The sequence below is a fragment of the Arvicanthis niloticus genome, chromosome 4 (genome assembly GCF_011762505.2).
Source record: "Arvicanthis niloticus isolate mArvNil1 chromosome 4, mArvNil1.pat.X, whole genome shotgun sequence".
NCBI classification, from domain to species: domain Eukaryota; kingdom Metazoa; phylum Chordata; class Mammalia; order Rodentia; family Muridae; genus Arvicanthis; species Arvicanthis niloticus.
Genome location: NC_047661.1, coordinates 41,831,614 through 41,903,702, shown reverse-complemented (window position 1 = coordinate 41,903,702; position 72,089 = coordinate 41,831,614). Strand labels below are relative to the sequence as shown.

The window sequence follows — 72,089 nt, the reverse complement described above, 5'->3', positions numbered from 1 at the left end:
AAATACCGTTTCAAAAGACTAATTAAAGAAGATTTTGTTTCCCTCTCAGAATAAAACCCCCTAGGAATAGAGCAGAAGTCAATAGCGGAGCCCCAGACCAGCATTGTGAGGTTCCATGGGCTGCCAGGGCTGAGCTCTGGGCTGGGCACAGCTGCAGAAAGACCTGAGGGAGACCCTTAAGTAAGGGCAATGAGCATTTCAGCAGAAATCAAATGCCATCTAGCTAGATGGGGGGTGGGGGTGGGGAGTTGTCTGAAAGTAGAATAGAGTTGACTAGTAAAAGTTCCAGTTTAGGGGCAGGAGAGATGGCTCAGTGGTTAAAAGCACTGACTGCTCTCCAAAGGTCCTGAGTTCAATTCCCAGCAACCACATGGTGATGCACAACCATCTGTAATGGAGTCCAGTGCCTCCTTCTGGTGTATCTGAAGACAGCGACAGTGTATTTGCTTTCTAAGTTTAAGTCTATGAAAATTGAGTCAGTCAAGAGTTAATTATCTTGGCTTTACCTCCCTCAGATTCTCAGATATCTGCCAGGAAGCATTCATTTTGCTGCCAAAAATGACTGATTAAACACCCTACCACAGCTATTTAGTTTTCTAGGAGACATTAAAAAACTGTAAGAGCCCTTCGAACCTCGGCTTCCTCAACTCTAACATAGAATGCTGTTGGCTTCATTGTATGTGGGTATTAAGGTAGGCATTTAAAACGCTTACCTATTGCTACAAAACAGGCATTAAATAGCAGTTCCATTTAAAAATGAAAATAAAATCCAAACACGTTTTCTGGAGGAAAGTGTTACAGAAACAACAAATTATACATTCTAGTTCCAACACCACCTAGCTAATATGTTTCATGAAGAAACCCAGCTGTAATTTTAAAAAATGTTTTGAACTCACCCCAAACCTCCCCACCCTTCATACTTCTAAAACTGGAAACCAAGGAGGAGGTAAAGTCCCCATCTGTGCAGTGCACTCTTCGAATGTGAAATTTAAATAAAAACCTTCTCAGCATGTTTAGATAGAACTCCTTGGCTTTCGGGCAGATAGATCTGCTTCGCTTAGAATGTAATCCTACTCACTTATACTTGCAGGGCTTTCACTAAAACCAGTGAGAAAGAAAAACAATAGTCTGTTTAATTAAATTATGCTAAATCCTGGATTCAATCAAACTTCGTATTAAGAAGTAAGATTATGAATATGGAATAAAACGCTCTGACAGAAGCTCTGCTACCTGCTCCCCAACCCCTTCACATTCAGAATGATGCTCCCTCCTCATTCATAGCCCCTATGCTTTAAGTTGAATGAAGCTGGTCTAGTAGACACAAAGCACATTTATATTGTTCCCTCATCTTCCTCCTTTCAGCTTGCTATCCCAGGCTTCTAGAAGAACCCCAGCATCCTGTATCAGGTAGCCATTTCCCTCCTGTTTCCCATGGAGATTATCTACTTCCTGGGTAGGATGGTAGGCTACTGATCCTTGCCTTCCCTTCTGCTTGTTCTTTTCCTTCTGCCAATTGTCCTTCAGAAGAGGCCTAAAGCTTTCTGGGCCCTCATGCTGAACACCAACCACTGTAGGTTTTGGCTGCTCCTGTAATAATAATAATAATAATAATAATAATAATAATAATAATAATAATAATAATAAAATAATGACATGCATGCAAATCAGAGCTGACAGTGCCTGTTAAATGGGAGCATTTGGTGGCACATATTGAGTTAGATCTACAACTCACTTCTCAATAGATCAATGTAGTAGTACCCCATGCAACATAGTAATGACCTGCTGCTTATCAGTGAAAAGGAGGAAGAGTTAGAGGCAAGACCAGGCATTACAGCAGTCACTTGCAACAGCAGAATAGTAACTCGGGAACATTTTTTTGTTTTGATTTGATTTTTATTTTTGAGACAGAGTCTTATTATATGACTTAGGCTCTTTTAACTCACTATTTAGTCCAGGCTAACCTTGAACTCAAAGCAATCCTCCCATCTCAGTCTCCCAAGCACTGGGATTACAGGCATGAGCCCAAGTGTCCCAGGAGCAGGAGTTTTTCATTACAATGTGGCCTAGCTAGACCTGGTGGCACTGAACTGTTGTACAAGTTACTGGGGAGGCTGAGGCAGGAAGAGGAAAAGCTCAGGGTCTTTCTGGGTTTAAACCATCATGATCAATTTAATGAGACTCTATAAAATTTAAAAAGTAAAATTAAGAAACAAAAAAAACCCCAAAAATAAATGTATGTGAGTGCTGTGTTAGAGCACTTGCCTGGCACACGTGAGGCCCTTGTTTCAATTCCAAATACTGCAAAGATGGACATGTAAAACTAAATAATAAATAACAGCAAAGCCTAACCCCACTTGATTTCATTTGTCTGGTATTCGGCTTATAAATGTAACATATAAGAGGAAATTTATTATCTTTGTCACTTTCAAGTACACACCCCAGTATCTTTGTCATAGTTTGAGTGAGAATAGCCCCAGTAGACTCATAAGCTTGAATATTTGGTCTTCAGTTGGTGGAACAATTTGGGAAGAATAAGGAGGTGTGGCTTTGTTGGAGGAGGCGTGTCACTGAGGATGGGCTTACAGGTTTCAAAACCCCAAGCCATTCCCAGTGTGCCCTCTCTTTGCATCCTGCTTCTGAATCAAGATGTGAGCTCTTAGGTATTCCTGCTACCATGCCTTTGCTCTACCTTTATGGACTCTAATCCTCTGAAACTGTAAGTGCAATTAAACACTTTCTTACATAAACTCCTTGGTCAGGGTGTTTTGTCACAGCAATAGAGAAGTCACCAGGGCAACCATATTTTCACATTGTTACAAGAAATCCACACAACATTTTTGCCTTGCAAACATGAAGTTCTGTTCATATTAAACCAGAACTCCCTGTCCTCAAGATACCCACCACTTAGTCTCTACTCATAACTTTTGTTACACATTAACTTCATTCATGTTGTAGCATATGACAGGATTTCCTTCCTCTCTCCAGCTGAACCATCATGTGCACAGTGGATACCACATCTTGTTCATTCATTAGTTGACACTAGATTGTTTCCATCTCTTGGATGTTCATTGTACTGCTGAAAATATAACTGTGTACTCTTATTGAAGATCCTTTGTCTAGATAGTCAAGGATTTGTTTCTGGGATCTCTGTTCTATTGTAGTGGTGGGTGTTTGTGATGGAGTCTTTGTAGGTATATGCTCATGTGAGGATGTGTGTGTGCATGTAAGGTAGAGGTTGATATTGCATATCCTCTTCAGTCGCTTTACCATGTCTCTTGAAACTGGGCCTCTAACTGAACTTGGAGTTTGCCAACTAGGCTAAGACTAGATGACCACAGGCCTCTGGGGTCTCTCTGTCTCTGTCTCCCCAGCCCTGCGATTATAGGCAGACATTCACCACCAAGCACAGCTTCTTAATGTGGGTTCTGGGGATTGAATTTAATTCTTCATTCTTAAATTGGAAGCACCTTACTAATGAACCCATCTCTCAGCCCCTATATGTCTGTCTTTATACAAACATCACTCTATTTTGTAAAATGTTGGTTCATATTTTTTTTTACATAAGAAAATGTAAACTCTTCACATTTGTTTTTCTTCCAAAATTATTTTGATTATTTGGTGTTCATTAGAGTCTCATGTGAATTTTATTATAGAATAAACGTTTCTATCTCTACCAAAACATGCCACTAGGATTTTGAAAGGGATTGCATTGAATCTGTAGGGTACTCTGGGTAACAGGATCACCTTAACAGTTTTGCTTTCTCATGGATACCTTTCTGTTCATTGGCATCTTCTTTAAATTTGTCAATGTTTCATTGATTTTGCTGTACATGTTTTTCATGTCCTTGGAGTGATATTCCAAAGCACACAGTATGTAGACATAATAACGATGAAACCATAGACTTAATCCACTTAATTTTAGATGCTATTGAAAAAAATTTTTTAATCCTTATATTCCTTTTCAGGTTGCATACTGGCAGGATATTTGTATTTAATTGTTGATTCTTGTAACATTGCTAAACTTATTTATTAGTTCCAATAGATTGTTTTGCGTGTGAAATTTTAGGATTTTAAATATATAAGTCATCTGTAAATGGATAATTTTCCTTTTTCTTGCCAATATGAATGCATTTAAGTTCTGTTTCTCATCTGAAATTTTCTACTCAAGACTGAAGTATTGCATTCAACAGAAGTGGTAAGTGGCAGTTGTCCTTACCTTGTTCCTAATCTTAGGGAAAATACGTAGGTTTAAGAAGTTTTCTGGTTGATTCTACTTTGCAGCCAGACTGGAGAACCACTTGATTGGAATGTTACTTCCTGAGCAACAAAAATCTGTCAGGAGAGCTGCCATGAAAGAAATCTTGGCCCCCAATTAGAAGCAATGCTAAGAAGACATGGTTCAATGGGAGGCTTTTACTCAATTTGGTCATCTTGCCAAACTATTCATCTTCAAGCCCACGAAGGAAGTCCTGGTGCCAGAAAGTAAGTATCTATCAGTCCACAGAGGACTATAGTATGAGCCCAAGCTTAATGAGTTCACTCTGATAGGTAGCTGGGACAGACTGCTATGCAGGAAAGTCAGGAATAGGTTCCCAGAAGAAGAGATACAGTGTTAGAAGAGGTAGTGGGCTTATGCCCAGCATTCATTCATTCATTCATTCATTCATTCGATTTCCAAAGCCATCTGTAATTCTTGTCTGGAGAGCTCACCTTCACCTACATTCTGTTCAAATTATGAAGCTTTTTATGTTAAAGCTGAGGAACTTGAGTGCGTGATGAAGGATATTTCTGGGGGATCCCTTGGTAGGATACCAATAGAGAAGTTAAACAACCTGATCAAGGTAGCACAGTGACCAAGCTAAAGGAAACAGTAGATCTCAAATCTATCAGAAGTTCTTGGGTACATTTGGCCTTTAGGAGTCTTCCTAGGTCCCCAAGAGTAATGACCAGATGCCTAATGAAATCATTATTTTAGAATCATAGTGTTTGGAAGCTAATTAAAGTGCCCGGTGTGCCATTAAGACAAGATGAAAGGGGTTCAGGGGACAGCTCAGTTGGTTAAGAGCTTGCCATTTAAACATTAGCAGATTCCCCTTTAAAAAGCCAGGTGTGACAGCACACAGCTGAAATCCAAGCCCTGGGGAGGTGGAGACAGAAGCTTTACTGGGGTTTGCTATCCAGCCAGTAGAGCTTTAGTAAGACAATCTGTCTCAGAAATGAAAGATTAATGCGATTGAGAATGACATTTGATGTCAAGCTCAGGCTGCCACACACACACATGCTCACATGTACACACACATACACCCTTATACAGTGCACACATAGGAACAAGTACACGTGCGCACACAAATACGATCATAATAGATCCAGCTATGGGTTCAAAAATAAAACTAGACCTAAAGTCTATTTCTAAACAGTCTGTAGTCTTTTCTCCCTCCCTTCTCTCTCTTTCTTTTTTTTTTTCAACCTAGATTTTGGGTTTTCTCCTACTTTTTATGGAAAATACTGAGGATGTCAAAATTTTAAAAGTAGACACATAAGAACACAAAAGTTCTTTGCTTTCAAAGAAACCATGGTGTTGTGAGGAAGTAACAAAAACAATGCTCTAATCCAATCGCCACTTTAAGCCAGTTCTTCTGGGTGTAGCAAGAAGACTCACAGAGAAGAAACTGCAGGAGCTGTCACAGGCAGCCAGAGCAGGACAGGGTTCTTTGGGGACAGGATATGGCAGGAATGAAGACACAGGGTGGGAAGTGGCCAATGAACTGACTGGAGAACTGCAAGAGCCTAGAGGTGGAACCGGGAGAGGACCAGAGGAGTAGAGGCATAAAGAGATGACGTTTAAAAAGGAACTTAAGAAGGTGGTGTTAGTGAACGAAGAGGAAAAGGCAGATCTGCCCTTCTGCTCTCTAAGCTGGGAGAAGACCAGGTGGGCAGTAATCCTCCAGCTGCGTTTCTGCAACTGGAGACAGGTGTGGCAGTTCACACCTGTAATCCCAGTTTGGGGTGCAGTTGAGATTGAACAATCACTTGTTCTAGACTGACTTGGTGTATGACTGACTGTTTCAAGCCAAAACAGTCAACAAAGCAAGCAACAGACAATACAAACTGGGGATGGGGCTTCATCGGTGGGTAGAGTTCTAGTGTAGCACATGCAAAACTCTGGGTTCCCTAGCACTGCATTCCAAGTGTGGTGGTGCTTGCCTGTTACTCCAGCACTCAGGAAATAAAGGGAGGGATCCGTACTTCAAGGTCATTCTTGGATAAAGATCAGTCGGGAGACCACGTCTCCAAATACAACAGCAGCAACAACATACTCAATAGTGATAATAAACAGTTACACCAGATGAAATTGAAAGCAAAAGTTCCATCTTCTCCCTACCCAGCACCCCTGCCCCATGCAGTCACAGTTGAAGCTATGACACATTTCTTCAGACACTTTTGCCACACTCAGACTGAATTCAGATATTTTGTCAAGCCCTGAAGGTTCTTCCTCTGTAAAGGCACCATAAAGTGCTTGCACTTTTTAGAGAGGATGTTTTCAGCTTACCATATGCTTTGTGTTGTTGTTCAATGTTTCCCAAGACCAAAATATTGCTACACAATGCCCAAGGGTAAGGTACAAGTAATTAAATTGATAAATCTTTTAACTGGCAACTCTCCAAGAATATAGGTACATTCCATACCCCAGAGTTTAAAAATAAAATACATTCCCTTTGGTATTCAATGTCCTGGAAATGCCAAACAGCCTCCAGTTTGTATGTATATCAACTTGTAGTTGGGAAATTAGTTACAGAAAACGTACTCTCTTGTGGCCTGGATAATATTAGTTCTACAAATTAAAAATAAGGAAAATGTCACAGAGACATGAAGAAACAACTTAAATTGCATGTGAAGCCATGGTTGAATAGGACCCCCCCTACCATGTAACTGTTTGTACACATATACCCATGTTACATCCCCCCCCCAACACACACACACACATACACTAGAAGCCATTACATATTTCAGAAGAAAGGGGCCTGCTTTTATGTGGAACTACAATAAATTACAATGCTCACAACTCTCCTACAGAGAATTCATTAGTTGGGAGCTTCTGCAAATAATTAAAATGCAATAAAATAGTCCCTTAAAAACTCTAAATATGTCTCAAGTATGATTACAGAAAAAAATGTATATCAAAAGATACAGAACATCATAAGTGGGACTTTGGGGGAAAATGTAAAAATTTTAAGATTATATGTTTAATACTTTTAAAATGAAGTAAAATATAAATTATTTAATATGTAGCAAATGCTAATTGTTAGGCCCTTAGTTTTATTAAAACATCTTTAATACTATAACTTTTCAGAGAGGCATTTTCATAGTTCAGAAAGCAATTATATTTTGTGTTTTTGTTTTTGTTGTTTGGGGTTTTTTTTGTTTGTTTGTTTTTTCGAGACAGGGTTTCTCTGTATAGCCCTGGCTGTCCTGGAACTCACTCTGTAGACCAGGCTGGCCTCGAACTCAGAAATCCACCTGCCTCTGCCTCCCAAGTGCTGGGATTAAAGGTGTGTGCCACCACTGCCTGGCTAGCAATTATATTTTGAACAAGAAAAACTATATAAAGAATTACTAACACTATTAAACATTCCTTATATGACTGTCACTATTTCAACATTTTCCATCTTTATATTTCCATGATAAGCCTTTATGCTGTTCATTTATATGGGTAGCCAGTCTGATGGGCTCTGAAGCCAACTAAGACATAAGCCCCTTGGCAAATTTTGAAGAAACTTTTTTGATTAGGTTAACTGAAGTGGGACAAACGACCGTAATGTGAGTGCCAGCATCTAAGAGGATCTGAGGGCAAAGCTTTTGCTTCTTGCCTGTTTGCTTTTCTGTCCTGTTGTTCCTCTGCCCTGTAGCTACTGTTGCCACCGAAAATGTTACTATCATCCTTCACTACCATCAGAACCCAGCTTCTCAGACCTTCCAGTTAGACTGCAGACCAGCGTCTCTCTAAAAGTCATTGCCAGGGTAGAAGAGCTACAGCACCCAGTCTTGTGGATTGAGAAGCTACCTATTCTCAGCCTCTTTCTTGTAAAGATGGCCATCACTGAACTACCCAAGCCATGCCATGTAAGCCAACTGAATAAACTCCCCTTTCACAGGTATGAACACTCTCAATTCTGTTCCTCTAGCGAACCCTGACTGCTCACCCTGTCTTCCCATTTTAAACATATGACCATTCCAACTTCCAGTGTTGAGGATTGTATATATTCAAAGGCTGCTTAACCAGGCTATTACTTTGGTGTGGCAAAAACATAGGTTAAGAACAAAAAGAATATTTAAATGACTAAAATAAAAAATGGAAGTAGATATTTTGTTTTGAAACTAGGAAGTCTCACTATGTTGTGCAGGCTGGTCTAAAACTTTTGGACTCAAGAAATCCTCCTGCTTCAGCCTCCTTAAAGCTACAAGCATGTGTCACCATATCTTTCTTGAAAAGGAGTATTTTATTTTATTTTATTTTATTTTTTTCGAGACAGGTTTTCTCTGTGTAGTCCTGGCTGTCCTGATACTCACTCTGTAGACCAGGCTGGCCTCGAACTCAGAAATCCGCCTGCCTCTGCCTCCCAAGTGCTGGGATTAAAGGCATGCACCACCACTGCCCGGCGAAAAGCAGTATTTTAATGTCAACTCTACAGAAATAAAACATGTAACAAAGGAAAAGGTTTAATTGGAGGCCAACAAACTGGATTACTTAGATGAAATGGACAAGTCCTTAGGAATAAAACGTATGAAGACTGAATTTCAAAAATATTGATAACTTGAACAAATCTGTAAATAGAAAGGGGATTGACTAAGTAATAAAAACAACAATCTGGAAAAGAAAATTAATACAGCAAATTTAACAAGTTATTTAAAGAAGGAACTAGACCAATCCTTCTTAAACCTTTCCAAAATAACGAAAAAGTTACTTCCTAACTTACTCCATGAAACCATTACTCCATAAAATACTCAGTAAAACACACTACAAGAAAAAAAAACCTACCAGGGCATGCTGTTACATGTCTATAATTCCAGTGGTTGGGAGACAGTTGCAGAAATATCAAAGTTTGTGGTCAGCTTGGGTCATATGGTGAGACCCTGTTTCAAAGAACTGAGGGTGAGAATAAATCTTAGTAGAGAGATGCTCACTATGTATCTCTAGGTGTCCTGGAACTCACTACATAGACCAGGCTAGCCTCAGAATCACAGAGAGCCTCCTGTCTATGCCTCCCAAGTGCTGGAATTAAAGTCATGCAGCACTCTGCCCAGCTAGTATAAGAATTGTTAACAAAATTTTAGCCAAACAAATTCAGCAGCATGTTAAAAACACTCTGCATAATGGCCAACTGGTATTTATTGCTGGAATGCAAGATAATTCAACCCATGCAAATTGGTTACTAGAATATACTGCATTGATTTAAAAAAGCAAAATCTTACATAATCATCTTAGTTGAGGCAAAAATTTATGAAGTTTAGCATTGTTTTATGACTTTGAAATTCATCTCAGCTGTTCAATACTTAAAGACCAAGAAGAAATGGAAACTATCCCATCATGCCAGTGGCCACATATGAAAAATTCAGCAGATGTTATACTTCATGCTGTGTTTACCCTGTAAGATGGGGCGGGGGGGCGGGGGGGAGGAGGATGGCTGCTTTTGCTACTTGTATTCAGCATGGTAGTGAGCCTTACACATCTGGCACATCCTCTACCTCTGAACAAAAACCCTAGCCCTCAAGGTGCCATTTGCACCTTCTTTACTCTGCCAAATTCCCTAAAAGACTGACTTTTGGTTTCTAGTTGAGCTTGCCAATAGGAGCACCAATAACAGGTTAGAGAAGAATGAAGAGTCAGGTTGCTGGAAGTGCCTTCCCCAGTCTCTTCTGTTTTCATAGGGACTGTTCCATGCCTCAAAGCTTGTCTAAAGCCCCCCCCCCCCCACACACACACACACCTTGGTAAACTGCTCTTTATTAAATTCTTCTCCCTCACCCTCAAGATCACTACATTTGTATAACCTAAGGTTTTCTGCTGACATCCTAGACGAAGGAGCGATAATGAGGGAGGGAGGTTTGCCCTGCTCTAGAATCTAGCCCCAAGTATTTGATGCAGGAACTTGATTTTCCTGGAGTTCTAAGCATGGTTCTCTTTCAACCAGGTGACAGCAGATTAAAAGGCAAACCAAAATCCCCAACCACTCCCTTGGCTTGGACAATGTGTTTAACTCGTGTGTTTGGGGGGGGGGGGGCGGTCCACACAATCAGCCAGCCCAGCAGCTGGGAGCAGACATCTAGTCGGAATAATGAAGTTTGGTAAGTCTTCACACCTTCCTCATCGTCTCTGCCCACTGCTGCTGAAGCAATGGGCCTGTATCAGCAACCCAACAGTCCAAGTTCGCAGGCCAGAATGTTTTGCCAGCTTTCCAATGTTAACCTTTTCTACTTTGACGGTCTCTCTGAAATTTACATTGTTAATTTTTTAAGACAATCACTGACCAGTGTGCCAAGCTATCTCTGAGCTCACATCCCTTCTCCTTTAGCAGCCGAGTGTTAGGATGCTAAGTGTGTACCAGTACTCCTAACCATACTCTTGGTCTAAGAATTTCTTTAACTAATTCAAATTCCTAAGATTTTGTTACATTCATTTTCTTCTAAACATTTTATGCTTTAGGCTTTACACTAAAGGCTATAACAATTTTCTGTTTAAATTTTCACATTTTAAATGTTAAGCCATTTAAATTTTAAATACTTAACCATTTAAAATATCTTCATTAAAACAATACTTTTCATAATGATAAAATATGTCTTATATAATTGGTAGAAAAAAGTTGCTGGCTAGCCTAATTCCAGTAGATGTGGATGCAGCGAGTGAAGCTCAGTAGATGTCCTTTTTGATAAAAGGTCCTTTTCTTTTCTTTCCATGCTTAGGGTCAAACCCAGGCTATTGCATATTCCGAACATCTGCTTCACTGCTGAGCTGTGCCTCAGCTTCTAGGGTTTCATATGAGTACTGGCTGGTTTTATGTCAACTTGACATAATCCAGAGTCATTTGGGAAGAGGGAACTGCAATTGAGAAAATGTCCCCACCAGATTAGCTTGTGGTCAAGCCTGTAGGGCATGTTCTCGATCAATGATCCATAAGGGTGGGCCCAGCCCACTGTGAATGGTGCTGCCCCTGGGCTGATGGTCCTGGATTCTCTAAGAAAGCAGGCTTGAGCAAGCATGAGGAGCAAGCTGGTAAGCACCACTCCTCCATGGCTTATGCTTCTCTTTTTGCCTCTGGTTCCATCCCTATCTTCCTCTGAAAATGGACTGTAATATAGAAGTGTAAACAATATAACTGTTTTACTTCCCAGGTTGCTTTTTTTAAAAAAGATGTATTTATTTTATGCATATAAGTACACCCTTTCAGTCTTCAGACACACCAGAAGAGGGTATCAGATCCCATTACAGATGGTTGTGAGCCACCATGTGGTTGCTGGGAATTGAACTCAGGACCTCTGAAAGAGCAGTCAGTGCTCTTAAATGCTGAGCCATCTCTCCAGCCCTCCCAGGTTGCTTTTGATCGTGATCCTTTATCACAGCAATAGAAACCATCGCTAAGACAACATCCATTTAAATCTGATTTTCGGTGAGGAACCTAAGCTAGCTGATTTTATTTCTGTTCCCAATAGTATCCATGGCTTAGTGTCAGACATTTTACATGATGTGAGGGCACACCCATGTCTGATTGACTCTCTGATCATTATAGTTTAAGACTGAAATGTTCCTGATAGGCTCATGACCCAAGCTGGTAGTGCTGTTTGGGGAAGTTTTGGAATCCTTTAGAAAAGAACCTTTGAACCTTGCAGCCTGGTTCCACCTTGTTCCTGTTTCTCTGTTTCTAGCTTGTGAGGTGCCCCAGGCACACACCTGGCTGCCATGCCTTCCCTGTGCACATTCCCTACCCCCATTATAGACCACGCCCTCTAAACGGAGACAAAAGAAACCCATCCTCCCTTAAGTTATTTCTGTCATATACACAAGCAAAATAACTAATACAGCGGTGATCTGTGGATGGGACAACTTTCAGAGATTTCAGGATTACTTTCCCAGCTAAAGTAATCCTATGTGAAGCTCTGGTGGATCCTGGGCTTCCCAGTCTTGTCCATCTCTTCTGCCACTGCTAATTGAAAGTAACTTCAGAAGGAGACATCCATGACCCTTGGGCATTGGCTTCAATTTGTCCCTAAGTTTTTTTCAAATGAGAATATACACACAAAGAATATACATAAAACTTCTTTTTTTTTTTCCAGTGCTGAGGAACAAACCCAGGGTATTAAATAAGTTAAACAGGTACTTCAGCCATACCCCAACCTTGAGGAAGAGTTTTATTATAATTTAAATCTGAATTTCCTGGCAATGTGCATTCCATACAGAAACATAATTTTGCTTTACTAGTTAACTATCTCAGCCACGGGGCTTAAATATTTAGTTTTGACATTTTACAGCCATACTGACGAGCCTATATTTTGTCATCTAAAATGATAGTAATGTTTTTCGAAGGCACAAAAATACATACTTTGCCAACTTATCATGGGTGGGCAAAATATTGTTCTTGCTTCTTAAACTAAGGAAAAAGAAAGAGCAAGAGTATAAATATGGTAGAAGGAAGAAATGTGAAAGATTAAGTCATGTATGCTCTCTCATCTTTGCATATGATTTTTTTGCACTCATCCTGGGAACCTGGGACAAAAAGAGGAAGATCTGTCTGACAAGAAAGGCAATACCACTTTCAGGTTTGCTAAAGACACTGGAGAAGGTAGGCAAAAGAGGCCAGAGGTCAGGAGAGGAATTGAAGCTATAGCCCAGAGAGGTAAAGTCCCAAGTATCTAAATAGAGAATGAGCTGGTCCTTGTCTTCACTTGCTAGCAGGGCCAATATGTTGCCTGCTTTTGTATCGTAGGAGAGCTGCCTGGCTATGCTCTAGGGTACAGTTAAATCCTCCCTAATCTTTGTAGCTGTTCATGAAATCAATACTGAGAACTTTAGCAGGCAAGGATTCTTGTTCCTCCAGGACTGGACTGCAGGGTAGGATTGTGAATACCTGTGCTCTGGTGACTGCAGGAAAGAATAGTACAGATTCCCGATGAAGGAGAACCTGAACCAGCAGTCAGCAGGTTTGGAATCTCCCACTACATGAGGAGCAGTGATGGGCCCAGAGGCTACTGATAAGGAGTGCTGACTCCAGTACACATGGCACCAAGCAGTTGTAACATAGCCCTTCCTGGCTGAGCATTGTCCACCTGGGACCCTGGGCCAAGATCCAGACACACTCCCTAGAAAGACATCAAACATGGATGTTGTGTTTTCTGATTTTGTGTTTTTGTAGTGTTTTGTGTGTGCAAATTCCTTGGGTTTTGTTTGTTTGACTGATTGGTTGGTTGGTTGGTTGGTTGGTTGGTTGGTTGGTTGGTTGTTGGTTGGTTTTCTTTTTGTTTCTAAAAGATGGGGGTGGAGTTGGGTAGATGGAAAAGATCTGGGAGAAGTTGAGGGGGGAAAGTGTAATCAGAATATACCAATGAAAACATTTTCTTAACAACAACAACAACAACAACAACAAAAAAGGAAAGCAAGTAAACCCTCCAAATTTGTAGAAGACCGCACACACTTTTGAAAACAAAGAGCTACCTTGGACCAGCAAGAAGAATGGTGGCAGGAAAAATAAGCAATTAACTGGGACCGGTCTAGGACAATGCAAAGCTTTATCTTGGAAAAGACTGTGTCCTCCAGTCTTTCTGTATTCTGCTTTCTGATATGTTGACTCTTGTCTCTGGGTATCACTTCCAGTTTTTCAAGAGATATATGTTTGGTCCAGATGGCTATTCGTAACCAAAATAGGGTAAGGAATGCAGATCACATAATTCCTATGGGACTGCCCCAGAGTTCCTGTTTGTGGGCATTGAAGGCATTCTTCAAACAGCCAAGGGCTATGCTGACACCTCAAAAGTTGGTGTTACTCTCTCTCTCTCTGTGTAGTAGCGTTTGCAATAGTCATTTTGGACTGTTGGGTCCTGCCAACCTTGTTGCCTGTCTTTTTGCATGACAGCCAGCCAACCCAGATTTCTGAAAGTGATTACATTTTTAAAACGTTGCTTTAGTTCATCTTTACGAACTATTAAGATGATCTCAACTCCCCATTTGGTCTTCTATTATGTTTAGCTGTTTCTACCCATAGTACTCTATTAAAGAGTTTTATTGTTTTATATACTGTTACATTTCTGGATGAAATATTGCCTATGTTTTTATCCATGTCACTGACAAGCATATATTTGTGAATTAGTCTAAAGATCTCCATTGGCAGTCGTGCCCCACAAGTTAACTTCCCTTGTGTCTAGAGATTTGACAAGATGTAAACCCACTTGACTGTATTGTCCTTCACCATGAGAATATTTTAGGAATGCTTGTGATCGGACTGAAGAACAATCTAGCATATTTTGAAACATCTTCTCAGTGAAGGAGAGGGAAATCCAGTTGCTCAGGTAAACCTGAGAGGAAATGAGCTGACAGAGCATATGCACTTAGAATAGAGCTGACCCACGGCAGGGCCCACAAGCATTGAAGTTTTGCTAATGTTGTTACTTTGGTATTAAGTCATTTTGAAAATTATCAGTATCTAATAATTAGCAATGAAAGCATCAAACTCTGGGAGGGTTTGGCACATCTACCCCAGGTTTTATCATAGAGGAAGTACTGTGATTTGAATAAGAATGGTCCCCATAGGCTCATATATCTGAATGCTTAGTCATGAGGGAGTGGCACTATTTGAGAGGAATTAAGAGGTGTGGCCTTGTTGTAGGAAGTGTATCACTAGGGGTGGGCTTTGTGGTTTCAAAAGCACAAGCCAAGCCCAGGGGATTCCCTGAAGAACCAAATATATAACTCTCAGCTTCTTCTCCAATACCATGTCTGCCTTCATGCCACCATGATAATATAGGGCTAAACCTCTGAACCTGCAAGTCAGCTCCAATTAAGTGTATTCTCTTATAAGAGTTGCTTTGGTCATGGTGTCTTTTCACAGCAGTAGTAACCCTAACTGAGGCAGAAGACTATTACCCATTTCCTTGTACTCAGAAGCTGGTTAATTATGATTGACAGAAGCATCTCAAACCCCAGTGGTTCTTCCGATTAAGTAATTGTTTCTACCTTGATGTAATAGCTCACTCAGACATTTTCCAGGACCTGCTTCACTGTTTCATTTGTTTGCGGAGTTGGAGATCTAACTCAGGGCCTTGACCTCTCTAAGCAGATGTACTCATGCTGAGCTACATCTCCAAACTTGGGTTCTGGTTTTAAATGCCAACGTAGCCTTGGCATGACATACCAACAAGAAACCAAAACAAGGACAATGGTGCCGTGAGATCTTATTTGGCAGATCACAGGGCAGCCCCTTTCCTCCTAGTCCCTGCTGCTCTTTCTTGGCGTGTTATATCTGTTCTTCTTTCTGTAAATGCCCCACACCAGCAGCCCTGAAAAGCCCTACTCTGAGTTCGCCCACCCAGCCTGAGTCCCCTGGATTCATCAGTATTCCAGAAGAACTTTGCTTTCTTTTTCTTCCCTTCCCTCAATCTTTTTAATCCTCCAGTTCAGGCAATTAGCTCTACAAATATTAGCTGCAATCAAGGTCTAGCACATGCAGTAATTTCCCCTCTAATAAATCAATCAATTCTTTCTATGAAGTGTTTTTCCCCTCTCACAGTCATTAGAGAATTACAATGCGACTTGAAGATCACCAGCAACTTGAATTAGTCAAGGAGTGTCAATCAAATTTGCCAGAGTTTGCTTTAGAGATAGAAAAATAAGATTTACAAAGACCCCTTGTCTTAGAAAAGCAAGCTTCTCAAACCCTTGTTGAATTTCTCTTAGAGAGGTCCTGGACCACTATGAGCCATATGGTAGAAAATAAAAACCAATACTACCAATGAAGAATCAGATAACATGCAGAGTTTTGCATTAATCAACCAACTGATAATTGGAGCAACCATCTCACAGAGTATCTAGATAGTGCAATATGCTTCCATAGATAACCAGTTAGGATAGAAAAGAAACAATGCAAATAAGCACATTTTAGCCCCAGAGAGAACTAACATCCCTAGAGTGCTTCTGGATCTGGACTGGGGGCTCCAAGGGAGTGTAGGATGTTAGGCTGGGGTAGAGAGACCTTCCACTGGCACACTTGCAGCTTAGCAGCTCACTCTTCATTGCTACTTCATGTGAGTATTCAGATGAGAACATCATTTTCTGCTTAGAGATTATGTGAGCATCACCAGTGGGGACCAGGCCACCATACTCATAAATCTACCAAATGAATGGCAGAGATAAGTATCTATTTAGTGAGGGACCTGAAATCTGTCTGCTACAACCCAGGCTACCCTGTGTTTAATACTCTGCATGGGATTGAGGGATGGGGAGCAAACATGGAGAGACTTTTGTCCTCCTTTTCTTTCTTCCTCCTTCTCTCTCTCTCTTTCTCCCTCTCTTTCTCCCTCTCCCTCTCTCTCTCTCTTTCTCCCTCTCTTTCTCCCTCTCCCTCTCTCTCTCTCTTTCTCTGCAACTGAATTAGTAAGAGAAGAGGCTGGGATGCTTGTATTGGAAGCCAAAATGGCCTACAATTGTGTTCTCTCCTCTCTAGTTATATTATATCATTATCCAGCACCTGAAAGGGGTCACGGGGGAGAGGGGGAAGCCTGGTTCCATTTTCTTAATGTCACCAAATGTTAAAATGAAAAGAAGTGAAGGTTTCAGTAGGATCCTTGGTGAAAACTTGCTGACATTAATGACTCAAATGCTCAGAGAGACTGCAAGGAAAACGGTGTCATCACTGTCATTCAAGCCATTTAAGATGAGATTTCAAAAGAAGGCTGTCAGCATAATGACTGCCAGGTTCCATTATATCATCCTCAGAGGGTGGATCACACACTACTATGCAATCTGTGGGTGGTTGACATTAACAAATGAAAGGAAACAGCACAGGGAAGAGGTGAGGTAGGCGTGGGTCCCAAGGGAAGCTGCCTTCCATGACCAGGATCCATCACTACTGATCTACAGATAGTACCTGGGGGCAGATGCATCTCATCCCACTCATGGGGACAATCAGAGGAACCCATGCACATGGTGCTGAAGGAAGGCTGGAGCTAGAGATGCCTGTGCCTGCTTATTAATTTATCAGGAGAATATTCCTCCCTAGCAACCAGGATAAGGACAGTCTTCTGGCCATGTGCACTCCAGCACTGAGAAGCCTGGCTAACAATCAGAGGAGAATTAAGTGTCAAGTGAATGAGGGCAGCAGCATTCAACCTTGAATGCACATTGCAATCATCGGATGATTCAGTGCAAAGGCCACCCTAAAATCAAACACGTCTGAGCCTTAGATGAGGTGCAGATAGCAGTATTTCAAAAACCTCTGCAAAATGATTCCAGTGAGCAGACAAACTGAGCACCCCTTGAGTAAAACGAAGGGTGTGACTTTATGTAAGTAATCTAAATTTGTTCAGTAAAGACAAAAAAGGAATTTACTACCATTGTTTTATTAAAAAGAGGAAGTTTTAACACATAGTAGGAAGGATATGATTTTGGGATAAGGAACGAACTCACTGTGCTGTATTTACACACAGGAATCTCTTCATTGTAGGAAGCAACCCTAAAGAGTTAAACAATCGAATTGCCTTCTCCATCTTTGGTCAGTCTTACATGGTGGCTAGTGACTAGTTCTCTAATCTCTGGAAAATTATATTATCCAGCACCTGAAAGAGGTCACGGGGAGAGGGCTAGGTCTCGTCCCATTTTCTTAGACACCTTTGGCAGGTTTTTGGCTAATTAAACCACTGTCCCATGCTAACTAACTATTCCTCTCTTGCCACATTCCTTCTGAGGAGGTGTTAATATAATTGATTATGATGTAACTTCTTTCCTCGGGCTTTAAAAATGTTCTGGTTTTGTTTGTGTTTTCCCCAGTTGCCAAATGAATAAGATGGATTATATCTAGATACCCACAAACTAGTGTTTTGAGGATAAATGGAACACATATCCCCAGATAAGTAAGTGCTGACCTAAAGCACTGAGTTCCTTTTCCTCTGCTATGATGACAGACACTCTGAATCCAGTAGAAAATTCATCAGGGGGCGGGGGGGGGGGGCAATTATCCGAGAGGAACTCTTTGTTAGGAGTCTAATTGCATACAATAAAAACCTTTCTTACATTTTAAAGCCTTATTGCCTGTGCCTGTGTGGATTTTATATGTTGAGTGTTGTCTCCTCTGGACAGAAGGAGTGTTGGTTGGTCTACCTTAACCAGTCTACACTTAGTTGTCTATCCTCAACAGTCAGGGGCTAGTGTAGAAACTTAAAATTAATGAAAATCTCTGATTTTGGTTTTAGACTCAAATATTAACTTCCCCCAGGGACACATCCCGGGAGAAGCACATGTCAAAGACATTCCAGAGGAAGAAAGACCTAAGATAAGAGTTTATGAGCCCTTAACACAGTAAAACCTGGGTAAATAGAGGCTACTTACGTTGATTTTCTTTGTTAGTTACTTAACAACTGGTCCTGAGGACGGAAACTGAGCCTGAGAACAGCTGTTAGAGTTTGGCCTTTATGGTTAATGTTTAAGAAGTAATTGTATAACTGCCTTTATGAGCCCTGTGAATATGGTATAAATGCTTCCCTCAATTTTGGCTCAGGGTTCTTCTTATATTCATATAGGAGAACCCCGGTACCGGCTATTATCAATTCATCAATAAACCTCACGTTATTACAGTGAGTCCTGTCCGTGAGTTCTCTGGGGGAGTGCATCACCTGTTATTAGATCTTTAGAATCCAACACTAGCAAGTTCCAAAAAAGCATAGCTGTGCCAGGAACAGTTCACTTCTACCTCAAGACTGGGAGCCCAAAGTTCCCTTCAAACTGTGCAGTGAAGAGACTGGCTCACAGCAACATCAATCAGCTATGAGTTTCCTTAAAGCTATAATCTTACAGGTGGGTCAGGAGAATAGAGATTAGCACGAGCATTCGGTCTGGGTCACACAGGCAGTTCTGTTTGCCGATACCTGTATTCTCCAGAGACCTGAGCTGTACAAATAGCAATGGACAACCCTGCCCTGGTACTTCCAAGCCAACCCAGCTGAAGCACTTCCCTCTCTTCAAGGTCAGCACTTTGCTTCGAGTAACATATAAATCACAGGACTCTGTTAATAAGTTCAATGCGTTGCTTGATCTCTCCGGCCTCAATGTCTCCATCTGTACAGTGGAATGTGATTAACAGCAGCAGCAGCACACTTGCTACATTACCCGTAAGAGTTAAATAACAGATGAAATGCTTAACAAAGAATGAGTCAAGCTTGTACTGAAAGTCAGAGCCCAGCATAACATGAGATGCACGGATACTCAGCAATCTCTCTCTCTTGTACACACACACACACACACAGAGAGAGAGAGAGAGAGAGAGAGAGAGAGAGAGAGAGAGAGAACACAGAGAGACAGAAAGAACACAGAGACAGACAGGCAGACAGAACACAGAGAGACGGGGGGAGAGAGAGAGAGAGAGAGAGAGAGAGAGAGAGAGAGAGAAAGAGAGAAAGAGAGAGAGAAAGAGAGAACACAGAGAGACAGAAAGAACACAGAGACAGACAGGCAGACAGAACACAGAGAGACAGGGAAAGAGAGAGAGAGAGAGAGAGAACAGAGACAGAGGAAAAAGGGACAGAGACAGAGAAACAGAACAACACGTAAGCAGACAGACAGAACAGAGAGAGACAGAAAGGGCCCATATATATATATATATATATATATATATATATATATATATATTTTTTTTTTTTTTTTTTTTCTCATGAGAATCCTCACTGGTCACCCAGAGTTAAGAGACAGTCACTGAATTCCACGCTTGAGTTTTCGGGACTTAATTCCTAAATCAAATACACCTTGCTACAAAATACTGTTCTGGCCTTTGTCTCGTCTCTCAAATGGTTATTTTTTCCCTGGAGACCTGCTCTTAGGTGGTGGATCTGTTTGATCACAGTGCTTCTTTCTACGTCAGTACTTCTCTTACCTTTATAGATTCTGCTGCTCCTTGGACCCACAACCTTGCTCCCTTGCTGTCATACTGATACAGCCAAATGCTTTCAAACGAAAGCATTTATAAATGTACATATTTGCAACTGTATCTCTGTGTTTCTGTGCCCGGAAAATTATTTGAATCAAATTTTAAGTAGATCCCATAGAAAAATGTGGGCGTGGAAGAATTGGGGGTGAAGAGGACAGGCCTGTGTAGCTCTGGGATCTTCATGTCTACCCCAGATGCAATGCGATGCCATGGTTCACTTAACTAAAACACAACCTTTTAAAAATCAATTAATTATTATTACCTGTGCCAAAGCTCCCATTCTCCCACTGCTGAGAGCAAACAAAACCCAGAAATAAAATCTCATCAATACTTGAATGTCTTACGTTGCTGCAAACTTACCGGAGGAGCCAAGCATGTTTCTGGAGGCTTCAGCTCACCCAATCAGACAACGGGCTAGGGAGGGGTGGCTTCTCTCAAGTTACACAGAGGACTCCATCTGTTACCCTAGACCTTTCTCAGTAAGTGACGGGAGAGGGGATCGCGAAGGCAGTTTGGAAGAGTTTTATTTTTACCAACTCTTAACCCAAAGATTTCTGTTTAAGGAGAGCAGCAGAAGAGGGACAAAGCCCACTGTGGGGGAGGAAGGACACTTCATGGACTGGCATTCCGCCTGGGGGAACCACTGTAAGGAAGGACAGTGTTTTTCAGCTGCTGTAATAAATGCAGCCAACAGGGCAGGCTCTTCTTGATGCTCACAAAGGTCTTTGTTTTAAACTTCTTCACCGAAGCCTTGTCTCATCATGCCAAGCCAGCAGAAGAAAGCCATCTTTTGCATGGCTGGCATATTGAGCTTTCTCTGTGCTCTTGGAGTGGTGACGGCAGTGGGGACCCCACTGTGGGTTAAAGCCACTATCCTCTGCAAAACAGGGGCCCTGCTTGTCAATGCGTCAGGGAAGGAGCTCGACAAGTTCACGGGCGAGATGCAGTATGGCCTTTTCCACGGAGAAGGCGTAAGGCAATGTGGGTTAGGAGCAAGGCCTTTCCGGTTCTCATGTAAGTAACACTTTCGTCTGAATTACTTAACGCTTTCTGAACATTCTTCCGGCTGTTGTAAAGACATGAAGAGGATCTTGCTCTGTCTATTTGCAGGACTACTCAAACTGCAGTGAACCATCTGAAACACGTAGAACTCTAAGCAACTTCTGCTTCCTTGTTTTTGTTTTTATTCTTATTAATTTTTTATTCTTGCTATTTTTACTATGATCATATATAATTAATTACTATGAAGTTAAGGTTTTTGAAAGCATAACCCCTTAAGGGGGTTGACAAGATGACTACCATTAAGGTACATGATGCCAAGCCAATCACCTGCATCCACAGCACCTGCATGATGGGAACAGAAATCCAAGTTCCCCAAGTTGGCCTCTGACCTCCTTATACACTATGGCACTCACAGACATGCTTGAGCACATGCACACCTATTCTCTCCCTCTCCCTTTCCCCCTCCCCCTTCCCCTCCTTCTTCTCCTGCTCCCCCTCCCCCTCCCCTCTCTCTTTCTTTCTCTCTGTGAATATTTGAAAATTAAAGTATAACCCTCAAGATTCTTAAGTATTACTAATGATATAAGACATCATGGCATCTTTGTTAAAAAAAAAAAAAGTACTTGAGAAAATAGAAAGTCTGTACGAAATGATCTTTGCGCCTTGTGTCCTTTGAAAAGGGACCAGCTGACTTGCTTTTCCGTCTGCCCATGACTGTGTTTCTTACCCTGCCCTACACTGCTAGAACCTTGGCTGTTGATTTAATAACTTCTGTTTTCATATTTAACCAATTTGGAATTATTTGCCTACGAAATTTCTAAAGCAATCTGCTGAGAGAAGCGAGAAATGCACGCCAACAGTACACAAAACCTGACTGACCTTCAAATATGGCAGGGAGGAGTAGGAGATACTTGGTGTCACGATTTTTACAAAATGGGAGTGTTATCCAGAGTATTTATAACATGCTTATCTTGAGCTGAGAAGTTTAAAAAAAAAAAAAACTACCATGAGAATGGGCAACTCATTAAATGAAAATTAATAAACAGCCATTTGTTGTATCTCTCACTACACACGCCCAGAATTTATTATTATTTCAAAGGGCTGGTTTGGAGCAATCTTATGAAGACACAGTCAGTAAATTACTGCATAAATCATTCTTCAGGAAAAGGGGACTCCCAATTGAGGCATTAAAATGAATTATTATTTTGCCTGAGCTTCTTTTCTCCTCTAGTATAGGTAGAAGGTGAAATTAATTGAATTTATTATTAACATATGCAGTGTCTAATTAAATTTCAGCTCTGTCCCATTTATATTTCTGCAACATTCCTTATATTTTTAAGCAGTCATTTGGCACTAACCTCCAACTCATATAGGCTACAAAGTGATATGAATTGTCATGGGTTTTCCAGGAAATCCCCAAGAATTAGCCTTCAGCTTTTCAAGAAGTGACCACCAAGTAGATTTGCTGAAGTGGATACACCTCCCTTCTTTCAATGGCTGTAGTTCATTATGATAACTGAGCTCTGAGAGTTGCTCAGCTGTGTTGGAGGTGGGGGTGGGAGGGAGAACAGAACAGAATACTGTGTGGTTTGCAACTGTATTAAAAAAATAAAACAGGAAAACAGATGAGATGATTTCACTGTGAGTCACCAGCAGCTAAAGCCTGGGTAAAGCTGCACAAAGGAACTCAGACAAAGGCAGGGATGACAGGGAGTGTTCCAGAGGCCTTGTGTTTATCTCAGTGAATAGGAGGTAAAGGTGACTTCTGCCACAGGATGCGTTTCAAAACGGTAACAAGATGTTTTCTTAGCTCTTATTGCATAGTCGCTAGCGACTTCATGTGCTTTGTCTTGCTTGCCTTCACAGCCCACAGCCCCATGTGTTTTTGTGGTTCAGTGCATGCTTTCTGTGGCTGTGGCCCTTATGCTGGCCTTACATGGGAAGGTCTTCTCATTGACTGCTCATTTGCCTGTATTCTATGAGGATTAGCAGAGCTGAACAAGGTTTTGGCAATACCGCAGCCTGCCTCACTAATAATGTTGGTCTTTTTGCTATTCTGTACCTTTTTTCCTAGCCTGGTGAAGAAAAGCCTACATTGTGTGTGTGTGTGTGTGTGTGTGTGTTCTGTGATGATAGACCTTTCTATACTGTAGAATATACTAAGTACACAAAATAATACATGGAAATACATATATCAAAACCCATATTATTTATTTTGTCAAATCCCAGAGAAATATACTAATAATGTAATTTTTTCTGCCTAAGCAAACAATGCTGTGGGGAAGAAATCTCGCGGGGGGGGGGGGAGGGAGTCCAGCGGCAGAGTCCCAGAGCGGTCCGACATCAGGGTCCCGGGCAGGCTTCCCGCGCCGCCAGTGGAGGATCCCACATTCACGCAGCTGTCGGTGGGCGGCTGCATCGGCAAGGTTCCAGAGTTCCAAAAGCTGGGAATCAGGCAGAGAGACCATGGACACGTGGAGTCCGGTTTTCCAAAGCTTTTATTGTTCATAGCATGGTGAATGGACGCAAGTGGTATACGCTTCCCCCGCCAAAAGCCAGGGAAGGCCAATCTTATAGGGAAGGGAGAAAGGGGAGGGAATAACTTAATTAGCTACACCCCTGGCCTTTTGATAATTCATTAATATTTAAATCTCTGGAGGTGGAGACTTGTTAGTCATACCCTTTACCTGTCCTACGTGACTGAAGGTAACAGGTTAAATGGAGTTACCTCGTCCAAGGCCCAACAGACAACAACAAAAATTCTTTTAATATAACATGAAGGAGTGTTAGGAAGACTATATACAACATATAAACCCAATGAAATTTTCAAAGAGCACACTGTTTATCTAAATACTGTGTTGAAACTCCCCATCAACATGCTTTTGAAACACTCTGCACTTCTGAAGTTCACAGTCCCATCACAGTGTAGCTTATGGACCACATGGTTCATTCAAGCTGCCATAGGTACCCAGCCAATGGTGTTGCATTAACTTGCTTAAAAGAAAAGAATCTTTGGATAAGTTCTCTTAATGGTAAAGTGGATGTCCCATTAATATAAAACAGTAAGTGGCTTAAGCCTGTCTTCTCAACTGAAGCTTCCTTTGAGCAATGACAGTGGCCTCCAGAGACTGCAGAGAGGTATTTCTTTCCCACCATGTCTACAGCCTAAATAAAAATTTGAAAGCAATCATTCTCAGAACAGCCTCCGTCCTCATTGTTTCTTTTGAAAGTTACCAAGCGGAAGTTGGGAGTCTTCACCTTCATTAAAAAAAAAAAAAAAAAAAAAAAGTTACCAAGCAAATACTGGGATTCAGAGAAATACTCCTGCATAGTAGCAATGGAGACGATAATTTAACAAAGTATCGCTCATTTCATGATTAGTTGTCTTGTTACCAGCAGTTGCTGTAGACCTAGATTTCAATTCTATTGGATTTTTACCTGTATTTTCTTTGCCTAGGATTTTTTTGAGGGTGGGCAGGGTACTGATGTTTAAATGCAAGGGGCCTTGCACATGATGGGCAAGTGCTACACCACTGAGCCATGGCTCTGGCTGCTTAGATCATCACTGGCCAATAGAACTACGGTGTAAGCCCTAGTAGCCATATTAAACATTTAAAAAAAGGTGAAAGTCACCTAATAATTTTCTTTAACTAAGACATCCAGAATACTATTAGGTAAACATATAATCCACATTGAAAACAATTGAAATGTTTTACATCTTTCTTGGTGCAGTCTTTGAATTCTAGTGCATGTTTATACAGCACACTAATTAATTAAGACTAATTAAGTTAATTAAGACTGGCCACGTTCAAGTGCTCATTTTAATACTATTTTATTGTCCAGTATGGATCTAGATGGAGATGTGATCTGAATAAATTGGCTATTGACAATGTCCATGTTTTAAATGACTTTTTGCTTGGCTCTGCTGGCTGAGTCTATGTGTGAGATTTTTAGGTGCAATGTTTATGTCACTTTTAAAGCATATATATATATATATATATATATATATATATATATATATACATGAGAATAAAGAATGGACAAGAAGAGTTTGTCAATGCTGTTCCTATTAAATGTTTCTATTAAATGGTTCCTCCTGACCATTCTGTCTCTTTTAATTCTAACACAGCCCTGCTCTGTTAGCATGCAAAGTTAGGCTGGGAAAACTTCTGCCTCATTTATTTTGACTGATTCTCATCTATCTATGGGTCAGTGGGTCATTTACTAGAGGTCACCAGCATTTCTGCCGAGACCATGGTTTCATTCATTGTAATGAGCAGATGTTTGTCTTTGAAGGCAACAGAACTGGTTGACATAGTTCTTCATCATACATCACCTGTAAAATGTCAATGACAGTGTTTAAACACCAAATGCAGACAGCCATCAAGACAGAAACTGCCACTTTTGAGGCATTCCTGGCCCTTCCTGCTCTCTCTCTCTCTCTGTCACTTTCTCTTTGTCACTCTCTGTCTCTCTGTGTGTGTGTGTGTGTGTGTGTGTGTGTGTTTCTGTTTTGTTGGTTTGAAACACTGCAGAACATTATAAAATATTCTTGATATGATTCTTGATATATTCAAGAATCATATGGTATCAATCATTACTAGATACACTGATCTGTTCATTGCCAACACAGTTCAATGAGCTGGGAAAAAAACATATGGAGGTTTTTTTTTTTTTTTAATGTGAAAAATATAGAATTTAGCCAATCATGTATTCCGGCTTCCAACTTTAGTCATACTTTGAAAACATTTTAATTTGGGCCCCATGATTGAAAATTTGTAAAAGCCTTGATAGAGCCAGTGAACTTCATATTTTGGGAAAGTAGAGATTCTTTACCAAATCAGGCACATGACCCAAATTGCATAGTGGCTAAGAAGATGACTTCTTGACCATATTGTGGTATAGAGTAGTAGATACTTGAGGGTCGTTGTGAGCAGAAATGAGCTGTGACACTTATCTCCTACAAGTGTGTTTTCTGTCCTCTGATGGCCCATCCGGGCCCATCTGGGCTCCCTACACTCTCTCTATGGCTTTCTTGCAAGAATGGATGGCTTAATGTTTTTCTAATGAAACCTTGCTCTGCCTCCTCCCTTCCTCTGCACACAGCCTGTGTGGATGCCGGCATGAGAAGGTGGGTCTGAGAGAGAAGCATTTGTGGCTTATCTGTTTTCCTTATGGGAAGAAGGAACCCATCACCCTATTTACTCAGAAAGCACAGGCTTCCTGTCTTTTACTTTGAAGATGCTTTATCTAGACGCATTCACCTATGAAACAAGCCAGTAAATGCAGACTTTCTTCTCCATGGAATCAATAGTAATTAATTAAACAAACATGAGAAGGTTTTCCATTCCTCTCAGCTGCACAGCTTCTACCCTTGCTGCTCACACCTCTGCTCTTCCCAACAGCTGTATTATACTGATTTGAGCACACACATTTTTGCTCTGCACAGAGAGCCTAATCCCCAGAAGACAGAGGTACATACTACTCATGAATGTACTACCCCAAACCACAACATGAAACAGAGTGTAGCACAAAGAAGGATTCACAACTGTTTAATAATTGACTCTATTGGAATCAAGCATCCCAGACTGAAGGTGAATTTCCACCACTGGCTGAGGCTCAGGCACTTGGTACTCTGATCAGTGTGTCATTTTTTTTCTTCTTCTTCTTCATGATAAGTTGGGGGTAGAACTGTGTGGTTACTGAACATTTCTTCTGATTCAAATGTTCTGTGATACATACAATGACCTGCTGGTTTAAATGAGGTCCTTCAGGACTTGAAATTGTCCAGCCTTTTTAGTCTCTGTCACTTGATGTCTCCCTGACTGGCACATTTTGGCCACCATTTTTAGAAGTAGTGAGTTGTGAAATGTTTTATGAGGAATTCTCAAATGTGCACCATGTGTCAGGTCCCAGACTCATTTCTCTATTGTGGAGATCTTTCTTTCCTTCACTGTCACACTCTTTTTTAATTTTTTATGTGGAAATTGGGAGGCTGGAAAAGGATCTCCTGAGGAAAGGACTGCTTCAGAGATTAGCAACATGGGCTAGGGGGTTCTGAGAGCAGCCCCTCTCATCAGCACCCAAATGCTTTAGCCAGACTAGAGAAGGCACCACAGTGACAGCTGAGAAGGAATGAGGGGCTCTCCTCTTCATTTCTTTGTTTTTCTCTGTGAATTCCTTGTCTGTCCTCCATGAAAATTGTCCGTCAGTCTAATTTCTCATTCCAAAAATGGCAAGAAAATAATCAGTCTGCTTAACATTTAAAAGGTATTCTTTACCCAAAAAGAGGTTCTGGATGTTATTCTGTACACATTGGGAAATGTCAGGGAAATACTTTTCAAAAAAACCAACATCTCCAACATCTGTTTTACCCTGACCTTCATACCTCCCTTCTGCCATTTCTGTATCAAAAGGCCAACAAAATCAGCATTGCTGAACAATCAGAATTTCAGCCATGTGGCCTAGTGCATTAAAGTGCAATATACCAACCTTCTCTTCCTCTAACTCATCCTGCACACAGACAGCAGGCCACTTACTCTCCCAGAATACGGAGAAGGAAAACCTCAAGCTACTGATTTTTTGGAGTGTGTGTGTGTGTGTGTGTGTGTGTGTAGTAGGGTGGGACGTTGTCTCACTATGTAGCTCTGTCTATTCTGGAATTCACTGTGTAGACCAGGCTGGCCTCAAACTCATAGAGACCTGTCTGCCTCTGCTTCCTGAGTACCAAGAAGAAAGAAAGAAAGCGAGAGGGGAAGAGGGAGATGGAGGGAGGGAGAGAGAGTCTCACTATGTCTGGATTTTAGAGATTTTTTTAAAAGGTTTGTTTATTTATTTTGAGACAGGGTCTTTATGCATGGCCCTGGCTATCCTAGAACTCACTCTGTAGACCAGGCTGGCCTCACACACACAGAGATCTGCCTGCCTCTGCCTCTGCCTCCTAAATACTGGGATTAAGGTGTGAGCCACTATCCCTGGTTTAAAATTTATCTATTATCTAGCTCATACAAATGGTACATGTTTTAAAATTCCAAATGATATTTCAATATATGTAACCTCTTTAGATTTTCTTTTTTTATGTTTATGATTGCTTTGCCTACATGTATGTATGTGTACCATGTTCATGCTTGGTGTCTGTGGAGGTCAGTAGAGGGGGGCTGGATCTCCTTGTGAGCCACCTTGTGATTATTAGAAACTGAACCTGAATCTTCTGCAAGAGCAACAAGTGTTCTTAAACACTGACAAGTCTCTCCAGCCCCTTGATATTTGTAATGTTTACATTGAGATTGCCATAGTTATCTCCCAAAACATTTACCATTTCTCTATGGGGAAAACTTACAAAATGCCCTTTGCAGCTTTGAAGAATGTCCACTGTATTATTTTATCTATAGGTCCGTCAGTGCACAGCGGATCTTCCTGATCCCACCCAAATGCCTTATATAATTTGATCAGACTCATCCTCTTCCACTGCCCCTCATCGTTTTACCATCTTCTTTAACATGATGTTGAAACCTCACAAGAGCTCATCTTTAAATTCACTCCTCGCTTTTTAAGTTCACATTTCAATCCCTAAATACCCAAGCCCTGGTTTTTGACCTTTGGAAGGTAAAATAGTCAATCCCGCTTGATGATGTAGATTAATTGGGTCACGTGATTCAGTCTAGTCTCTGAGCTATGAATTCCACTGCTTTTGTATCCACAGTTGAGGTTTAAGATAAAGGTATCTGAATACATTCTTTGGTTAACTATGGTCTGTATGGTATGACCATTAATGAATTTGATCAAATTGTATGTGACAGTTAGATGGGATCAGGAAGATCCACTGTGCTGTGGCCCTGAAGCAACTGTAGTTAAAATAATACAGTGGACATTGTGTGACGCTCCAAAAGGGGTTTGGTTTGTGAAAGTCGTGATTGCACACACACACACACACACACACACACACACACACACACACCACACCCCTGCAAATGTTTCAGCTGAGGGAAAGGAATGAGGGAAAGCTGCAGCCTAAGTTACAGATGAGGTGAAACAGAATGAGAGACTCCCATAAGACGACAGTTTCACAACTGAGCAGGGACCAGCGCCTGACTCATTTGAAAAATTAGAAACAACAAGACAGGATTAGAGCATCCATTAAAGCCTCATGTTTTGTTTTCTTGTTTTCTCTGAGACAGGGCCTCACTGCAATCTCTCAGCCTCTGCTTCTCGAGTGCTGGGATTAAAGGCATGAGCCATTATACCTGGCTTCAAGTCTCATATTTTTAAAAATGAAATAAACAAAAGCTCATTTTGCCTTAAAAATGTGTATTCTATAAAGCTAGAATCATATTTCAAAATCAAAATCATATGTATTATACAAGGGCTTCTTAACGTTTTTCTATATACAATCCATTTTTTGCTAGAGAAACCTTGGTGTGACCCTGAATACATAGGTAAATAGTATAGTTACACAATTCCAACATTTTTGCAGAGATCTACAAAGATCATAAAGAAGTTTAGTATAAAACAACTCTTTGGTACATATATAAATTTGTCATTTATTAACAATTAAAGCAAATTGGCATAATAATAACATGGATATGATCATTTCTTTTTACTTAAAGAAGTAAGCCTTGGCTGACTATTTAATACATCAGATCACAAAGCATTGCCAACATTTTTCAGAGTTGATCGATATTTTGCTTTTATGGTTGTCAGTGCTGAGGCTGCTACTTTGCATACACATGTAGTACGAGGTGGAAGAAGGGGGTTTAGGGCCACTTCAGGGAATGGTTGGAAACTCAGTTCCTGTCCAAGCCAAAATTTAGTTAACAAATATTTTGAAACCCAAGTCAGCAACTCATATGGAAAGTTTTAAAATCCAACATCCTAACAATATAATACAATGACAAATTAATTTGATACTTGCATGCTAAAGATGATGTAGGAAACTACTAAAGAGTCTGTTTTCCATGATTAAACCATTGTGTGTTTATTAGAGCAGGAAACCTTATATGCCATCTGTAGCATAAAAGACAGTCTGGACTGAGTCCTGGTGTTCTAAGCAGTGTGCATTCCCACTGTGTGGTGTGAGTGGATGTGTAGTGTGCACCCTCATTGTGTGGTGTGAACAGACATGCAGTGTGTACCGCCACTGTGTAGTGTGGCGGGACATACGGTGCCTAGTGTGCTCTACAGCTTCAGAACCAAACCTGTAAGGAAATCATGTCATGCAACATGGACTTACACCTGAAACATCTCAGATTCACTACACGTTTGATTTTGAATTAATGTTTACCCATTCAGAAACATTTTATTGTTAATCTTTTAGGCCCTCAACATTCAGTCATGTGTGGGTGACCCCCATAGTAAGAAGCTGGATGCCAAACAATAAAAAAAAAATCTCCGCTTCTCATAGATGTGCAGCTAAGTACTCAGGCTGGATGTGGTAGGTGGGATACAGGTAATGATAGAACTGACTAAGTAAACTTGATATCTGGTAGACTAATTTATTCGGGCCTGGTGCTTTGCTCCCTCTCAGCATGTTAATAACTGTGGCCAAGCCATTCTCAGAAGTTATGACCCCAGTGCAATCACACCCCTGTGGATTCCACGCAGTTAACTGGGTTCTATTATCAGAGACCCATATGTGCCAAAGCAGCTGTGCTCCATAAGCCACCATGGGTGATTAAGACTCACTTCACTGGTAGGCAGCCTGCATGTAGGCTGGAGTCAGGGGGATGCACTCCAGCTGAGAAAGATTCAGGTGAGGTGCTGGGAAAATTGTTTTTAAATGGATGTGTCTTCTCATCAGGTCCCCTCCTTTTAAGGGCCAGGTCATGAATCTCATCCTGTCTGACCACTTAGCCATCAAGAGTTTGGCTCAACACCTTGTGTGTGTGGGTGATATTAAGAAAGATGGATCCGTGGAGCTTATATCAGAGAAATCGCTTTTACCAGATTTTCATAATGACTGGCTGCAGACATGCTGAGGGAAAGTCAGATCAAGGGCATCTCCACAAAAAAGGAAGAGATCTCGCTCCCTCTTATTCTCTTTCAAGAAAATGAATAGATGAGCACCATGAAGCAAAATAGGTCTTTAAAAATAAAAATGTCTTTTATGTAGAGAAAGACAAGTCGAGAAGAAAGGCGCAGTCTCTGATATGGCCCCCGAGGCTTTAATCTGAACAGAAGTTGCTGTGCCATGGCTGACATCACTATCAAAGGCTGCTTCTGTTCCTAGAGTCATACAGATGGCACTATCTGCATTTCCCCTCTGGCAGATGAGGCCAAGAGGGTTGACAAGACCAGAACCTATTAGACCAGGGGTCCATGAACCTAGATGCAGCTTAGGATCATCTAGGGAATCTTTAAAACTACTGATACCAAGGCTCCATTCCAGAATTACTGGATCTGGCTCTGTGGGGCAGATGCTGGGGTCTTGGGTTGATTCAACAGCTTGCCAGGTGGTTGTAAGACACTGTCAAGGCTGAGAATTACTGGAGTGATGGTGTTCAGAACTGGTGGCACCAAGTAAGGCTAAGAGGTCAAAACTCTCTCGGGAATGAGGGAAGGCAACAGCAAGAGGATGAGAAACAGTACTGAGAATTCTAAATCTGATCAAGTTCAAGGCTGGGATCCTTAGCTTTCCGTCACTGAACTGTGCATATTCTTGAACAACGCAGTGGATAATTCTCCAGTGTGAAATGAAATACACTTCCCTGTATGCCACAGAGGCGTTCTTTCTTTGCACGTCTGCCCATTTATTATACGTCCAGCTGGTTGGGCCAAAGAGTCAACTCTGCCCCTGATAGAATGGCTTCCAGCTGCTCCATCCCACCTGCCTGTGTCAGTGAAGCCATCTGATTTGCAAAACTGGGCAGAAGATCTGAGACATGTTCTCTAGCCACTTAAGCAGAAAATGTGCCCACAGGAAGTGGAAACAAGAACGGAAGCAGCCTATCAGATGATGGGAAAAGTGTGTTACAGGAATCAAATAAGCAAGGAACAAGAAAGCCAAACTGTCATCATTTTAAAAATAGTAATAGCCGCCCACCTGTGATGAAGGAAGAAAAGATCTGAGCTATAAAATAGAAAGTCTGTCTTGATTAATTTCACATAATCCATGGATTACCGTGGAGGGTGAAGGCTCTTTGGTCCCAGTGCAAGACATGTAATCTGGTAATCTGATCACCTGTAGACCAAATGGCCTTTGCCCAGTCCCAGTGGTTGGTCCTCAGACTGGAAAATTGGAAAATGCAGACACTCTACACTGCGTGGGCACATCCCACTCCACCTAGCTGGGCGACCCTCCTGCTGTTCTCATCAGGCTGAAGAAATATTTAGGCAATTACTCCAAAGAGATTCTACATAAATGATCTCATTTGTATTTCTCATAAGCTCTGTGACATTTCTTTCTATCTTCTTTTTTTGACACATAATAGGACATGGGCACAACATGATGCCTTAGTACGTGCGCATGTGTGTGTGTGTGTGTGTGTGTGTGTGTGTGTGGTGTGTGGTGTAGTGATTAAATCAGAGTAAATGGCAGATCTATCATTTGTGGTGATACATTTGAAATCTCTCTTTGATATTTTGAAATATGCAATATACTTTTGTTAACTCGGTCACCCTACTGTGCAGCAGGACATAGTTCTCCTATCTAATTGGAACGCTATGCCTGTTGACCAATCTCCCCCAAAGCCTAGTCTTTGTTAACTCTATTTTTGTGAGAGTGCTGTTTTACTCTCCCCATTTACAGGCAAGGGAGCTGAGATGTTTAGAGATCGTGTACATAGTAAAGGCAAAACTACATTAGTCCCAAACCTTCAGAACCCTAAAATCTCTTCTCTGCTCAATCTGACATTCTCTCTCAGTTAACTGGTTAACTGGTTAATTCTGCCTGGTTATTATTCATAGCTCTCCCAGCAACAACACCATCAGCTTTTGCTTTTGTGATTCATAATATCTCAGTCCTTTGTTACTCCTGAGCAATGCTACTGTACACAAAAATTCAGATTAAATTTACTAAGCCCTATTTTTAAGACTACTAAATAAAAGACACGGCAGACTAAAATCAGTAGCAGATAAAGGATTAATGAAGGTGCTGTGTAAAATAGAATGGAAAAAATCTAGCAGCTAAAATAAAATTTGAAGCAATTGAAATGAAAGTCATACATTTGGGGTTATCAAGCAAAACATGGATTAATGATAATCAGTAAAGAAACAAACTTAACACGTAGTAAATATAAATTCTTTTCATCTTTTTTTATGTATTGAAAACAGCAGGACTTTACATGTAGGATAAAAAGTTTCAAGCTAGAGAGGTATGTACTACCAACTTCTGTCTCTCTGAAAGGCTTCTTGGTGTCTATACATGCCTTAGCATTCTGCTGGAGTCTGAATAGGTGAGAACTATTAAAAAGGATAGTTGCTCAATTACAGAATCTAGCAAAAGTCTTTATAACCAATCACTTTGTCAGTCAGAATGGGCTAAGTCATGTTTTAGTAACAAGTAAAACCTAATACTTTAGGTTAAAAAAGATGTATTTCTTTTTTAAATTTAACTATTTCTATTTTATGTACATTGGCATTTGGGGGTGTCAGATTCCCTGGAACTGGAGTTGCAGACAGTTGTGAGCTGCCATATGGTTTCTGGGAATTGAACTCAGGACCTCTGGAAGAACAGCCAGTGCTCTTAACCACTGAGCCATCACTCTAGCTCCTCCTCCCCCATAAGATGTACTTGATCGTAGTACACAGGTTTTCAGCTGTAGTTTCACTCCAGGTCACAGTTGCCATACGAAATGTTGTCAGGTGTGAAGGAGAAGACCATCACACTAGCTATTGAATTCTATGACCTGGAACTCAAATATGCCACTTCCACTTTAATGACTTTGGCCAAGGCATGTCAGCCAGCCACACCAAGCTTCAAGAGGGTCACCACGTGCTATCCAGCTAGGAGTCTAAACTGATGATGGACCCCGCCACCAATGTCTGAATAACTGCAGTTACTATGACAATTAATTGTATTTGTTCAGTAAGGTCAATGAAGGAGAGGTACTCCGTATGAGGACAAGGGAGAGAAGGCAGGTGAGTTTGCAGGGGTCAGTTATATTTCACTAACTATAAGCAGAGACTTTCCAAGCAAAGGAACAGCAGAGCAAATTGCTTCTTGAGTCCAGTGTACAGAAGATGCTTGAGTGGAAGGAGGAAAATAAGGCTGGGGGTGGAGGAAGGGGTTATTCAGGACAAGCCAACCTTGATTGCTAGGCAATGAGAAGCCACTACAAAAACTAAAGCATGTGATAGGACAGGCAATTGATGAGAAGAAGAAAAGAAAGGCAGGAGACCAGGAGGAGACTTGCAACACCACAAAGCAGCAGCAGGAGAGCGCAAAGAAGTGGACACAGTCCCAGAATTCTCCTACAAAAATGCTGCAACTGGACATGTGACAGAATAATCTCAAAGTTTCTACAAAATTCTGGAAAGCTGTTACAAGTGGAGATAAGAAGAACAAAAGGAACAATTGTAGAAGGAAGATGAAGCCAAAGTTGGTCCTGTTTGATGGTTTACCTGTAGAACTCAAAGAACACCCATCTGTTAAATAACCTTGAAGGCTACGAGCAGTCTGTGGTAGAAGCAGAGGAGTAGGAACCTGTAGATGGGAAGCAGATGGGAGGCAGCAGCTGGAGCACAGGTGCAGATGGGAGGCAGCAGCTGGAGCACAGGTGCAGATGGGAGGCAGCAGCTGGAGCACAGGTGCAGATGGGAGGCAGCAGCTGGAGCACAGGTGCAGATGGGAGGCAGCAGCTGGAGCACAGGTGAGATGGGAGGCAGCAGCTGGAGCACAGGTGCAGATGGGAGGCAGCAGCTGGAGCACAGGTGCAGATGGGAGGCAGCAGCTGGAGCACAGGTGCAGATGGGAGGCAGCAGCTGGAGCACAGGTGCAGATGGGAGGCAGCAGCTGGAGCACAGGTGCAGATGGAATTTCTCAGGGAGGAGTGAATGACATACTAAGAGACATGTCCTGGAAAAGACTGCTATATATGAGGGAGAGGGTGGCTGAGGTGCAAGGGATTGGCTGAGGGAAGCCTAGGGAGGACAGGCCATCATAGAAAATAGTTCACAGGCCTAAAGACCACAGGGATGTAAAGTAGGATGTGAATATAGTCCATAGAGTATCACAACTAGGACAGAAGGGACCTTTTCAAAGTAGCCAGGGAGGTAGGCCCCTCTCTGGCAGAGTAAGCAATAAAAGCTGCAAAAACCCCGGGACAAGACCAGCTACCCAGAAAAGCAGAAACCAGACCAACAGCCTGGAAAACCTTTAGACCAGCATCATTTGGAAAGGACACTCTCCAACCTGTTGACCTGCCTACAGGCTGAGCAGTGTGCTCCAGGTTTTCTAGATTTTGTGAGCCATCACCCATGCTGGGGTGGACTTTAATGATGCAGCTGTCTTTGAATTGTTTCTGCTACTGTAAGTAACCCCTCAGTTGTACTCTCGTAAGTAATCCCAATAAAACTCATGAGTGCATTGCATTAGACTTTGGTGGTCTCCATACTTTAGTCTATCCTCTATCTGGGGTGAGTAGACTGTGTGTTGCATTTCCCCATAATTGGAGAGTATTCAGCTATTGTAGAGACCTGCTGCAAAATACAAAATAAGTGGGCACTGCCTGAGAAACAGTGCCCAAGGTTGTCCTGGTATTATACACACACACACACACACACACACACACACACACACACACTACAAATTTCAAGAAAGAAACATCAGAAAATATTTGTGACCCTACATTTGTCAAAGACTTCTTATCTTTGACATCTAAAACCCGATACATAAAAAGAAAGAATTGATAAACTGGACTTCATAAAAATAAGAACCGTTCTTCAAAAGACACAGAGACATGCCCCAGATATGGAGAAAATATTTGATTTTCTTATCTGATAATGAGATTGCATCCAGCCTGCATATAGTTGTCCCAGAACCCAATTACAAGCAACATAATAAAAAACATACAATAGGTATAAACAGACACACCACCAAAGCTAATAAAAATATCAAAATCAACCAAGTATGGGCCATCTCATCAGTCATTTGAGAAATTTTAATTAAAACCATGAGACAGCCTACAGCTACTAAGTGACTACAGTTTTTAAAACCTGGCTGAAGAAATCGTGGGACAACTGGGCCCTTGCTGGCGAGAAAGAATGGCAGCTGCATTTCGAAGAGCACTTTGTTTTTTCTTCTAGCGTTAGACCTGCAGAAACTCAGGAGTTGGGATAAAAGAATGGAAGAAGGTTGTGGAATGGCAGGGCATCCTACATCTTGTTTAGGGCAACAGTTAGACAAACTGAATGTAGTTGTTAAATCTTGCAATGGTTTGGCAAGATGGCTCAGTGCTCAAAGGAGCTTGCGGCACAAACTTTTGAGATCTAAGTTTGATCTCAGGAACCCACATAGAGGTAGAAGGAGAGATCCAACTCAGCATACTACTACTACTACTGATAATAATAATAATAATAATAATAATAATAATAATATAAGAAGAAGAAGAAGAAGAAGAAGAAGAAGAAGAAGAAGAAGAAGAAGAAGAAGGATGATGATGAAACTTAAAGAAAAACAGAATCGAGAGACATGTTTCTCATGTTAATTTTATTGTTATCCTAAAAATAAAGGGTGTGGATCATGACCACAAAGGCAGCTATGTCACTGTGATTTTAGGGAAATTAATTCTCTGTCCCTCAGTAATTTTACTCTATGCACTTAAGCCAAAAGACTATTTCCTTCCTATCTTTGTAAAAATTGAATATGCTGGGCCAGACTTAGTAAATAAAGGAGTTTGCTGCCAAGGCCAATGACCCGAATTCAGTGTCTGTACCCCACACTGTGGGAGAGGAGAGCCAACTGTGCAGAAAAAGCCACTTTCTGACCAACACTAATATGATTTGTCCATGGCTGAAGCTGGAAACAGACCATGAAATATTAGGAGGTGTCGCTTTAATGACATTGGGCAGTACGTGTCTAGAAAGCAGTCTCATGTGGTCTTCTGTTCTCTTAGGGTTAGTATTGCCATCCAGGATTCAAATATTTATAGCTGCAGAGAAACTGTCCTTAACCCAACCAGACACCCTGGGCTCCAGGAATCTCTCAGCTAGCTGTTAAAAAGTAAATGGAAATTATTTGTTAAAGCAGGCAGCTGGAGCCAACTCTCGAAAACTGTTCTCCATACATGCACCTCACATCACACACACACACACACACACACACACACACACACGTAAAAGGAATTATTATTTCTAGCTAGCCCATATAAATGACACAGGTATTTTATTTACAAGCTATAAGTCTAGATTGGACAGTTTTTGAGGAATTCTAACTTAGATCCCAGTCATATGTCCCTTGTTACTGGCTATTTAATTCTTGCCCAGAGTTGTCCTCCTCAGGGACGGCTTCTCCTGCCCACAAGCTTATGATCCATCCGGCCTCATTCCACTTTATCTCTCCTCAGACCCGTCAATCAACCCGCAAGTCCCGCCTTCCTCTCCCTACTGTCCAGTCATAGCCTTTAGTCTTTAATGAACCAGGTTTACATAGCGGCACTTGGTGTGAGGATCTCTTGTCAGGGGCAATCAGATGTTGGGGACCAGTATTTACCGTTTGAATATATAGCAGCACCAGACCAAGTCACTCACACACACACACACACACACACACACACACACACACACACACACAGAGAGAGAGAGAGAGAGAGAGAGAGAGAGACAGACAGACAGACAGACAGACAGACAGACAGACAGAGAGACAGAGAGACAGAGAGACAGAGAGAAAGAATAAATAAAACACAGACAATTTAAAAGACTAACTATGTTAGTGTATTCAGTATCGGAGTGAACAACCGGGAGCACAGCAAATGTGATGTAACTGCTGGCCTTTATTCTTACCACTCATCTCTTACTCTATGGAAATGTTTGCTGGTCATGATGAGGATGCATGGAGGATGGGATATGTTAGCTACATCATCATCATTATTATTACCGGAATACAGGAAACATGATGGAATATTAAGTCTTATGCACCCTTCTCAATGGTTTTTGTCAGGTCCAAAGGAAGACTAGGGACAAATGACTAGCTGTGGAGCCTATAAGGATAGCAAAGTGTCTGCTTGGCTTCCAGGCTCACTTATTCCCTGTGGCTTCTCTCATCCCCTGCCCCATGGAAAGGTTTACCTTTCCAGCCAAGGGCTTCCCTTTCTCCAGCTACTGATCAGCATATAACGCTGCCATTTTGGCGGGGTCCCATACAGACTCTTGGTTCTCTTGGATCTTTTTGCCCTCTCCTCTCCTGCCCTCCCCTCTTGACTATCTTTCTTCTCTTCCTCTCTCACTCTCGCCCGCCCCCTCCTCTCAAGACCCAGTTCAGTCTATTGATCATGTTCATCTGCTACTTTGTCTCCCTGCTCTGGACTCTTTCAGATGCTTCTGGTTGTACTCACCCTCATATCTACAATAAAAACCGTCTCCTCTCCCATACCTTGGAGCGGTCATATTCTCCTCCCTTCATTCCATCTTCACATAGGATGGGGGCCTAAAAGACTTCCTAGGAATCAGAAAGCACTTCTTGGAAGTTTATTTTGCTTCTGGCTTCCCCCCCCCCCTCCCCATACAAATCAATCCAACTTCTTTCTGGGTTTGTTTCAATGTTGTTGTTACCTTGCATTTTTGAAGAGGATAAACCTACCTACTTATTTACACAATGAGGCTGTCAACTTATTTCATAGGTAGAGAGGTGAATGGGAGCTGGCTTTCAAGTAAAAACCAAGCCAACAACTGACCAACTGTGAGAAGCAAGGGAGAGGACAGCAGGCTGGGCTGTTTGAATGGTCTCCTCAATTAGAAACTCTAATAAAGTGGAAGGCTGGCTTTTCCCCTAGATGTTTGGAACTTTCATACTCCAAGGATTCAGGGCAGAGTGAGCCACTGTGAAGCTGGCATCAGGATTCTCCAGCTATGAACTGCAACATGCGTTGCCATTACCTTATCCCTCCAGACAAATGAAAACTTTGAGATTTTATCTCCATCCTTCCATGCATGCATCCATCCTTCCATCCATCCATCCATCCATCCATCCATCCATCCACCTATCTCATTTCTAACAGATAAGGCCTTTAAAACTCCCACAATAGCAAACATAAAATCAATGAAATCAATAAGAATTATGAAACATCATCTAATACCAATCTCATTCTCATTTTTCTCTGGCTGTCTCAAAGTCATTTTATAGATAAGGTTTGTCCAAATGCCAAACCTTAGCCATAAATTGTGCACGTGTTATGTTTTGCTGATATACCTCCTATGTGTCTTTCCATTTTCAGCAGTCACAGGAATTGTTACATGTCCATTAAATGTATTAAATGTATTCACACTTTAATTGAATAGATAATGCTTGAAGCAAAATAAAAGTTTCTTCTGAACAGTATAAAAAGAGTACAAAGTGGAGCTCCTTCAGCCTGTTTCTTCTGAAGCGATGCTATTAATTTTTATAATTTTTATTAATTTATTTATTTTTTAGAATTTTTATTAATTTTTACTTTCTTCTGGAAATAATCTTAGCTGTAACACATAGGCCAGACTTGAAAGCTGCTGTAGCATAGTAGATCAGAGTGAGGACTTGAGTCCAAACCCCTATTCCACCACATAGTAAGTATAAATCTTGGGTATAGCACATAGACTCAGGGGTGTGTGTGTGTGTGTGTTATGCATGTGTGTGTACAAGTGCAAGTGCCTGTGCTACTGTATGTTGAGGCCAGAGGAGGATGTGGAATGTCTTCTTTTCTTCTTTCACTTTCTACCACATTCCATTTAAGACAGGGTCTCTATGGGCATGGTAGGGTGGCATCTTAATCCGAGAACTTGAGAGGCAGAGGCAGGTGGATCTCTGTGAGTGTGTGGCCATCTTGGTCTACAGAGTGAGTTCAGGACCAGTTTCAGACTACCCAGGGATAAAGTAGTGAGACCCTGTTGGAAAAAATATGAAAAAAAAATAAAAATAAAGAAAATACAGGCCCAATCTCTCTCTCTCTCTCTCTCTCTCTCTCTCTCTCTCTCTCTCTCTCTCTCTCTCTCAATCTGTCTCTCTCTGTCTCTCTCTCTCTCTCTCTCTCTCTCTCTCTCTCTCTCTCTCTCTCTCTCTCTCTCAATCTGTCTCTCTCTGTCTCTCTCTCTCTCTCACACACACACATCAAGAATCTCACCATTTTTACTAGGTTGGCTGGCTGGCCAGTGAGCTCCTGGGATTCACCTGACTCTACCTTTCAATGCTTGGTGGTGTATATTTATGCCCTGCAATCTTAGTTAGGGTTTTACTACTGTGAACAGGCACCATGACCAAGGCAATTTTTATAAGAACAACATTTAATTGGGGCTAGCTAACAGGTTCAGAGGTTCAGTCCAGTATCATCCAGGCAGGCATGGTGCAGGACAAGCTGAGATTTCTACATCATCGTCTGAAGGCTGCTAGCAGAATACTGACTTCCCAGGCAGCTAAGGTGAGGGCCTTAAGTCCGTGCCCAGAGTGACACACCTACTCCAACAAGGCCACACCTCCTAATAGTGCAACTCCCTGGGCCAAGCATATACAAACCATCACACCTGCTTTTCACATAGGTGCTGGAAACTCGAACTCAAGTGTTCATGCTTGCAGAACAGATATACTTACTGAGCTTTCTCTTGAGCCTCCTATGCTTCAGTTTTTAATAATATACGTATCTCACATGTATAGAGAATTCAGTCAGGAGAGCAGAGTACTTAAATAATCATTATAAACACACCCCTTTGGCTTCCCCCCAAATGGTAGGAGGATGCACGATTCTCTCTATGTGGTTTGTTTCTTTCCATCTCACATCACATTCTGATGGTAATTCCACATCTGTTCCTATAGAATTGCTCTGATCGCTGTACAATTCCTTTGTATGGGTTTGTGTGCACTATTGCTATGCATGCAAGCTCTTTCCAGGCTTTTCAGCGCTGACTGTATTTATAATACTTTAGTGGACTCACGTGCCTAAATATGCCCAAGAGTGGCTCCTGTAAGTAAGAAAGGTTGCTGAGCTGAAGGGCACGAAAAATCCAGCATCAAGAAGGTCTTCCCAATTTTTATTTCCAAGAAAACTGCACAAAGGTTCTCTTTCCTGACACCTTGACTAAATGTTTTGAACTCAGGAGACCCAGTTTATAGAAAGTAGATTTAAAAAAAAAAAAAAAAAAGAGTTTTCATGTACATCATCCTTATCATGGGATGATAAAGGACAGCTAAGCTCCCTCATAGAGTTACTCCTGAAAGGCAATGAGAAAATTACTCCAACTCTTAAAGGGGAAGTGACACCTGTGTAAAGGGAGACCTTAGTGAACACCTTTTGTGAACAATCGAATTTGTTTGCTCACTTACCATTAGGTCACAAGCTCTGTGGAAGACCTCTAGGTCTTCCTCTGTCTTGTTTTACGGCTCCAGCCACCTCTGGCTTTCCAAGAAATGGCTGACACATAGTAGATGCTCAATGTATAAATTAAGCACGGGCTCGAGTTTGGGAAACTAAAACTTGTGGAACTGCACTTTCCTTCCTGTGTAGTCCAGATTTGCTGAGGGTGAGGGCACTGATGAAGCACGGATAAGCTTGACATATGTAAGGCTTCCATCTCGTAAGCAGACAAGGATAACTTGGCCTGAATACAAAATCTAGAAATAGATTTGGCCTGCTTACTAAATGGAAAAATATTTCTTGTCGTACCAGAAATCCTTGTCCCATAGCTTTGTACTACATCAAAATATTGAAGTTGATTGAAAATCCCCCAATTCTTGACTGTTGTTGTGGCCTGGAAACCACTTTTTTACATTATAGTAATCAAGGGTGATATGGGAAAAAAATTATCTGATGTTTGACTCCTCCAAGATGCATTCAAATTTAAAATATTATAAGTTTAGATAGATTTTAAAAGTGATTGCTGAAAGCTGTCATTAAAACACTGGTCATCCAAATGTCCCCATGTAACTTTCAAATCCACTGATGTATAATCAAGGGAAGAATAATCCTTGGCACTCTCCAGTATCGTATTGTGCTGGTGAAGTTTATGAAATGAGCCCACCTTTAAATCTTTGGGCAAACCCCTTGTAAACTGGTAAGTGAGAGAAAAAAAGTCTTCATCAAAATGCTTATTTGAAAGCATGTAAGAGAAGAAAGCTTACATTTTAAGTTGCACTTGCAGACTACTGACCATAAAATTCCTCTAAATCTTGGTTTATCCTCAGTCTTCCCAGATTTGGTCCAAGCCATCCCCGTAAGCATCCACGTCAATATTATTCTCTTCTCCATGATTCTTGTCGTCTTAACCATGGTGGGGACAGCCTTCTTCATGTACAATGCTTTTGGCAAGCCCTTTGAAGCTCTGCATGGACCACTGGGGCTGTATCTGATCAGCTTCATTTCAGGCAAGTATAAAATTCTACCTTCAAAGACAAAGTGCTTTTCAGTGTGTGAAAAGATGCCCTGACTAAAGATAGTTATGACATCTATGCATGTAGTATTATGCATGACAGCAAATAGTGCAGAAATACTATAATCATCTAACAATATGGAATTCATCATACACATTATGGTAGTCTTTGTGAAGGACTACAATCTTCACATAATTTTCAAGACGTACTCAAAAGGATTAATGCTTATATCAAATGTTAAATGAAAACAGCAGTACAATTTTACAAATATTATGAACCTATTGAATTATAAAGAAAATATACATATAAGATATTGTTGAAATTGCTTGTATAGTCATATGCTCTTTCACACACAATGTAGAAGCTATATTTATACATAAAAGATGGGCAGGGATACTTTGTTAGCTGTGGATATAAATGAGTAGTGAAACTATGAATGGCTTTATTGTTACTCATGGTTACCAATCTTTCCAAATGTTCACGAGTGTGCAATTATTTAGTCATTAAATATATTTAATTTTTTTCATATAAAAGTGATAAAGGCATCCATAGATAGTCATATGCAGAATTGTCAGTACTTCATGTAGCCTGGTACTAGCTGCATCTGAGTAAAGATACCCCGTCCACTCAAAGGTCAATGCTCTGACAGATACATTCAACTTCATACCTGTACTTAATGAAAAAGAAGGAAAAATCTAATCCATGTTACAAGGTGTTTATAACACATTTGTAAAGGAAGAAAATAAGAAAATGAAATATATTTATATAATTCATGGCTATCTTTCCCTAGGATGTCTCTGGCTTTACACCATTCCAAACTTGTAGTCAGTTCAACATTATATCATGGTTTATTGATGATTCCCGGAAGATTACAGCACACACCAGCCAAAAATCTAATGACAGTCCCTGTCGGACAATTTCATTCTCCTTTGAAGTTGCCCTTGGCAGCTAGCTCTGAGGCAGCCAGCACAGACTCATTCCTGTTGATACTATTCCCTTCTCTCATACAACCCAATCCCAGCACCAATTTGTACAGGCGCCTGCCTAGAAAACAGAGCCCTACAACCAACAGGGGATAATAGTTCAAGAAGGCAATGTATTTCTACACACACACACACACACACACACACACACACACACACACACACCTAGGGTGTTACCCACTCACACCTTGCTAACCAGATTATTTACCCCACCACAGGAGATCTCTCTCCAATAGGGATTCTACTTTCTCCATGTCTTTTGTACACCTACAATACAACTTTACATATTACAGTAGTGAGTATTCTATAAGGGTAATCCAAGGAGTTGTCTCTGGCAGAAGCAGCCAGTACAAAGCTTTCTGTATATAGTAAAAACTTTCACATGCATTTGTTGACTTGAAAAAAGCAAGCCTGGAAAAGTGGCATTAACTTGATCACCTAGATGTCTTGGTGAAAGAAATCAGAACCCTACTGAGATAAAGTTAGCATTGCGACCCATAGAGGCAGGAAGACCTGTGCAAGAGAGCAACAGGCAGGAATATGGCAGAGACTGGCTTTGGATTGAGGTGAAAAAGATACGGGCTCAAGGTGGGATACACAAGCCAAGATAGCAACTCAGTCTTACGGAAGGTCAGTGATGGAACATTTGCAGATTATGTCACTCAAGGGAAAGAGCAGGTCTTTTCTAGTCACTGAGCAGAGGTTAACTAAACAGATGACAAGGCAAAACTAGCTTGGAGATCTTGACCCAGCACCACAAAGTAGAGGAAAGAAAAGCTGGCTGGTTTGCAGGGGAGACACTTGAGCTTACTAGCAGACTCAGTCACCTAGCTCTCCGTCTCTGGGTGCAGTTCAGAAGAGAAGCCCATTTGCCGACCAATGGCAAGTTCCGATGAACAGCCTAACGAGCAGTATCTGAATGGCAGGATGATTTAATCCAAGTCCCAGTTCTCAAACCAGGTTTGATGCAAAGAGAACATGGACACACAAATATACACACAAAGTGCAGTCTTGTGCTTATGCTGTATCTTCATTCATATTGAGCCTGGAAAAGTGGGTATATGATACATCTATCATACATCAAGGAAGAACAGGGGTGTGCAGGGGCAGAGAGAGAAGGGAAGCAGACATGTCCAGAGCAGTGCCTTGCAAGGAGCCTGCATTTGCAGAGCAGTTAATGCTTCTGAAACCCTTATATTTTTTTTTCAGTAAATAAAATGAACCTGCATACACCAATAAAATGAAGATCAGATAGGGTGAGAGGCTGTAGCCTCTGGGGGGGGGTCACAGGTCATTCTTGAGGTATAAACCATCTCATTCCCTCTAAATCTACACCAGAAAACCAGGGCTGCCTAGAGTTTGGGAAATGTTTACCTAAATCTCTAATATTCATGCAGACCCCACTTCTAAGTCCTGATTGTGTTGAAATACATTTCTAGAGTGTTTTACCACAAACCCTTTAAACAGGGGTCGATATGTATAGTCATAGAGCAGTGTCTGTATTAGAGGTCATTAATTTTAGGTGAGTCACATCCATTAGGAGACACCCAGGAGTTTCTCCCTTGATGGAATCCTTCTCATTTCTCTCTCCGGTTTGCAGAGCTCAGGTATTGGTGCTTAGAGATACTGCACATACCTCCTGGACCTCTTGCCTCTGGCCTCTCCAGTTCCCACACTAAAATCATCATGGGGCTACATTTTAGATGTCTCCTTCCTGGCTAGGTAGGGAGCCACACCCTTTGGCCTATAGTAGGCTGCAGGCTCCACAAAGGCACAACCCTGTCCCATGCATGTGTCAGGGGCCATGAGGAGAGAGAGAGAGAGAGAGAGAGAGAGAGAGAGAGAGAGAGAGAGAGAGAGAAAGAGAGAGAGAGAGAGAGAGAGAAGAAATGACCCCTTCCAGTTCTCTATGTGGAGTTTGTCAGTTCTTTAGAACAAAGGAGGCAGAAAGAGAAACACTACCTTTTGGATCAGGCATCCATGGCTGCATTCACTGCTGCAGATTGCCCATGCTCACAACCCAAGGTCATACATCTTTCCACTCCTTAGAGATTCCAGTATAATTTGTATGCCTCATCCTTCTCTGTATAGCATTCATGGCCACTACCATTGTTGCAAATCAGTTAATTTGCTTTCTCCTCTAGTTACTTACAAACTAGTTTTAAGAAGCCTCCCCGCCCCCATGTAAGACTTAGGTAATATCTTACTAGACTCCCGTTGTCCATCTGGGGCAGTGATTGCCCCACCCAAGACAGAAAAATACCCTAATGAGCTTTTTTTAAATTATTGAAACCAGATCCCCACTCCATGCTAATTAAGCAGGGGGCTCTGGGGGTGGGGCTTAGGTACTGATTTTGGATTTTGGTTTAGTTTTTTTTTCAAATGAAGTGATCTTAATTTGCAGACTGGGCTGAGGACCAGTGCCACAGATGTGTTTATTTAGCTTACTTGGCAGACAGAGTATTGGTTACACGACAGTCCTTGTAAAGGCTACCGATGATTGCACAGTGAAGCCAGCACAGGGTTGTGCCTTTGTGGGGCCTGCAGCCTACTGCGAGAGTCAAGCAAAAGTGTATGTAAATAATTAAGTAACTGCATAGTGCCATACTTCTAAGGGTGATAACTAGATTACTCTGACAACGAGAGCAGGGATCAGGCTTTGAATTTTGAAGAGTCTACTTCCAGAAGCTGAGTTGCTGAGAGCCCTCAGGGAGAGCTTCCCAAGCAGCAGAGAAAGCTCATAGAAGACCCTGGGGAAGGACGGCTCTGTGGAAGAACAGGCAGGAAGCCCATACAGCTGGAGGGACAGTAAGAAGAACTGTACCGTTGTTAATTTAAATGTTTAAGTGGAGCTGGAGGGATCACATGAGATAGTTAATATCGGAGCTTAAAAGCTATGTTAAATGTTTTTGAGTGGATTTTAATTGCAGCGAGCTTTTCACAATTTTAAAGTGTACGGTTGAATTATCTCTTTAAGACATGTCTGGTTGAAACCCATGCTACTGTCTCGGAGATGGAGGAAGACGAATAAATGGTAGTGGCATTCTCTGAGGTAGACAGGCAAAGTGGGGCTCACAGGCACTTATTTCTAGAAATCAGATGGACCATATGGGGCACATCAGTTCTGGGATGCTCTGAGAGGTCCAAGTACAGGTGTTACAGACACAGGTGGACATATGAATCTACTGTTCAGAGAACAGGTCTAGATGAAAGACTTAAATTTACTTGTTGCTAGGGTACAGGAATTATGTAGAATGAAAGTGGGTGGGATCATCTGCTAGGAAAACGTACTGAGCGAAAAACTGGTCAAGGCCAACCCCAACGAACACAGTGAGTGGCTCCGAGGACTGAGGAGGAAGGGTGTAGCAAAGGAATATCTAGAGAAGGAAACCCAGGAGAGTGTGGTGTCTAAAGGCTTTGAGGGGAATGTTTCAAGACAGAAGTTACCAGTGAGCTTTGAATAAAGATGCCCTGCTGTGAGAGAAGCTGAAGGTAATACAGTGCTGATACAGTGGGGGAGACAGAAAGATGTTTCCAAGTTCAGGAGGTGGAGAAGATGAAGGAACTATAAGAGAGGGTACTGAGCATGGAGGTGACTAGCCCCACACGTTCACAGAGACACACTGGTATTTGAGCATATTGAGTCCTTATGTATTTGACTCTCAGTGCTGCCTACGTGAGTGTGGAGAGCCTTAGTCAGGCCTTCCTTCATGTGAAAGACTTGCCAGGGATCAAGCATTTTGGTTCAAAATCCCAGTAGTCTAGGCATATTCTCTGCAGTTGACACCATACTTAGTAGGCCTTTGTGGGGTGATGAAAACTACCCAAATCTGGACTTACTGCGGTTGTATTGATGACAATGTGTCTTGAGTTATACCAAGCAACACAAACATATAATTTATGCCTTTCTTTAGAAAACATGCTTCTAATATGGGCCCAATTAATTATGGTTACAGTTATGGCACAGAACAATAATAAGCACTGTCGTATTTGAAACATGAAGACAGGAAAAAAATTTTTTTTTAAAAAAAGCATAAAAATAGAAAGATTTTTTTCATTACACACATGTTCAGTATTAATACTACCGTAGCCTCTCCAATATATGTAAGCTTGTGGGACATGTTCTGAAATTGTCAGTGTACACAATGAGTATTATTATTATTATTATTATTATTATTATTATTATTTTGGTCTTCACAATAGAGATGCTTTCTCAGGGCTCTGAGAAAGAATCCGAGATGTCTACTTGTAGAAAAGCCAGTACTGAAGATATCCTACTAGGTTCTGCACAGACCTTAAAATAGAGCCAAAACAGGAAACAACGTGTAATGGCACAGTCATGGAAGTTCATTTTCAAATGCAGGGCAGCAGTAAAGGGCCAGTGTGTTATAAGATGGTTTTGTTTGCTGATCAACAATACCCAGGACCATGGACATTGATGTGTTCATCTTCTTTCCTGTCACAATTACTGAGATTCTTGTCCTATTCAGCAAGTATGTCTTCCTTTCTGTTTTGTTGAGCATCAAAGACCAGGACCTTACCACAGCCTCCAAAAGCATCCCCTGCTGTGTGCACTAGGGAAATACACAGCTGGGGCTCAGAACATCTGCTATGGCTGGCTGATCTCCTGCTACTCTCTGCATCCTTCTCTTTGTTCAACATACCTGTTGGGATAATATTTATGTGCACTGTGTGAAGATGTGTCTCTTGTCCTTCCTTGAATGCCTGGGCACCTCTTGATTGGTTAAAATACAAGTCTAATAAAAATAAACTGAGGCAGGATTAAAAGGTGGGACATCTGAGCAGGAAGAGGAACTCTGGGAGATAGTCAGGTGAGGGAATTTCTCCACCCCAGTTCGGGGAAGTTGAAACTGAGGGGCGGTAACCAGCCATGTGGCAGACATAGAGTAGTGTAAATGGGTTGACTCAGTTATGACCTGGTCAGGGAACAAGTGTAGCTTAAGGCCTAGCCATTTATTAACAAATAATAAACCTCCGAGACATTATTTGGGAGCTAGGGAACTAGTGGACAAGCCAGAGCTTAACATACATGGCTTTATTTTCATACACTGTGGCCCTCTTTCTGAAATACTCTTCCTTCCACGCATTCACACTCTCCCTCACATCCTTCAGGATATGCTGGACACTTATCTTCACAAGGACTCCCCACCCTTCCATCTTTATATCCTCCCTATCTGGTTTATTCTATTCTCCTTACTACTCCGCTCAACTATGGGATAGATACACTTACTTACTTTGTTATCCCATCTCTCTCCGTCCTACCTACCAACCGCTGAGGGCTCCGTGAAGAAAAGATGTTCTAAATCTTATTTGGTTTAGTCATGTATCCTTAGAGCCCAGAATAGTGCAGTAGCTATATGGTATTTGTGGAATGAATGCATAAAACAAAACCAGCTCTGCATGTCTACCATCGACAATGACATTCTTCTTTAAAACACCATTTACATTAAGCACCGTGTTTTTAGACCCCCCCACTCAATAAGAGAACACTGAGAAAACTCAGGGAAACGTGGGGTGTTTAACCACCTATTATAGAAGCCAGGGGAAGCTTAGCTTAACTAACGTTGCTCCTTTTTCTGCAACTCTTCTGTGTAAGCAGGTAGTCAAATTGCTTGCTATCACAACCTTAAAATTCACTCTTTGGTGTCCATTGACTCCCTCTTTATGTGGTGTCTTTGTAGCAGTGTGGACTCAGAAAGCTTCTACCTACGAATGGTGTAGGAATACCTAGGAATGAAGTCATTACTGAAGGTAAGAAGACCTCACCTTCAATGAGTCACACTGTATAAAGTCACACACAGGAGATCAACACCACACCTATTAAGATATGAATTCCTTACCCTTATTTTTCATCTTTCAAGGTGCTAAAGAAGTAAGTGACCATTCTATATTAGACAGAGAATGCCTCTACTATTTGTCACCTAGGAGACATGTGTTTTCATTCTGCAGACGTTGGCCATTACTTTCAAAGAAACTGGCATTCGAATTTATTATCTTCCAAAATCAGAATTTAGTGCTAGTACGATAATTTCAGAATTCCTTCCCCTGTGAGGACATCAGCCCACAACACAGTGGATGCCCATAGATACCGAGAGGTGCCCTCACTCAAAAGCATAGTTATGCTCAGGGCTAAGCACAATGGGAAACGCAGTTCTCTTACTGGCTGTGATCTATGTTCCTTGTGTTGTCTGGCCTGAGGAGACAGACACCTGACTCAGCACTCCCAGGCAGCTGCCAGATGAGAGTCAGAGTGTGCAGTGTCTAGAACATCACGAGCATTTGTTAATGTGTCTGATCATTCATAGTGTGACAGCCCTATTGCTCAGCTATCTTATCCAGTTAGAAATTAACTCAATAATCAAAGCCATTAAAGAGGGAAGCATAATGGTAGCACCACCAGGATGGTGGGGAAATCAGACAGATGAAAGGAAAGAAGCTGTGGTCATTGGGTGTGACACTAGGCTACAAACGTGGGCTTTGTTCCCAAATTCTAGCATGAGTGAGGTCCAGTTAGCTTCCAAAGTCTGGTTCATTCTAACTTTTCTGTGAGTGTGGTGGAGACAATCAGATGGGCAGACACACTGGGCGCTGTCCCAGTGCCTCCAGCTGAGCGAAAGGGGGGGATGATGTAACATGTTCACTTGAATAAGAGAGAAGAGAAGCACACAAGCTTAATTCTGACACTTGTAAGGCCTTCAGAGCATACAAATGAAAATCTATATGCATGTATTGAAACATTTAAGTTTAAAGTTAATTAAACCATTAAATATAATATGTTGAATTTTCTGTCCCAGGAAATGTCCCTCCAGAAGGGCCTACGAGGGATTTAAATTTAGAATTCTTGACTCTGATAGTCTCTGCACATGAGGAAGAGACAAAGTCCCATCAGTTCCTGTTTAGTCTGCTTCTTGTCTCAATCTGGCTTCATCTCATCCAGGAAAGGCTTTGAGTATATATTGAGGGGCATGCCATTGAGCTATCAAATGGCTGTTCCTAAGAAACTCATAGTGCCCAGGGACAGTACCAGCAGTCACCAACATGTGCTTGGAAGGACTAACCCCGGCAAGATAACCACGCAGCCCTGAATATGGGTTCAGGTCTGTAAGGACAAGGACTCTAGGGTCCCAGCAGTATGGGCTATAATTCAGTCATGCTCTCCACTGACTTCAAGCACACCACTCTTTGTGGGTGGGAGAACTTTCAAAAGAAAGTTTCAAAAGGGAACAAAGAAAGACCCTCTAAATAGGTGACATGATATACAGGCCCTTCTTGCTGTGACAGAGAATCATTTTGGAAATCTGACAAGCCCTGTTCCCACTACCTCTCACGTCTCTCAACCCCCCTCTCTCCACAACCCAAAAGCCAGGCCACACAGCGGAAAAAAGCCTTCATGTACATCTTTTGGTCGCTAAGTCATAAATAGTTATCCTTGATCCCACATCTCTTTTGTAGATATGGACAAAGAGAAGCGAAAATATCTCCAATTCACACTGAGTTGTTTCTCTTTAGCAGTCCCAGGCAGTTTGTCTGGGGCTTAGGCTTGGTTTCTGTCCTCTGACTTCAAGATAACAAAGTTGGTTGTGGTCAAACCCAGAGTCCAGAGAGAAGTTACAGACCACTAATATTAGGCCATATACTGTGTCCGGGCTTCTCATGATCTTGACAGATGAGCAACTGTTTGCATCTCAGGATGTGCAGGTGACTTTACTAAGAAATTCGAAATGCAGGCTCACTAAGACTCTGTCCCCTTAACAAAGTATCCCTTTAAAATATTTAATGACTTGAAAAGGAAACTAAGCTTGAATTTTCCTTTCAGGCACTGAGGAAATAGTCTTCCTCTCCTGTCTGAAACTCGCCATCTCCTCAGACAAAGGAAGCTCTTACAGTAACAGTAATGGCATTTTTCTCTATAATTTTCAAATAAAAGATAAAGAGAAAACAGCATCTCAGCCTTTTTGTTAGGGTCTAACAATAAAGGAATCATATGGTTTGCAAGGGGAGTGCTCTGGTTTGAAGCTCAGAATACAAAAATAGTTAGGCTGACAAATCTCACAAAGGAATCTTCCCAGGGTCACGCCAGGGCCGGGAGGACATGAAGTATTGAGAGACCAATATCATTTCACTATTTGTGCTGTTGTACGATGATGATTGACATGATGGGGCTGGCCCCAGGAGCAATTCATTCATTCATTCATTCATTCTCTCTTTCTCATCTGTCTGTCTGCCAGCCTGCCTGCCTGCCTTTAGTTTTTACTTCTATTTTTCATGCAATCCTCCTGCCTCCATATCACAAGTGCTAGGATGACAGGTGCATTTTTGTGAAGTCCCAAAGCAGAAACATGACTTCCCCTTTTCTCTTCATGTCTGCTCCCCTCCTCCCACAATCAGTTATCAGTTTCTATCTGTGCAGCAATCCAAGCCTGCTTTCTGGAGAAGGCATGGGGACCTGTGCCCACACTCACTGGATTCTCCTACACACCCCAGCCTTCCTTTTCGAGCCAACTTCACACACACACACACACCCCTAAGGATGCTGCCTGCCTTGGTAATATTGACCCACATTCCCTATTGTGACACTCATTGCAATAGTTTATAATTGTTTCTAGCTATCTTTGGGAGCAGAGACCATGTATGTTTTCTTTCCAAGTTGGATCTCCATTACTATCCCTGTGCCTGGCGTATGATACGTCTAACTGAAAACAAATGAATGAGAGAATTAATGAATGGGCTAACTGTTAACAAATGAATGAGAGAATTAATGAATGGGCTAACTGAAAACAAATGAATGAGAGAATTAATGAATGGGAACCAGGACCATGTTGCTGCTCCCGCAATATCTGAAGTAGCTGAAATCAACGAATAAGAAGAGTCACGTGCTAAGTTGACAATAATCCTACTTGAGGGAATAACTGTATTACAGTTAGATGTAGTCAGACTTTCCTGGTGTGGGGTAGGATAGCGCAACAGATTCTGACTGGGAACAAGAGGGGCTGGAGAGATGGCTCAGCAATTAAGAGCACTTCCTGTTCTTGCAGAGGACCCAGGTTTGATACTAATACCAATGTGGCGGCTCACAACTGTTTGGAACTCCAGTCCCTGGGGATCTGGTACCCTTGTCTGACCCCTCCGGGCACCAGGCATGTGGACATACATGTGAGCAAAACACTCATGCATATAAAGTTAAATCTCTAGAAAACATTGCAAGAAACAAAAACAAAGTGGTATATAAACATCATAAGACAAGCTATTAATTGCTCATTTGTATGTATCAATTCCAATGTCAAAATCCAGTCAGGAAATGTTCACGTGTTACAGATGATGTAACTGAAGATACAATTTGGGGATTCCAATCACCTAATTTTATATATTAAGGGAAGAAATTTGGGTTTGGACCCAACTGGTTTGACCAAAGTCAGAAAGCCATCTCAACTACTAATAAGAAAGCTATCAACTACTAATAAGAACCGCTTACTGTCAGCCGAAATAAAGCAGTGGCTATCGAAGCTTTCAGGAATCCTGGCCCTCCATCCTGCTCGATGTCTGGCTGCACTTGCTACTTGCTTCTGTCCCTGAGTCCATCCACTTGAAGGTGGAAAGGGGAAGGGGGCAGGGAGTTGTTTTCCAGTTCTTCATCCTTAGGCCAGAAGATGACCACCCATCCATTTCAGAATCTAGTTAGTATGGAGCAGCCCTCTCCTGCAAAGGTCTTACACAGCCTAAAGCCACCTCCTTTACAATTACTGATAAGTGGTAAGGGATCAGAGCAGCGAGGGAAACAAAGTAAACAGACAATTTCTCCACATATTGAAATTTGGGGGCTAAAATCCAGGGATAACCTGGGCTTCATGTGTCTTGGATCCAGGTTTTACCTTTCTTATTTTGCTATAGTACATGGCTTCTATTTGTTTTTAATGAGTATGTGTTTGTGTATGTGTATCTAGGCCCAAAATTGATGATGAAAAACAACTTTGATCTTTCTTCAATCTTATTCTTTGAGACAGGGCCTCTCAGTTAAATTTAAGGTTCCCAGATATGGCTAGTCTTGTTGGCTAGCTTGTTCTGTGGATGTTATCTTTACCTTCTAAGCCTGAATTACAGGGTGACCACCACCAATTGCACAGAATGTACTTTAACCAGGGAGCTATCTCCCCTGCCCATAGCTTCCATTCCTGATGCCACCTGGACCAAAATGTCCCCAAAAGGCATTGCATCCATATTTCAGTTATGAGAAGGAAGGGAAGCAGAAAGTCCCTGCTTCTCCACCTCACCTACCCTCAACTCTCCTGAATTTATTAAAGGCAGCCATGTGCCCAGCTGAAATCTGAATTCAGCTATAAAGAGAACAGGTATACTCTTGGTCAGCAACATTTTATCCAAAGCTACCTTTGGACCAGGTACTCCTCTGGGGAGTGTTAGCAAGTTGAGAGTTGGAGGGGTCATGGTACTCTTTTTATGAGGAAATCAGGGACCTTTCAGAAGGGTTTAAATGACTGACATTTGTCCTTCATCACCTGTGAAGTACAGAGAAATGTGTGCTCTTGAAGCCACAGTGGCTGCTTAGCAGTTGGGTTTGTCATTGTGCTTTGAAGGTGTCCAGCGATGTAGGCTGCAGTAAGGTCCGCTTGATTCTAACTGCCCTATTCAAGCCATCCATGTCCCTTCCCCATACAAATGTTTCTCACAGCCACTTCCCAAGTGCTAGAATCAAGCTCATGGTTGCAGTTCTACAGTGGTATCATTTTTGAGAAGAGTGCAGCTCAGTATGGTGGAGACATGTTGTCTATAGTTTGCTCACTGATGTCCCCTTTGACTCTTACAATCAGGTAATAGTTGTCCTAAGCTGTTGTCTGTTCTTTGTGTTGCAGGCTCCTGTGGCTGTCTTGTCATGATATTGTTTGCCTCTGAAGTGAAAATCCACCGCCTTTCAGAGAAAATTGCAAATTTTAAAGAAGGGACCTATGCCTACAGAACGCAAAATGAGAACTATACCACCTCATTCTGGGTTGTTTTCATTTGCTTTTTTGTTCATTTTCTGAATGGGCTCCTGATACGACTTGCTGGATTTCAGTTCCCTTTCACAAAATCTAAAGAAACAGAGACCACTAATGTAGCTTCAGATTTAATGTACTGAAAAGCAAATATCTCCATAATTTCTCAATAAGGAAATGGACTTGCTTTGGCCACATTTAGATATGGCTGATTTCATCTGTGTGTTTAGACTTCTTAAGCACCGAACCCTCTTTATGTTATGTTTACAGAGCGTGTAGTAAGGATTCCAGCTGGAAAATAATGGAAGCAGAAGGATGGTTTCAGAAAGGTGTTCTGCCTGGTGGGAAAATGCCCACATAGTTAGTCCAAAGCAGTTGGCTAGATGGACGGATGGTTACTCCAAGTCCTTACTGAACGATTAGATGCATGTCCTACCAAGGAGAACTCAACAGCATGTGGCATCTAGTTTAATAAAGCAGACGTTATTTCTAGTTGTCCACATATTTGTTGTCACAGATCCCGGAAAGCAGAGGTGAAATTGGCATCCTAAATTGACAGGGCATTGAATCTTTGAAAGGCTCCAGGTTCTTTGTAAGTTTGCTTACAGCATGATGTTATTATGTCTGGTGGTCAAAACCAGAAAACTTTATAAGCAAACAAGCAGGCAAGCCAGCAAGCCAGGAAGAATGAGGAAAGAAAGAAAAAAAGGGAAAGAAGGAAGGAAGGAAGGAAGGAAGGAAGGAAGGAAGGAAAAGGGAAAGAGGGAGGGAGGGAAGGAGGGAGGGAAGGAGGGAGGGAGGGAGGGAGGAAGGGAGGGAAGGAGGGAGGAGAGAAGCAAGTCAATGGTTTCTCTCCCTACACATCTGAGTACTGACTGCACATCGATGGTACTTGGAATGGGCAGCATCCCTACTAAACAAGCTGGTGAAGGCCACTGACCCACTGGGGACTGTTTCCAGCTTGGTGTCTTGTGCACTAATGAGCTCCAAATTATGAAAATTTAGAATTGAGGTGAAATTGCAATGTGTCATAGGAGTCGTGAATCGTGGCCCCAAGTCAAATCCTTCCTCCTTGAATTATTCACCAAATGAATCTGCTGGTGACCAGAGGCCACAAAGTGAGCCTGAAACTGAGACTCCTTAACTCTCAATTTGTTACCCTCAGGAAAGCCATCAGGAAAGAACAAAGGACAAAGATATCACAGTGCCCTGTGATCACAAACACCAGAGCTCTTAAAGGGGTTGGAAATGCTCAAGAAAACCAACTTGAACCTAGGAAGATGGTTCAGTGGATAAAGTGCTGCCTTTAAAGTATGAGAGCCTGAGTTCAGATCCCCAGCACCCATTAGAAAAGCCCAGGGCACAAGTCTGTGATCCCAGCACTGGGAAGGCAGAGATAGGCAAGTCTTGGAGCTCACTGGCTAGTCAGTGAAACCTAATCAGTGTGCTCCAAGGTCAGTGAGAGACTCTGACTCAAAAAAAATGGAGGTGATTGTGAAAGGCACCCAAGTTAACCTTCATTCCCCATGACCCCCCTCCCATTACAAACACACACACTTTCATTTTGGAACAATTTACAAGGAAGGAGAGACTGCATACTTGAAATTCAACCAGCTCTGGTGATGGCATACTGTTTACTTTTAGACACAGGACACACTCTGTGTGCTCATGATGGAGTCCTTTCACCTTAATCCACAACACCTGGAAGTTTCTAGAAGCTCACCAGCTAGTCTGTTCAGGAGCTGGCACATGCTTTATTGATGCTTTGGTGATGGACTAGTAGTGCCCAGGCCTGGAGGTCATGCCCTGAAATTCTCAAGCACAAAAGGCTGGGTTAGGAGGGAGGGGGAAGAAAGCTGAGGGCTGGAGGATGGAATGAATCCCCCTCCTCTCCAGGCCTCTCCATCTACCTCTGTCCTCTCTGCTCAGAGGTCTGAAAACTTTCTGTAATACCAAACCTTTATTATTATTGTTTCTGTAGAAAACAAGTGTTTGGTTGCTCTCTGTTCTATTAAAAGGTAGGCTTAGGAGAGGCTCAGAAAATCTTATGAGAACCTCACAGACAGACTAACAATAATCCCTCCTCATGGGCAGGAGCTAGAAACAGGCTCCTTAAAGACAACAGAATATCTGTCTGTGAAAGTCCTGTCACACACACACACACACACAATCAATCACTCAGTCAGTGAACGCTCACAGTTCACACTTTCTATTTGACCATCTTCCAACAGATGAAATACCTGAGTAGAGGGCCCTGATGCAAAACTCTTCTGTCAGCTCCTTCATAAAAGTCATAGACCCTAAACCAGACATTCATTTTGCTGTGCTAGGCCTCTTTTGCACATGGTGGCCCAGCATTCTCATGAGGACTCAGGGCCCCCTGCTGGTCCTGGGGTGGCAAGCACTCTACCACTTCATTGTTTTCCAGACACTCACATATGAGGGCTGTGACACTGCCTGAAAGGAGTTGCAGGTAGTGTCTAAGTAAGAGCCCTGGAGTGTTCCCTAGAGTAGAAGAAAGGGCCAAATCTGAGTAGATTATTATCAGAACTAGTTCTTCCAAATAACTGCTTTTACTGTTACAGTTTGTCATAATGTGTGAGTGTCACCTTAACTGAAGATATAAACCCAGGGTTTAGTATTTCAAGGGAGCATCTTGTATAGAAAGGACTAATTTTATTCCTTACTCTACTCGGAGTTCTTGACCTTTTTGTTACTTACCATTGTATCATCATGGCCTCAGTTTCTTGAATTAGGATCACAGACTGAGCCACCATGACAATGTTTTCCTCCCTCCTTTTGTTTCAGTGCAACATTTTATGAACCACATCTTTGTAAGTTGCCTTAGTTTATCCTTGTTGTTTTGAGGAAAAGGTGTGATGTGCCTTTAAAAAATACAAACCTTGCCATTACACAACACAAAACTAAGCCAACATATACATAAAATGCAACCCAACACTCGAATGTAATGTATCACCTCGAAGCCAGTACAGAATCCCAGGACATGTGGGAGACACTTGGTAACTATTTCCTTAAAGCCACTCAACCAGACTCAGGCTTTTCAATTCCAGAGAACTAGCTGCCTCTAACAATGGCTAACATCTTTAAACTGGGTCCTTTCCTACCATCTGACCTTCCATTTTCCTTGATTTTCATCTCACTCCACCTCTAACAAGGCCTAAAAATTTTGGAGGACAGGGATTATCCTGAGATTGCATTTTGACAGGAACAGACCTTCACAGTGCTGTAGCTGCATATAACACCCAGGGGAACAAGTTGATACTGGTTCTAATGAGTGAATCAAACAGCTCCTAAGATATTGGTGGAGCTTCAGGACATGACCTGAAGGACAGGAGAGTAAAGGCCTCCCTCCTGTTCTTAAATCAGTTCCAAAGATCACAGAGACTACACTGTCACTAAAATGCAGGTCTTTTTTTTCTCAGAAACTAAATTTAAAATGAGCCAGCTAGATAAAGAGAGAAGGAACAGGCTGTCATCTGACTTCTCCTCAACTTCCTTTGCTTATCTGAAACTAGTCCACAGGATACCTTGTATTAGTCAAGGTTCTCTAGAGTAACAGAACTTACAGAATAAATATCTCTCTTATTCATATGTATGGGTATTTATTAGAATGACTTGCAGACCGTGGTCCAGCTAATCCAACTATGGCTGCCTATGTATGGAAGGTCCAAGAATCCAGTAATTCTTCAGTTCACAAGGCTGGATGTCTCAGCTGGTCTTCAATAGGCTCTGGAATCCCAAAGAAGTAGGCTTGAATAACAGTGAAGGACTTGCTAGAGAGACAAGAACAAGCAGGCAAAGAGCAAAAGCTTCTGTCTTCTATGCCCTTATATAGGCTTCCAGCAGAAGGCATGACCCAGATTAAAGATAGTTTATCCCACCTCAAGGATCCAAGTAAGAGTGGATCTTCCCAGTTCAAATTAATCAAAAACCCATCATTGGTATGCACCTCCATTTGGGGGTTTTAGGTAATTACACATGTAGTCAAGTTGACAATCAAGAATATCCATCACGCTAGGCGGTGGTGGCGCACACCTTTAATCCCAGCACTTGGGAGGCAGAGGCAGGAGGATTTCTGAGTTCGAGGCCAGCCTGGTCTACAGAGTGAGTTCCAGGACAGCCAGGACTACACAGAGAAACCCTGTCTCGAAAAACCAAAAAAAAAAAAAAAAAAAAAAAAAAAAAAAAGAATATCCATCACAAGTTCACCCCTTGTCAACTTGACACACAATCATATCTCCTTATGTGATGATTAATTTCCAAATGAAAACAATAGCCAGGTCATAATTATGCCTACACATGCTATAACTATCCCATGTACAATTACAAATACATTATATGTTTTACCAGATTATAACTGCATCTAACATGATATAACTATCACTCATAGAATTGCAAATCCATTATAAATTTAGAATAAGTGGAACATTTTTTAGTATCTCAAACTTAAATATGATAACAGTTGTTGTTCTCTTTACTGATGTTATATTAAATGAAGAAGAAATTGAGGAAAGAAAACAAAAAATGTCTATATAATGGATGTATATAAATATAAATAATGATATAAATGCATTCTTAACAAAATATGACAGAAACACTTATGTCTGTTATAATCCTTATTTCTACAACTGATCATGTGGCCTTAGCTGTATTTATAACTACCTATCTCTGCTACCCATTCTGTATGTATGAGTAAGCACCTCAGCAGGTCTTGGCTCTTTTCCTTGAGGAGTGACCCATATGTTCATTCCTAATGAGACTGTGCCCTTTATTATTCTGCCTAGAATAGGTTGTTGTAGTTTCCCATTGACTATAATAACAGGACATGATAGCACCAAGAGATACCCTAAAGGATTTCCTGCACTTGGACATAATCCTTCTTAGCTCCATTGTAGAGAAGCAATTCAATATCCCATAAGTAACCTGGATCTATCACCCCTCCTAACACTGTTATTCTTTTCTTCATCTGTTGGCTTAAGGGCATCAGAAACCTAAAGTGACCAGGGAGAAGTCTGAGCTTCCAGTTCAATGGAATATTTGTTGTGGCTCCTGGCAGAAGTACTCCTCCCTCTGGAACCAACCCTTCTAGGCCAGAAAAACATAATGCTGTGGAAATAGAAAGCAAAACTTTTCCTAATGTATCACTAGGTGTTATAGTAAGTGGAACAATTCCCTTTTCTATGCCTTGATTCTTGGCTGTGGGAGAAATCATACTATGTACTGGACCCTGATTTAAAATAGAACCCTGTCCCAGTCCTCCATCTAATTGGTGCTGAAATAGTGACTTCAAAAGGCCATTCTATCTTTCTACTAGATCAGTTGATTTGGGATGGTGGGAAACATGGTAAAACCAATGGATTCTATGATCATGAGCCCACTGTTGTACTTTTCCTGTTGTGAAGTGAATTCCTTGGTCAGAAGCAATACTATACGAAATACCAGGATGATGGATAAGGCATTTGTAAGACCATGTGTGATAGTTTTGGCAAGAGCATTGTTTTCAGAAAAGGCAAATCTATAAACAGAATAAGTATCTACTCTAGTAAGGACAAGGCTTTTTCCTTTCTATGGAAAAAAGTGGTCCAGATTGCTGGCTTGTCTCTTTGGGAAATAGTGCCATATCTGAAGTTCAGTGCTGGTCTCTGTGGTCAGTAGATCTGGCACTCAACAGCAACTGTAGCCAGGTCAGCTGTCATGAATGGCAGCCTATATTGTTCATCCCACATATAACATCTGTTTCTGCCACCATGGCCACTTTGTTCATGGGCTCATTGGAAAATGACATGAATTTCTGGAGAAGGAGAAGGCTGATAGTCCAAAGAATTCCACCTCAGCTGAAGTCACCTTCTGTTGGGCATTTACATGGGACACAAGATCTTCACATCCTTCATTTGTTAAAGAGAATACTTCTTCCCCAGATGTGGAGGTTTGAATGGAAATGGTCCCCATAGGCTCATAAGAAGTGGCACTATTAGGAGATATGGCCTTGTTGGAGTATGTGTAACCTTGTTGGAGAAAGTGTGTCACAGGAATTGGGCTTTGGGATTTCAAATACTCAAGCCAGGCCCAGTGGTACTCTCTCTTCCTGCTGCCTGCCAATGAGAATGTAGAACTCTCAGCTACTCTCTATGTCTCTATGTCTCCATGATTCCTGCCATAACAATAATGGACTAAACCTCTGAACTGTAAGTTAGCCCTAATAAAATGTTTTCCTTTATAAAAGGCACTGTGGTCATCACAGCAATAGAAACCCTAATTAGACAGAAGTTGGTACCAGGGACTGGGGTATTGCTGTGGTATGCCAGATCATGCTTTCATTTGGAAGAATATGGAACACATTGAGACTTTGAACTAGAGAAGCAGTTGGACACTTTAAGTGGCGCTTAATGGATCATACTAATAGAAGCATGGGAGACAGTGCTGAAGGTGATTTGAACTCTGGAGGTCCGGCTTAAAAGATATTTAAAAAGAATAATATTAGTGTGTGGCCTGGAGCCCAATCTTGTGGTATTTTGGTGAAGATTATGGCTGATTTCTCCCTTTGCCAAAAAATCTGCCTGAGGTTAAGTTAAAAAGTTATGGACTAATAGCTTTGGCAGAAGAGATTTCCAGACAGCCTAGTATTGACTGTGTTGATTGATTTTTAGTGGCCATGCTTATGCAGACCTATAATGAAAAGAAACAAGCTGAGCAAGAAAAAAAAAAAAGTATGGTTTGAGGGGGCATAAAGGGTCAGGGAGTCTGTGTTCAAGGAGATAAACAGATTAAAGAAAAGCTTAAGGTTAAAGGGAATGGTGACCTCAGGGCAAGACCTCACCCAGCAAAAGCTTTCAACTTGTAAAAAGGAATGGAAGAAAATCTTAGGGCTGGATGTGGTGGCACACACTTTTAATCCCAGGACTGGGGAGGCAGAAGCAGGCAGATTTTCAAGGCCATTCTGGTCTACGAGTGCTAGGACAGCTAAGCTTAGGCAGTGGAGGAAACCATCCAAAACAAGACAGCTGGAGAAATGGATTTTAACAAGGGGGCTGTGTTCCAGCCCCAGAAAGCAGCAGAACTTGACAGCTTTGGCCACATGGTTCTGGCTTTAGAGTTGAAGACAAAAGAAAGGAACTATAGAATCTCCTTCAGCAGTTAAGGAAAGCAATTGAGGCCAAGCCTGTGGCAGTGTTGTTCTTACATTAAGAGCCAGAGAGGCCACTGTGTCAAGTGTTGAAGGTGAAGCCTGGATTGCCTGTATATCCCAAAATGTCAGAGATGCCACAGCCATGAGATATCTACCAAACAAAGCTACTAACAGGGAATGGAACCAGCCCAAGAAAAAAGAAGTTTGCTACAGTCAACAAAGCTGAAAGGAGTTGGAAATCTGGACGGCACTTTGACATCAGACATGGAGATGCAGAGTTTGAAGTTTACCCTGCCAGTTTCACCCAGTATTTCCTTACTTTGTTCCCTTCTTCCCTTTGAGAATGGTAATATATATATTCTGTGCCATTGCATGTTGGAAGTATGTGATCTGCTTTTTATTCTCATTTTTACAGGGGATTACAGTAAGAGACTACATGAGTCTCAGAAGAGACTTTGAACTTTGGACTTTCAAACAATGTTGATTCTGTGATGACTTTCGAAGTTGAACTAAACACATTTTATATTATGATATGACTACAACCTTATGGGAGCCAGAGAGTGGAATGTGATTTGAATGAAAATAGCCCCCATAAGCGCATAAGCACTGGTACCTATTAGGACATGTGGCCTTGTTGGAGTAGGTGTGGTGCTGTTGGAGGAAGTATCTCACTGCAGATAGACTTTGGTGTTTCAGAAGCCCAAGCCAGACCCACTGGCTGGCTCTCTCTCTCTCTCTCTCTCTTTCTCCCTCCCTCTCTCTCTCTCTCTCTTACTACTGCCTCTAGATCTGGATGTAGAATTCTCAGTGACCTCTCCCACACAATGTCTACCTGTGTGCTACTATGCTTCCCTCCATGACTATAAAAGACTAAACCTCTGAACTGTAAGATAGCTCCAATTAGATGTTTTCCTTTATAAGAGTTGCTGTGGTCATGGTGTCTTTTAAGAGCAATAGAAACTCTAAGAAATCCTGGAAAGTGTTTGTAATACTACAATTGTCCACTTCTGGGTGATGCCTGCATAACATGCAAAACCATCAGTAAACTAGGCCCTAGTCTTCTCTTCCTTAGTTAACAAATCATAGGGCATACCTCCAAGTGCATGCTTGGTAGGAGACATTGTAATGGGTGAAGAAAACATAGGCATTTGGACAACTTCTTCATGTAACTCGTTTGTGCTCTCAGGGCTTTATTTGAAAATACATGACTGCTGTGGACCATGATTTGGTGAGTGGAATAACACCCATCTCATGATGGACAGGTCAGGTCACTTGGTAACTTGGTGGCCCATTTTCAAACAGTTTCAACTAAGGCCCAATAGTAGGGCAAATGCTGTCTCTCAAAGGAAAAACAGTTGTCTGCAGATGATAGAAGAGCCTTGCTCCAAAATCCCAAAGGTCTCTTCTGTGATTAAACCGTAGGAGCCTGCCAAAGGCTCCAAACAGCATCCCTATCTGCCACTGACACCTCAAATACCATCAGGTCTGCTGGCTCATATGGTCCAAGAAGTAGAGCATCCCGAACAGCAGCCTGGACCTATTGAAGAGCCTTCTATTCCATGCCCCACACAAAGCTAGCAGCTTTTCAAGTCACTTAGTATATGGACTGAAATAACACACCCAAACCAGGAATGTGCTGTCTCCAGAATCCAAATAGATCCACTCAACATGTGCTTCCTTTTTGGTGGTGGGAGGGGCCAGGGCAATAAATTATTCTTCGCCTTAGAAGGAATATCTCTGCATGCCCCACACCACTGGACTCCCAAGGAATTTTACTGATGTAGAAGGCATCTGAATTTTGGTTGGATTTATTTTCTATCCTCTGATGTACATATGTGTTGCCAATGAATCCAAAGTGAGTGCTACCTCCCACTCACTTGGTTCAATCAACATAATGTCATCCACATAGTGAAACAATGAGATATTCTGTGGAAAAGACAATCAAGATTCCTTCTAAGTTATGACACAGGGATGGAGAGTTAGTATATAGTTGAGGTATATATTAGTATTACTATAAAAGTGTTTCTGGCCTTGGCAACTGAAAGCAAATTGTCTTTGGCAGTCTTTGGACATACACCAGGTAAAAGACATTTGCTATATCAATAGCTGCATACTATGTACCAGAAGATGTGTAATCTGCTCAAAATAAGGACACCACATCTGGTACAGCAGCTGCAATCAGATTCACTACCTGATTGAGTTTTCAATAGTCATCTGTCATTCTCCATAATCTATCTGTCTTCTGTACTGGCATGATAAGAGTATTAAAGGGAGATGTGGTAGGAACCACCATCTTTCAGCTCCTTGAGGGTAGCACTAGTTTCTACAGTTCCTCCAGGGAAATGATACTGGTTTTGAGTCACTATTTTCCCTGGCAGAAGCAATTCTAAAGGCTTCCATTTAGCCTTTTCAACCAAAATAGCCCTTATTCCATAGGTCGGGGAATTCTAAGGATATCTATCCCACTTGTACATTCTAGGACTGGAGAAATAACCACAGGATGAGATCCATGATCAACTGGACCTATTGTGAATCAAAATTCAGACAGATTCCGTTAATTCCCTGATCTCTATAAGCTAAAATGTTTCTTGGAATTTCCTACAATCAGCATTAATTCAAAATTTGTATCCACTAGACCCTGCAAAGTCTGGCTGTTCCCACAGTGCACAATCACCCCTGTAAAAGGCTGTAGGTCCCTGTGGATAGGGAAGGATTAACTGTAAAACTGTTAGGTATTTTATCAAGGTCCTTCCTCAGGAGAATCTAGACACTCTTTCATTCAAGGGGTTCTGGGTCTGTGAACTGTCTCAGGTCGGGAAATTGTTTCATGACCTAAAATTCTTTTTTTGCCACAATCCAATAGTGCCTTTCTTTCATCATTTTGAGGGAATTTTAGCAAGCATCTTACCTATTTTGTGAGTGGAAACACCGTTTTTGATTAGCCAGTACCAAAGGAACACTGCGATAGAGTCATACCGCGATAAAATTCACTTTGCCTGTGCTGACTGACCATTATAGGTCAGGTCACTGTGGACTTTGCTTTGTCTATGCTGCCCAGGATGATAAGTACAATCACCTTGCCTTTGGTGATTCAATGCTGCCACCTGGTTCCTGCTTCTTCAGAGACTAATTAAACACACTGCTTTTAATTTATCCAACCAAGCAGCAGCTTCTCCAGCCATAAGGTCTGGCACAAGGCAAAGGATGACAACCAAGCCCTTCAAACATGCTGGTGCCCCTTTCACAAGTGCGTGTCTTACAGGATTAGTGAAGAACATGTGTTTTGGGTCTTCCCATTGTGTAGGATTATATTTTACACAGCATACTGACTCTAGCATAGCAATTTCCCTGGGCCTTAAAATCTCTTCATCAAAACTAAGCCAAGGGATATATTAGATATCTATGACTCCTTTTCAGAAGGCCATCTTTTGACAAATTCTTCAGTCAACTATTCAAACAAACTTTTGACACCTGTTTATTTTTAACTGTGTGAACTTCTATATTAAACCTAATGTCTCCATTCAGTGGGTCCATACCAATAAATTAAGCCTGATCTACTTTTATAGTCCTTCCACCATTATCCCACACCCTTACAGTTCATTTCAACACATATCGTCTAGACTTCTGCTTGGAAGAATTAGCAAACTCATTAAGCTGTTTAGTAGGATAGCACACACCTCTTCATGGACTACTTTCTACCTCCCTTCTAGGAGCCTGCTTTGCCTTAAGTCTGGTTATAAGTCTAAAGGTAACCATTGGTGGGTCCTAAGGAGCATCAGTATTGTCTTACCTGGCATTTCCTTCAGAGAAAGTCACTGCTATATAAGTAGACAATAAAGAATTAATTTTCTTGCTGAAAGGTAGAAAAGGCAATTATTTTAGGGATTGAGGTATATCTTCCACTGGGGATGGAATGACTACTTACTCACTTAGGTGAGATCAACCCTTGGGAATCTGAGGGTTTGAAGTTCTCATCTTCAATGGGATCCTCTCACATATCTCTATTCTCAAGTGACAGGATTCCATTCTTTGCCAATTAATGTTGTTACTTTAACTACCAACCTCCTCCAAGGATGACTTCAATTTTGCCTATTATCCAGCCAGCCTTATAATGAAGTTTGATTTTTTTCCCTGCTTTGAGCTCTGTGGCTGGTAGAGAGAAGATTCTCTCCCAGGACACACTTGGAAACATTTAAATTGTTTATGTGCATCTGGGACCAGTCAATTTCATCACTAAGTTAATTGTTATCATATTCTGAGATGGTAAAAGTTGGTTAATTTTATCATGGAGTTAATTATTTTCTTTTGTCAATATCAGAGATGCTAGGATCAACCAACCAGCATCATTCTTTTCCTTATTTTTACACAAATTGTCAAAAGTTGTATACACAGAGTCACCAAATCCTTTACCACTCACAACTGGTGAATAAAGGATTAGCACATGAATTTATCTTTTTAAGTATGTGAACCAGTTCACACCATGGGATTTTAGTGTTCTCTGAGCTCCCAGGAGAGGCTTCAGTAACTGGAGGGGTGAAGGCAACTGTAGGTGTTGGCAAATTGGAATGCCTATTGCAAATACTTAAAAGATCCATCTTCATATTTATGTTGTTTTAGAACTGCTTCTGGTACCAAAATCTACATTAGTCAATAGTCTCTAGAGTACCAGAACTTATTGAATAGACAGATAAATTACAGAGAAAAAGGGGTTATTAGAATGAGTTTGGGGCTGTGGTCCAGGTCATCCAACAATGGCTGCTGATGTACAGGAGGTCCAAGGATCCAGTAATCTAGTTCATAAGTCTGAATGTCTCAGGTGGCCTTCAGTATATACTGAAATCCTGAAGAAGTGGTTCTAATGCCAGTGCAGAAATGGACTTGCTCATGAGGCAAGAGAAAGCAGGCAAAGAACAAAAGCTTGCTTATTCCAGGTACTTAAATAGGCTTCCAGCAGAAGGCATGACCCAGATTAGTTAGAGGTGTATCTTCCCACCTCAAAATACTTAGATTTAAAGGTGTGCCTTCATACCCCAAAGACTCAGAGTAGAAGTGGATCTTCACATTTCAAATTAAACAAAAATCTCTCCCAAGTATGCTCCTCCGTTTTGGAGTTTTAATTAGTTCCAGATACAGTCAAGTTGACAACCAAGAATAGACATAACACCTGGCTTCTATACAGATAACAAGAATATACACAGATAGCAAGCGTAGTAGCCTTTCATGGCTCTTAATAGCTCCTCCTAACAGAGAAAGAACACATGGCTCCTCACTCATATCCTCTCCCTCAAGTCCCTCTCATTTTATTCTTGAAGCTTTTCAGCCCCTCTGGGTCCTGAGAAGTAAGTCTGTTATTCCGGCGTCTACATCAGCACAGCTCACAGCTCACAGCCAAACTTAGACCTCTGTGAGAAACCACATAACCACAAGGGAGGAACTGTTCCCAGGGAATGCTGTGCCCCCTCCCCATTCTGAAGACCTGAGACCTGTGGTGGGGTGGAGTCAGGGAAGAGAAGAGCCCTCTTGGCACTGAGGTACTTCCTGGCCAGTGTCCTAACCAGCCCTTTTGTGTCTGGGGCACCACATGTCTTTGTATATTCTCTCACTACAAGTCCCTGTTTGTTCTTCTCCATACACAGGTGTCAACATTTCAGACAAGAAGGAAGAAGCCTCAGTCTTATCAGTTTTCATTTCTATCTGTTTAATGAATCTATAAAGAAAGCTCTTCAGCCCATATTTTGTATAGTTAGGAATCAGTCTGTCACTGAATTATCCACAACACACAAGATGATTCCCCGTCACAGTTGGCAGAGCTAATGATGCCTCGATAAAGTCTACCAGATGGTGTGTGCTTCCTCGGGAGCATTTGTTTCTGCCACACAGTGATGAGCAGGGGTGCCAAGTCTGCCCTACCTGGGCAATCTCAGGTCAGTGACATTTGGTCTCTGCACACAGTCCCCCAAGACGAACAAAGCAACATAAAGACATACCTCAACCCTCTCTTCCCTACCCTTTTTAATCTTTCACCCTATGCTTTCCTTTCTGCTTTAAGAGTGCCACATTTTTTTAATTATTAATAATAGACTTATCTGCTATTTTTTAAATGGCTACTTTAAACTTGGAAGTTTCTGTGTGAGACATTTTGGGACTTTCTAAATCGATCCACTGCCCAGATAGTTCAAAGTTCTTATTCTGTGAATTTCAGGCACTTTAGATTGTAGGTCCAATTGAATGGCTCTCTTCAGTTGAGGCGTGACCCCCAAACCACTAAATGTAGAGAAGGCAGTGTTAATGCAGTGAGCTGATGGATCCAAGGCAACATGGATGGATCCAATTCCAGAAGTGCTCAGTGTTCTAATGGAAGCCAACTCTGGAAGCATACAAGCACGGACACTGGGGAAGGTATTGTGGGCTTTGAATTTATCCAGCAGATCACTGGGCAGAAAGGATTTCTCCTGATCTACATTACCAAACAGCATGTTGGGGCCCGACAGACAAAGGATTGAAAACTAGCCAAACCATAAGAACACTTCATAGAAACTTACTCAGAAGCGAATGAGACTAACCTAGGCAGCAGAAGAGTAAAGAGCTTAGATGGAAGGCTAAGCGACCCATTATTGTCCTGCTATTTTCAACAAGGATCTGGTGGGAACTTTTCTATTGTTCTATAGAGAAACAACCCATGTGATACAAGACAGGGGAGATGAGAAGCCAGAACAGAAGCCTTAGAGGCAGGATCCAAAGAAGGGCCATCAAAGTTTCCATTCTCAGGGCTAAATGTGTGAGTGTATCTTGGAAGTCAAGATACATGTGAACATAAGTAGACATGTGAACACAAGAGAAGGCGTGTCTTCTGCCTGCAAATCCAGCACAGAAGAGCTCACCTGCCACTGTACCCAGCATGGAATGGGAAGTAATGTTTTCACACACAAGCACACAGACACAAAAGCAAAGGGTTATAATGGAGATAAAGATGCCTCAAATGATATAGAGAGGAGAGGCAGAAGGTGGACTCTTTCTTCAGAAAGCCCATCCCCTTCCCTCCATCATAATACACAGAATTCCTTTATCAAGACAAAAGACATTTCACTGCATGATTAGAACTAATTATGTAATAATTATCCCATGGTCACGTTGGCAAAAAATATACATCTATAAAATTTCCCCCTCAGTGTCAATGATTGCTGGGAGGGCCTTATGCTTTTCCTACTTTATTTTCAATTTCATGTATATGTGTGCACCTGGCGCTGGAGTTGCAGGTGGTTGTAAGCTTCTGGTAATTGAACTCTGGTCCTCTATAGTAACTGAAAGGGCTCTTAACCCCTGAGCCAACTCTCCAGCTCCCTGGTGGAGCCTTTTCTAATGGGTAACTCTGACTGCTGCCAGACCATGGAAAGTAAGACATCACAATTGACCCTTCCTTTACCTTGAGCATGTGGAAAGGGCATGGATTTGTAAGTCCAAGCTGATGCTGCAGCTCCTCTTCCTCTTCCTCCTCCTCCTCTTCTTCCTCCTCATTCTGTTAATAATATAATTACTTAGTTAAGGTTTTCTTTATAGAATTGATTTTTATTTATGTTCATTAGTATTTTGCCTGCATATATGCCTTATGAGGTGTCAGAAGCTCCAGAACTGGAGTTACAGGCAGGTGTGAGCTGCCATGTGGCTGCTGGAAATTGAATCCCAGTCCTGTGGAAGAGCAGCTAGTGCTGATCTCTCCAGCCCTCTTAGTTAAGGTTCTTATAAGAGAGATTGTGTCCTCAGGTTGGAGAGCCTAAGGCAAGATCAGACTGGACTGCATAATGCGTTTTGTGACATCGATATTGTATCTCAAGGAGGGAGGAAAGAAATGACAAGGAGAAGACAAAAGAAAGTAGAAAGGACAGAGAGAGATGGAGAGGGGAGAATGGAATTTCTAGATCCCATGTTTAATGGTTGTAAGCTTCTGGTAATTGAACTCCGGTCCTCTATAGTAACAAAAAGGGCTCTTAACCCCTGAGCCAACTCTCCAGCTCCCTGGTGGAGCCTTTTCTAATGGGTAACTTTGACTGCTGCCAGACCATGGAAAGTAAGACATCACAATTGACCCTTCCTTGCAGGCCTTCGGCAGTGATGGTACTACCATCACCTCTAACACCACCACCAACAACAACACATCACCACCACTATCACCACACCATCACCACCACCATCACCACCATCACCACCATCATCTGTCCCTGGAGTCTAAAGACTTCATTCCCTAAAGAAACATCTAGCATGCTCTGGTCAGGATTTCATATCTGAATCAGGTAGGTCTGGCTGGGTTAGGGTCTGAATCTTGCACCACCTATTGGAGAGTCCCTCAGAGCAGTGTAACCACCTGCCGGCCACATGCAGGACAGCCTATCCCCTCCATGCTCCCACTCATTCCACTGCTTGATACTCTACCCTTTATTGAACCCAAGCCCCCTTCTCCATGATTCCAGCAGGATCTTCACAACCATACTTTAAGATGGGCTAAGCAGCTTACTCTGTGAGGCAATAAAACCTTCTTCGAGGGGAAGAAGATGAAGCTTACAATGGTCACAGCTGTACTTAAAGGTGGCTGGACACAAGCCAGGGCTGTGAAAGAATTGTGACTGTTGGACTGCTGCTGGGGAGAGGGTGGAGAAATGGGTAGGGCACAGGAAGAATCAATGAGAGGACAACTGAGTCAGAACCACTAGGACTGGATGAGCTGTGGTCACTGGACCCATGAACCAAACCATCGACAAGAAGGTTGGAAGAAGGGGGCAAGGAGTAGAGCACAGAAAAGAAGGAGAGGAAAGGGCAAGAAACAGGCTCAGACCTGAAGGAAGCACCTAGAGTCTATAGCAAACACTTAAGACATTCACGGGAGGAGCTAGTTAGGGTCCCTCTATGTCTACCCTTCCCCTTCTGAGTAAAAGGGATGGCTGCTCTGCTAGGCTGGATTTCCTACCTCCCTTGACCCAGTCACGATTCTGACCTCCAGAATGTGAGCAAACATGCCATCTGTAAATTCTGTGTCATGTTCTTAAAGTATATACCTTTCCCCCTTTTCCCTTTTATCTGCATGCAATGCAGAGCTAACAGCAGGAGACAAACAGGATTATTTGTGGCAAATTCTCGACATCATATATTTTACCCATAAACATTTTAATTACCCAGAACTCTTTTTTTTTAATTATGATCACAATACCGATATCACACATGAAAAAATAATACATTTTTATTGTCAAACATGCAGTGCTTAATTTTCCCTAATTGTGTTTTTTTTTTTCAAACATATTCAATACATTATAAGTAGTTGCCATGTATCTTTGTCATGAAATGACTTGGAATTTTCCAGGAAGGATTCTTGAGCCACCAGTGTGCTTCAGTTGCATAGCTGGGGATCTCTCCACCACACAAGGGTACCCTAATTCCAGAACCAATGCAGCCCCTGACTCTCGGGGAAAGCTTGGGTATCTTCAGCCTGCCTGAGGCCAGAGTGACACTGAGCAGGGCAGCCTGAATTCAGCATCCAGGTTTTTCCCTGGCTGACACATGTCCTAGTCCTTTTCAGGACCTGCCAAAGTAACTGATACATTGCACCACTGTCCCAGGCCCAGGTCACCAAGAGCCTGTCATCCTTTCCAAGGTTGAAAATAAGTCATGATGAGAATCAGGCAGTTTGTAAATTAGAGCTGCAAGAATCCAGTTCTATCCAGCAAAGTTTCTAGATGGGGTCAAATAGAAAATATGTTAGGCTTGGCAGGCCCTATGGTTTTGGTCACCACTCTTTAATCCTGCTATTGTGTGCACAAGTGCTGCTCACAGTACAGAAACCCAGAGTGCATCTGTGTTCCAATAAAACTTTATTCATACAAATTTTCAGTTATAAAATATTATGTTGCTATACAGTATTATCATACCTTCTATTATTGCATACTCTGTAGTATACTATGAAATAATGTAATATTTCATGTAATAGATGTTATTCTTTTAGTTTTTCAATCACATAAACACATAAAAATCTGGCAGACATAGTGGCGTGTACCCGCCACCGTGGCACTTAGGAGGCTGAGGCAGGTAACCAGCCTGGGCTACACAGGGAAACACTGTCTCAAGAAATCAAAATAGTAATAACAAAAAGAAATTAAAATACAAAAATCACTCTTGAATTATAAGATATATCTAAACAGATAGAAGAATAAATTTGGATCATGGGCTATATAGTTCACCAGTCATTAATGTATCCCAACCATTTCATCTCTCTAATTAGCGTTAAACCGAGGCCCAGAAAGATGAATC

At 41.7% G+C, this 72,089-nt stretch overlaps 1 protein-coding gene across 1 annotated transcript; it reads left to right on the top strand.

Annotated features, from left to right (window-relative positions):
- Positions 1-20,682: 20,682 nt before the first annotated feature.
- On the top strand, positions 20,683-55,141 carry Clrn1 (clarin 1). The gene is made up of 3 exons (XM_076932082.1): positions 20,683-21,188; positions 42,472-42,651; positions 54,527-55,141. The coding sequence occupies exons 1-3, from the start codon at positions 20,936-20,938 to the stop codon at positions 54,790-54,792; spliced, it is 699 nt and encodes a 232-aa protein (XP_076788197.1). The 5' UTR covers positions 20,683-20,935; the 3' UTR covers positions 54,793-55,141.
- The last annotated feature ends 16,948 nt before the right edge of the window (positions 55,142-72,089 follow it).

Coding starts and splice junctions, on each gene's coding strand:
- Clrn1 (XM_076932082.1), top strand. CDS start 20,936: ATGCCAAGCCAGCAGAAGAAAGCCATCTTTTGCATGGCTGGCATATTG. Junction 21,189..42,471: donor AAGGCCTTTCCGGTTCTCAT/GTAAGTAACACT, acceptor GTTTATCCTCAG/TCTTCCCAGATTTGGTCCAA. Junction 42,652..54,526: donor TCTGATCAGCTTCATTTCAG/GCAAGTATAAAA, acceptor TTTGTGTTGCAG/GCTCCTGTGGCTGTCTTGTC.